This window comes from Lactuca virosa, chromosome 9 (assembly GCF_052849685.1).
Source record: "Lactuca virosa cultivar CGN04683 chromosome 9, Lactuca_virosa_CGN04683_v6, whole genome shotgun sequence".
NCBI classification, from domain to species: domain Eukaryota; kingdom Viridiplantae; phylum Streptophyta; class Magnoliopsida; order Asterales; family Asteraceae; genus Lactuca; species Lactuca virosa.
In genome coordinates, this window is record NC_136434.1 from 258,284,494 (window position 1) to 258,356,582 (window position 72,089).

General features: G+C 37.2%; 1 protein-coding gene and 1 long non-coding RNA gene across 2 annotated transcripts; one reads left to right on the top strand and one right to left on the bottom strand.

Moving 5' to 3' along the window:
* Nucleotides 1-6,586: 6,586 nt before the first annotated feature.
* Nucleotides 6,587-39,950, top strand: LOC145136206 (uncharacterized). The gene is made up of 2 exons (XR_013720299.1): nt 6,587-6,752; nt 39,751-39,950. It is a non-coding gene; the product is annotated as an uncharacterized LOC145136206 (long non-coding RNA).
* Nucleotides 6,996-8,588, bottom strand: LOC145138562 (EPIDERMAL PATTERNING FACTOR-like protein 2). The gene is made up of 3 exons (XM_079072630.1): nt 8,280-8,588; nt 8,102-8,139; nt 6,996-7,301 (listed from the first exon to the last, which is right to left on the bottom strand). Exons 1-3 carry the CDS (start codon nt 8,359-8,361, stop codon nt 7,062-7,064), a joined length of 360 nt encoding a protein of 119 aa, XP_078928756.1. The 5' UTR covers nt 8,362-8,588; the 3' UTR covers nt 6,996-7,061.
* Nucleotides 39,951-72,089: the final 32,139 nt, after the last annotated feature.

Below are 72,089 nucleotides of genomic sequence, written 5' to 3' on the forward strand. Positions count from 1 at the left end.
CAAAAATGAATAAGAATTAGTGAGAATGAATGAAAATGACAATAATTGTGTGAGGTTGAACGTATTCATATTATTAAACAACTTATTCTTTTAATAATTCTCATAGAATAACACTGTTCATACGCCCGCACAATAATTGTCCATCCGCATCATAACCTAGCCTTATATAAATATATATATATATATATATATATATATATATATATATATATATATATATATATATATATATATATATATATATATATATATATATATATATCGTACATGTAGCAAGTAAAAAATTTAGAGAGGCCATGACCCCCTAGCCCTATACATGTTTCGTTCCGCCCTTGCGTAACGAGGGCCGATCCTTAGACTATCCCCATTCGGGTCATTTGAACGAGCGGCTCATCAACTTTTAATTAAAAATCCCTATTCTAATAAAAGAATAAGTTTATTCTCCTTTTGCCATATGTCACACTATTAAGCTTCCTAATTAATGTCATGTCATATGACAACCTATTAATTCTCCATTTCAAATTTTAAATTTTAAAATTTTCACTTTAATTACATTAAATTAAATAACATTAGAATAAAAATAAAATAAAATTAATACAGATTATAAAGTCACGTACTAATTTAAATCAACGCTTATAATTTTATATAACTAAAAAATATATCTTAATTAATAATTTATTTAAATTAATTGATTAATGATTTTAAGTTTTTGTTATGAAAGTTTAATTAATTTTGTAACCGTGGTTCTCACGGGTTATAAACTAGTAAATCTATTCTAATAAATGAAGGTTTTTTGCCACATGTCATCTTTTCCTTCATTTGGACACATGGCATTTTCTAAAATTTTTAAATTTTCTATTTTCCACTTTTCATTTTATTGTATTTTTCATTTTATTAAATTAAAATTCCACATTTAACATGTAAGGTAATATATATGTAAGGTATTTATTAGAAAGAGTTTATATATGTAATGTATTCAATACATTAAAGTCTCATTAATTTTAATAATGCAAAAAAATTCTCATTTTTCTTATAAATTCAAACTTTTCAAATTGTTAAAATTTTATATTTAATTTTTTTAAATAAACTCATGTAATAAATGGATGTGACATCTAGTAATAAATAAATGAACTTTGGTGATCTAAACCGGAGGAACGATCCATGCTCACAAAGGCTCGACACTTTTTAAAATCAAATACACCCACGTGTCCATCATTCACTAGTGGGGTTAAATAATTTTTTTAATTAAATCTAATTTTATTTGTAACTGTGTTTTATTTTAAGTATACAATTAAATAAAGTATATCAAAATAGGTGACTAATTTTTCTTTACAAAATATACCAATATTGATATAATTTTTTATATATTTTTTTAATATAAAAATTGGATTCGGTTGGATTGCTAATGGAAGTAAATGTTGGGTTTAATTGAGTTATGGATATGGAAGAGGAAGAAATTAGTTTTATAATAAATAACTGGGTTGGATTGGATTGTGAACGAGAATGATTTTATATATTCCATTAGGCCGGACGGAGCCGGCGCGAGATGAGCCGCGTGAAACTTCCCGCTGCGATGAACACCGCACCAGCGGTGCGGGAAGGGTGGCACGGGGAGGAGGTTCGGGTTGCCGCGTTCTCTCTCCGATGGGGATTGGATATATATATACATATTTTTTTGAAACTAACCGTTTAAAAAAGGTAAAATGTGATTTTTTTTTGTTCTTTTTAAATTTCAACGGCTAAAAGGTTTAAAATCTAATATATATATATATATATATATATATATATATATATATATATATATATATATATATAGGAAATGATCAAATGAGAACACCTAAAAGGTTGAGAACGTGAGAACAATTCTGGACCAATCAATATATAAGGGCATATTAGTAATTATGTTTTTTAATTAAATTATAATAAAATAAGATTTCCCTAAAATTTAGGGATTATGTTTTATTGTTACCTAAAAAGAATTTAATGCTTTTTTTATTATAAGTGGAGATATTCCTTTTATTTTTCTTAAATAATCTTGTATTATTGATTCATAGGATTTCTATCAAAATGATTAAACCCAGATTTTGGTATATAATTGTAGTGGTTTTGATATTTAACTCTATTTTTATCAAGATCGAAAAATAATTTTCTGGTATATTCATTGATGAATTAAAACATACATATAATGAATTTTTAAAAATATTATTTAAGCGTATTATGTTAATCATGAATGATTATAAGTAAAAATAAATATTAGAAAAAATAAAACATCATGTATAGATCAATAACACATTCAGTACATTTGGAATCCTAAATGAATATAACGCAATAAAAAACAATGTAATCGTAAATGAATATAACGTAATAACAATACAAAAAAATACATTTGTAATAAAAAATGAATAAAGCATCATCTATACATCTACATTAAAATGATGATTCATCTTCAGCCATATCTATCAACACCGATTTTGAATGATCTTTTTTGAACTTGTTTAAGCAGTGTCAATATGTATTTTGTAGACGTTCACTTTTCCTTGTTACTGGTCCTACAAAATGAAAAATCAAATTACATGAATTCAGTCATGTACAAACAATAAAGAAGAATGTTATATTCATTATGTCTTTCATTTATATTCTACCAAAGCAAGTCAAAAGTTGCTTACAAATGATGATATTTTTAATATTTATTAATGGTTTCACAAATACATCAATGAATAAGCGAAAATAACAATGACACTTTATTTATTATGGCTTAATCACAAATAAATAAAAAATACAATTAAAATTTACCTAATATTTGTTAATCATAAATGATTAGAACAAAAACACGCTTAAACTTTACTTAATAATTGTAATATTATTTTCTTCCTATTCGACAATGAATGAAAATAAAACCATAATGTTGATCAAAATATGAACACATGTGTACGTTGATATCAAAAATTACTAAGGACTTTTCACAAACACCTAATATGCAACTTCACATTTTTAATTCTAATAGAATTATAAAATACTTTTTTTATCAAGGATTAAATAATTTAAATTGAACATAATATATCCAAATAACCCAAAAATCAATTACTTACTGATTGTAAAGGTGGGCCATAAGACAAATTTTGAAAATCTTAACATTTGCAAAACAAACTTCTATGAGAGTATATCTTGGAAACCTTGACCTGTGAATTTAATTTTGACCATATTTTCTCTAGTTGTATACGTCTCCTGGGAAAAGAGTCGTCATAAAAATATGTTGACTACCTTTTTTTTTATGTTCGACAGTCGCCTTCATCGCAATCATCTCCATTGAAGATCTGACAGAGAAATATCAAAGAGATTGTTCGCCTTCATCACATCTTCGATCGTCGCTTTCGGTCGGCATTGCGTACGCTGATGGTGGTTGTGGCGCAAAATGATGAAGATGATGAACAGATTTTAATGGTGCTCAAAGATGGTTGCGGCGTGAGATGATGAGGATGATGATGCAGCTTTATTGATAAAACCCTAGGTATAAAGAGAGAACGAGAGAGATACGGGAAAATAAGAGGAAATAGGTGAGAGAATAAGAAATTATAGGAAATTAGAAAAAGTTGTGATTACTATTATGCCCATTTGACCATATAAAAGTTACATTTTAATACCAATAATTTTAGAATTTACATAAATGGCTCGTTTGATAATAGCCATGGATTTATATATTTAGATAGTTCAGATCTGTTCTCGCGTCTCAACCTTTTTAATGTTCTCGTTTGATCCTACTCCTATATATATATATATATATATATATATATATATATATATATATATATATATATATATATATATATATATATATATATATATATATATATATATATATATATATATATATATATATTACCTCTACAACATCTATAAATACTCATACTCGTTTACCTTCAATCAAACCTTCAAACAAACCCTGTACAACCTCTATTTTCTTCAAAAAAAAAAAAATGAATCACGACAATCAAATCCCAACCTCAGATAGAAGAAAAAAAAAAACTCATGTTTCGAGACAAACCCTCTACAACCTCTATTTTCTTCAAAAAAAAATGAATCCCGACAATCAAACTCCAACCTCCGATAGAAGGAAAAAAAACTCATGTTTCGAGTTTAAGCACCCCTACTCGAAACATTTTTGCTATCGATTCATCATCACAAGGAGTTTATCGTCCCCAATTTGATGCTCCCATTCAATATCCACTACAATTTCAATACCAAATGTTAGACAATATTACCCGGTCCAAATTCCAAATGTTACTCCGCAAATGTTTTCAAACTTTGTTGTTTTTCCCGATCAACATTCGCCATATCAACCTCAAACCCAAACCCAACCCAAACTCAAACCCAAACCCAAACCCAAACCCAACAACAATTCCAACTTGTCGATGAGTTGGATGACTCGGAAGAAGAAGAGATGGTTCCCGAAACTCAACCCACACCACCCCCACAACGACGCAAAAGAAAACAACAAGCGCGCAATGGTGTCACACAACCGGGAAGACAAAAGCTGATACCATGGCTTCCACAAGAAGAGCTAGTTTTGGTACAAGATTGAGTTGGCATTTCTGAGGATTCGAAGACTGTAAATGCACAACCGGGAGATTATTTTTGGTTTCGCATTTTAGAACGGTTTCGGGAGGTGCTAGGAAAAGATGGCGACTACTGTACGAAACACCAAATGAATTCGAAGTTTCGAGAAATAGCAAAGGGGGTTTAAAAAATAAACGGGTTGTACAACAACCTAAAAACCCAACGAAAAAGCGGCCAAGACGACGAAAAAAATACTTCAAGAAGCTTTGTAATTTTACCTTGAGGAAGTCGGAAAATCATTCAAGTGGCACCATCGTTGGAAATTATTGGTTAGATGTCCTAGGTGGAAAAAATACGAGCAATATTTTATTTTTTGAGTACAACAATCAAAGCGAACGAAAACGGGCTCTAGTGGTTACACAACTTCTTTCGATGCTCGGGTCAGTATAGATTTAAATCTGGAGAACGAACTCGAGCTAGTAGAAATTGTCCGACGGATGGGTAGGGACAAAGCAAAGAGGAAGGGAAAAGGGACTTCTTCGGGTGCATCGGATTTCAGCATGGACGTTGACGAAATGCGGAAAATAACAACGATCGATATAATCTTAATTTCGCTGAACGTTTGGCGTTCGACAAAGAAAAAGAAGCGAGGAAGAAGGAGCGCGCGGAGAGACAAGAAATGGAGGATATGATGTTCTTGATGGAAAACACCGACCTTCTCTCGGGACCGGCTCTCGAGCTCGTGATGAAGAAAAGTGAAAAAAATTATGAAAAAATATTTTCCATAGGTTGTTGTTGGTTTGTTTGTGTTTTTTTTAATATTCTACTTTTTTAAATCTTAGGTTTATTGTAATTTTTATTTTAATTAATGAAATGCATTTTCTTTTTAATTAAATTTTTTGTTTATTATTAATTTAAAAATTATAAATCATAAAAATGAGTTAATTTTATTTAAAAAAAACAAATAGTGAGAAAAGCTTCCCACCCATTCCTTGGGTTTAGGTGAAGGAAAGAAAAGTGAGAGAAAGGATGTTGTGGCCCACAAAAAATGAGAAGAGTTTTCACCCACACCCTCCGATCTTATACCATAGAAACAAGCACATCACACTAATGCCGATGATAACGTATGTCACTAACTTATTTGTGGAATATAATTAACCTTTTTCTTAAACCATAATGGAAAAGTTTAAAAAGTTTTGCAATCTGTTTTGCAGAATAAAAACAATTTCTTAAGCTAAAGTGTTTAGCGAAGTCCATTTTACAAAATATATTAAAATAGTCTTTTCACAATAGACCTATTTTTAAAGGATCGAATGGTTTCAATTTTGGCCCAAAACATATATAAAATAAAATGTTGAGAGATAAATGATAATGGGCAGAGAAGTGTAAAGATATTTTACAATTTACACAACAAAATCAGCAGTTGTTGAGATCTGATTGACCCAGTAAAACCAGTTGTACCCGCTAACATATTCGACTTGTACCCTTTGATAAATTATTATTATTATTATTTTGTTACACCCCACCTTAAATTTATCAAATCGAGAAAATTCTTGTTTTTGTTGTAAAATAAGGGTGTTGACAGCAAATAATAAAAGAAAATCTTGTAAGATACGTAACCTGGAACCAAACTGACACCCACACATGAGACCACCCCCATCTCTCTCTATCATCCTCTTCCTTTTGTACCACATCCTACCCCACCCGCTTGTACCTTCCGTTTTCTTCCTTGTACCACATACCATTTACTCAAGATTTTTCAACCGTCTGTCAAATTTTATGATTTTTTTTTTTACCGAATTACTTAAACTAAAAGTGTAACAACATAACTTTATGTCTAAGGGCTAAGGGAATGGTCGCATGTTTAGTATGGTGCTACAACAAATTTTTTTTAAGCTATGTAAGATTTTTGAAACCAGAGGATAAAAAGAATGGTAGTAGAAAGGTAAAAGTGTTAATATCCAAAAGGATAGCTATTTTTAATAGGTTTTATTTAAAAAAAAGAAAAATAGAACCACCCAATCACAACCGTGTTATCATCTTTTCTCTTTCTCTCTTCTCTCACTGCTGAAGGGGTGGCAAGGCTTTGTTGGCGATGCTTCTAGGGACTTTTATGGAAATGGTTTCGGCGAGGATAGCGAGGTGGAGGCGAGTCCCTAGCTACTCCCTCGAGCCTAAATCTCAATTTCATAAAAGTGGTATCATCTATTCTTTTCTTCCATATTTCTAAGTATGTGGTTATTTTTTTATATTTTATTTAAGAGAAATTAAATATCCTTTTATTTATTCTTTTACTCAGCTTTCTATTACTTTTAGATAGATTATGACAGGTGCAATAAAAATTTATTAAATATGACAAATATCAATCTTAAATGTGTAGTAATATGGATAGAAAAAATAAGTAGAAAGTTATAATAACTGTTGGGACATCGGCAATGATAAATAGAAAAAAAACATTGATTATGAACATTTTTAAAGAAAATATGATGTTTATGTATACATTAGGATCAAGGATTGAACATAAAATCACCACATTTGCATTTCCAACACATGGGTTTGTAGTTGGATATATCGTCACCTCTTGAATTAACTATGCTTTTAGGGGTTGTACCCAATGCTTCTTGAGTTGTTCTAATGAATCTAGGTACAATTGGGACTTGAACTGCCACACAATGACCACAATCACTACAATAACTCTTCTCACATCTTGGTGGTCTTGATCCAATCAAAAGGCTACTTCTTTCCATCTGCATCAAATTCAATCAACACAAATTAGGTTGTTCTTTGACTTTTTCACGTCAAACATTAGAAAGTAAGAATAAAAAAATGTTTTTTTTTTTATTATTGTTATTTTGGAGGTCAAATAGCATAATTTTCAACTTCAATATTGACAGAGAAACTTGTTAACGGACTATAGTGGATATCAATTATTATCAAGGGAAAGCTTAAAGTGTAAGTAACAGTATGCATCCTAAATGAAGAATAAAAATGGCTCTTTTGACTTTTGAGGACAAATGGCATAATTTGCAAGTTATACCAAGTGTTTAATGCTAAAACATACATGGGCAACAATATACATCTCAAAAGTAATCCATTCAACAAGGAGGATGGAATTATAAAATTCCTTTCACTTTTGTGGTCCAATGTGCTAACTTTTTACTTCAAATTTCATATTAAAACAGGGTACAATCATCTGACTAAAACTTAAGGAGTGTACAAATTGTTGAAGTCCTAAGCAAAACCCTTATATAGTTTTCATATCTGTTTTAGTTATTAATCCAAAATCAAGAGTTACAAGTATAGGGCTTTGACTTTTGACAAAAAAATATATTAACTTTTAACCTTTAAAATTTTGATGCTAGATGTAATATTTTACAAAATTCCCCTTAACTAAAATAAACTTTATACTAATTAATACAGATTGATGAACATCATGTTTAGATTTTATATCAATTTCAAACCCAATTTTGCATATTGAATAAAGAATTAATTTGCAAGGCAGCAACCGGCAAAACAGATGTCAATCATGCTTTATTTGAAGTCTCACCTGGTCATCGTTGTTTATCGGCTTCGAATTCGATCTTCCTGCAATCACATTGTAAGAAAGAAAACCAAAAGTCAATTATATATATATATATATATATATATATATATATATATATATATATATAGAGAGAGAGAGAGAGAGAGAGAGAGAGAGAGAGAGAGTAAGATGAGGAAGAAACCTTGAGGTAAAAATCGTGAGTGGGTGGAGGTTAAAATGAAAAGAAAGATGAAGAGAGCAGATGGAGTTTGAAAGAATCCCATTTTGAGGAATTGGGAATTTGGTAGAAAGAGGAAGAGGGATAATTATGAAAGAGGTAAAAAGAAGAAGAAGAGATCACGATCTTTTCTTGATTTCATTCTCAATCCTTTTGGTCACTCACACTCACTCTCACTCTGGTGATCTCTGGTGATGCTGATGTAAGACAGATAGAAAATAAAAGAAAGCAACTAAACTCCTGGAGAGAGAGAGATAGAGAGACGCCTAGTCACTCTTGTTTTATAGACCAAACTCTATCGAACAATTTAATTTCTTTTTATAGAGTTAGATGCGGTTACTTTTTTTATTTTTTTATTTTTATTTTTTAATAAAAGAAAATGTATTAATATCGAGGTATAATGACTTAAAAGAGTAATATATTTTTCGATTTGTACATATTTGGTCAATGAGTTTTTTTTTCGTCCACATTTACCCCTTAAACTTATTAAACTGTACACATTACTCCAGGTTAGCCGGTAAAAATGAATTAATAGGGTAATATATTTATCATTTTGTACACATTTAGTCCTTAATATTTTTGTACACATTTAGTCCTTAATATTTTTTTTTGTTGTAAAATAAGTCATTTTTGTTTTTGTACTCAGTATTTATGAATGATTTCTTTAGGTTTTTCTCACGACATCTTACGTGGGGCAATCATTAATGAGATGTTTTGGGGCTTTTGATGTTTATCTCCATCGCGATCTCGACTACTTTGTTGCTTAGGTCATGTGTTCTGAACGTCATAACTTCTTCATACGATCTCAAGTTTTAATGATCTTTATATCCATACGTTCGTATTTTAGTCTACTACAACTTTCGTTTCCCGTTAAAAATAATATATTTTTACTTACGATCTTTATATCCATACATTTTTTATGAATACATGTATGAATGTTTTTTTTTTATAAAATCGTAAATAAAAATATATTACATTTTAACGGGAGTAATCTTAACGAAAGTTATAGTAGACTCAAAAAATGAACGCATGGATATAAAGATCGTTAAAATATGTTATCGTATGAAAAAGTTAGGTCATTCAGAACACAAGACCTAAGCCAAACCATAAGACATACGCAACCAAGCAGTCGAGATCGCGATGGACATAGGCATCAACAACCCAAACACATCATCAATGATTGTAACACGTAAGATGTCATGAGAAAAACCTAATGAAATCATTCATAAGTACTGATTGAGTATAAAAACAAAAATGACTTATTTTGAAACAAAAAAATATTAAGGACTAAATGTGTACAAAAATATTAAGGACTAAATGTGTACAAAATGAAAAATATATTACCTTATTAAGTCATGTTTTTCGGCTAACCTAGAGTAACCGGTCATAAGGACTGAATGTGTACAGTTTAACAAGTTGAAGGGGTAAATGTGGACGAAAAAAAAACTCAGTGACCAAATGTGTACAAAGCGAAAAATATATTACCCTTTTAAGTCACTATCCCTAATATCGAATAGTTTAATTTTTTTTAATGACATTTTTCGACACGACCTGTGATACGACACAAAATAAACGGGTTTGGGTTGAGTTTTTCAACCCGTCAACCCGTTTATTAAACAAGTCATATATGAGTTTCTCAAAAAAATATATATGTTGACCCGCCAGTTAAGAATTTTAATAAAAAAATTATATATTTTTTAAATGTAGTAAGTATTATATAATATACAGTTTATACTTTATACTAGGATAGGATACCTGATACCATTGACCATTTGACTCATGGTAACCATTTGCTGATTTGCATTGCGACATGTTTGGCGTTTGCCCTAAATAATGTTAGTATCTCACAAACAAAATCGAATAAGCCCTCTCCCGGTCTCCCCTCTGTGATGAACAAAAGAAGGAACTTACAAAGAATGACGGCATGAATGATTAAATCATTATCGAACGGCGTCGAAGCATGCAATTGAATTTATCTATGTTTATATTAATGTTTTAGTTTAAACATGTTTCCATGAATGTTTTTAATTATCATTTGGATGTTTAAGACTTAAGTTTCTAAAACTCGGATATGTTTGCATCAAGAATTTATTCATGTTTAATTATCAATTTTATTTAGAATCTGACCCACGAACACACAAACCCAAATCTGACCCACGAACCAATGAACCCAAATCCGACCCACAAACCCGCCAACCTGTGAACCCGCATAAATAAGTGGGTTGACGGGTCATATATGAGTTTATGTTCCAAATCCGCCAACCCGTGACTTGTATAGTTAAATGGGTCGTGTTCGGGTTGGTATATTTTGACCTGCCAACCTGCGACCCGCCAACCCAAACACGAAATGATTGCCAGGCCTAACTTTATATAGACTTAGACGTTAGTTTTTTTTAATCGATAAATATAATCTACTGCTAATCTAACAACTAATTCTACCTATGTCCACAATGAGATTTAAACCCTCGACTTCAAAGAAAGAGGGTAACACCAGATATCGTTGGGTTAGAAACCATTTGGTAAATAAAACTGCCAACAACACTCATAGACAATGGAACATGGGTCTATTTTTTTTTTTAATTTGTGGTTTTGATCTAAAAATGTATGCTAATACATGAATTATATTTTGTGGTTCTGATCTAAAAATATATGTTAATACATGCATGATTTAATTTTAGATATGTTGTGTGGTTTTGAATTTTATAATTGTCATTTTTTTGGTTTTAGTTTATATCTACTTTGAAATTTCGAATGTCTTTGAAAAGTTTTTAATTATTTTAATTAAAAACCAAAAAAATCATCTCTGTGTGTGTGTTTGTGTATGTGTGTGCACGCACATCGCCAAAAAAAAACCTTCACATGGTGGAAATATCGGCTTTTGATCTCGTCCGATGAAAATAAAAAATATCCAAGGTAAGGCTTTTTTGATGGTATCAAAGCTCAACGAGGAAAGCTCGCCAAATTCTGGATCGAGTTTTGGGTTTGCGATCATGGTAGACTTTAAATGATCGTTAAAGTTCATGTCATAAATCCTACCAACTCCGTCAAAGAAATGGTGGCCAGAATTAGGCTCGTTAAATTGGTTATCGAATGTAACATCCCAAATTTCAAACTAAAATTTTCATTTAAAAACCGCATTAAACATTCAAGCAGGTTCCTAAAAAACAAATTATATCCCTTTTGTTACAAAAAAATAAGTTTGAAAAAAGTTACTTTATAAAAACCAACAAAAGTCAATAGCAATAAATCTTCGATGTGAGTGTACAGTAATGACACACCCTTCTCTCGAACAACCTAAAAAACATTTAACTTAACAACGTAAGCATAAAGCTTAGTGAGTTTCCCAACAATCCTTTCAAGCATAAACACACACACACAGATATATATATATATATATATATATATATATATATATATATATATATATATATATATATATATATATATATATATATATATATATATATATATATATATATATATCAACCATAGGCACCCTATCCTCATACATCTACCGACACTCAACTACCGGCTGCCAACTATCATACAACCATGACTCTCAGCCATCCATAACCGTACCAAGGCTATTACTAATATTGACATGTCACCTCATTAATGTATAATCATATGTAGTCATAAATAAGATATACAGTCGAACAAATAATCCTACCCGAGAGCAATAAATCAAACAAGAACCATGAAATAAGGCTTAAACCAGAGTTCTCAGGCTATCTCATTTAAACTATGTATAACCCCATACACATCAACTTAGCGATAAACTAATACTACCAATATCCATCCAAATCATGACACATAATAGTATCATACAATCAGTCAATCATATACATAACAAAGACTACTAGTCTGCTAGCATACTCGTACCCTAATAATACCTATATCTTAACATACAAAGGATATACAATGTCACACATAATATAGTGAGAAAGTCACCTGGACAGGAGATTGAAGAATCACTGCTGCATACACGAATACTCGCACATATCAGTCTCACGAACCGCCTAGACTCCAAATAGAGGTAAAACCTCAGTCTACACCCAAAACCCTAAAGTTTGACCCAAAGTCAAACTTGGTCAAAAAGTCAAAAAGTCAACAATCTGGTCAAAGGCGCCAAGCACGTATGTTAAAACTTTCCAAGGTCTGCCTCACGACATGCAAGTTGAGAGAGATAAATTGAACAAGTATGGTCGTCCCCTTTGGAATGTACTATTAAACCTAAATTGGGGTTATCCGCTAAAAACTACGGAAGAGCTGTTTATGAATGTCTTCATGGTAGCCTTGATTTTACTAATGATGATGAGAACGTGAACTCCCAACCATTTATGCGTTGGAGAGACCGTTTCTTATTTTGTGGCGAAGCTATTTTTAAATCACAAGCTGAAACAGGGAGATAAAGTGAACAAGTATGGTCGTAGAAAGACAAAATAGTTGGGCTGAAGGAAATGATGGGTTTTGAGCATTCTAACACTCCTAAGTGTACATGCAACCCTAAATACCTTGGATCTATGTTTTCTCTATTATACATGCAATTATGAACTTTCCAAGGTATTACCCTATCTAGCATACAATACTTGATACTTGGGTAATCAAATGGATAGAATACATACCTTTGTTTGATGTAGCTTGTCTCCATGAAGCTTGAGTGCCTAGTGCCCCAAGTGTGACACCTCAAATGGTTCACACAACACCAAATGCACATGGAATGACTTGAGAGAAATGGAACACTCCTTGAAATCGTCTAGCCCTCATATTCACACATTAGTGCACGATTTCTTGAGCCATGGGATTCTTTTATATGGTGGCTATTAGGGTTACACCATGTATCTCATAACTTTACCCATTCCTTATGCTCCATGGATTTTAACCTCCTTGGAGTATCCATGGGTCACCCCATGGACTTAGTCCAACATAAGGAATCTTGGGTCACAAGCCCACATATATAAGAATGAATGATTTACACAATCAACCCATATATTTAATTAGTCTCGTTTTGATCACTTAATTAATTCCAAATTAATTCTTGATCGATACTAATTAAATAAACTTATTAATATATTAGAACTTATAATATATTAACCAACCTTAAGTGTTATTTCTCTCATTATAGTCTATCCAAATGCATGATGCCATGCAACCCAAATGGACCATGTCGGGTCGGGTCAAGTCTTACCGATTATAGTTATAGACTTAGACATTAATCCAACAGTCTCCCACTTGGATAAGTCTAAAACTATTATAGCGTATGACTTCAGGAACCGATCAGCAATCGTAGCTCTCAAAAGCTTCTGTCGAACTCTGACCTTGTCGATGAACTCTGACCTTTGTCAATGACTTGTCCATTAGATAAGGGATCATATATTCCTCCATTCTAGATATCATATGGACTGAGACATGGATTATCAATCATTCTCTCTGTCCATTTGTTGTTTCTCGATTTCCGATCCATGATGACTGACTGATTGAACAAATCAAATCAGTCCTGGCTTGGCCAAGCACTCACATGTATCATCTTTAAATCATCGAGGGGCCCACAGATATCGCTTTTATCCCGAAGGTAAAAGGAATGGATAAACTTCGACTCATATGGCTTGTTCTACTACTTGTTGAATCATACACAAAGGCACGTTTTATAACATCGAGTTACCGAATGCGTTTTCGTGCAATCAATGCACAACCAACTCATAGTAACAACTCATATCTCTAGGTTTGAAGAATATAAGATATTATCGTCTCATGATCACTCGTGATAAAATCCATGAAGTGATTCAAATGAGCGCGGGTTGAATCCAATACTCAGAACTTATGAGCACTCATGAGTGTTGTAGCAACACTTTGTCCACCAACTTGGACCTCTACAAACCAACCCATGACAGTCTTGATTCATATCTACTTCCAACATATGACCGACTGTGGATGGTTTGAATAACTTAATCATTCAGGAAGAGCGACTTAGTTATTCTGGAAGTCAAAACATGCAAAGTGAAACACAAGAATAAATGAATCAAATATGGTATCAAACCCTATGAATATAAATAAACACTTTTATTTATCACCATACTGATTACTCATTATTCATTGTTTCGGTTTTATCAACTTTATACTTGAATTAAAAACACTAGTTGTCCCATGCTCCAAGCATGTACACTATGTTTTTCTTAAACAATAGCTTTGCCATACACCAAGTATGCACTCTATGTTTGTCTATGATCCTTACTTTGTGAAATAAACCAATTGAACATAATTTCAATGATTCTAATTTCACACTCCCAAATCCTTATCGAAAAATGTGAGAATTTCAAATTCCTATCATTTATCGAAATCTGTTTAGATTTTAAACTTATATGCACTGACCCTCCTGTAATGAATATGTACAAAGTCACAAAGACTTGTCAACAGTCATTATAAGGTATTCCAATGGAGATCAACTCCATGGAAACTAAGTCTCATATTCAAAGTACATTGCTTTGGACATGCTTCTTGCATTAAGTTTTCTAATCTTACACAGATAACTTCCACCTATGGAGACAACTCCATATTCTCATTTTGACTATCACTTCTGAATAAGAGATGCCTCTTTTCAGAATATGTCAATACGGTCCTTCCAAAATTAGCACTATACTTCCAACTGTCCCTGAGCAACCAATCTTTGGTAAACCTCAGATTGTCCTCGACAATTGCTTAATCATTTTAGTCATATCCAATTCTAGACCTTTTCCCTTCCTAATGCCTCTGGGCATTTAGAAAAATTTAGAAATGACAAATATTATAGCACATGCAATCGATCCTGTACCCAAAGCAAATGGTACACGATTCATGATGTCTCACATAAAGACATGATTCTAGACCAGTCTTTTGCTACAATATTTTTATTTGCCATGTTTTCAAAATTTGACTATGAAGAGGGATGTCGTAATCATAATCGAATTTTGAGAACGCAATATATAGAATTTCCTTAAGTTGAACCAATCCAACATGAAATTCATATATATATATATTCTTGACTAAAGATGATTAAGGTCTCAATCTAAGCCTTTAGAACTGAAATGAAGTATATCCTCTCCCTTAATTATAGCAAAACAACTTTTTCAATCCCTGCAGCCTCACGAATTGAAACTTTTGTTTTCTATAATTAACATTGCTAACTTGCAACACTAACAATAATTATCATGCTCCCACTAACATGATGATTATTAGCATAACACTTATGCTCCCACTAGCTTTGACATGTACTCAGAAATCAGCTGGACTTCTAGAAATCAATACTTTATTGACTTTCTTACCAAAGTTCAGATTTCTGATACGAGATGCTTTGATAAAACTTTATCAAAATCATACACCTTTCCTTAGATAGCATGCATGTGTGTCTAAACAATTTCAGAACTATGAAAAGGGATGCCGTAATCATAGTCTCAATTGTTTAGACCTTTTGCCATCTGCTTAAAATCTACTTGGTGGAAGTGTTTCCTCACCATCATTTTCATGAATCGGAGAGAAACCTTATGACCCTTAGATTTTATGGTTTATGTGTTCTTATCCACGTGAATCGTCAAAACCATAGTCACAAGACAAGGATAATGACAAATCCAAACTCATATGGACTGAACTTATGCAATCTTAACTTCTTGCCACCTGGCAGTACAGGGCCTGCCATTGCTTCCAAGTTGTTATGCAACCAATTGAGAACTTTCAGAACTCCTATGCAAAGCCAACTTTAACTGGAATGGGCACAGAATATGTCAACATGATAGGTTATAAACCTCAAGTCGTGTGCTAGTGAAGAACCTCAGGTTTTATTCTTGATTAGTTCTTGAAATTCTTTTTAGGATCTTTAAGACTCCCACTGTCCTCTTGACATATAAGACTATCTTGCCAAATATTCAAGAGATAGTGCAGATTCTTTATCAAGACAAACACTTCACACAATTGGCCTTAGTTGGTCTTTGTTTAATCCAAAACATCACAACTTACCAACTTCAAATGTACAAGAGTAGGACACTTTTACTCTTACATTTGACAAGTGTTATAAACCTTTCTTTAAGATATGTCACTCAACTTATAGTCTTGGAGTATGACTCTAAGACTTGTTTTGAAACGAATTATGACTCATCTTCTTGATTTAACCATTTCAAGAATTCATGACTCCTCTTCTTAGTCATAAGAATGCACTAAGATGTCCTTAGAAGACCAATTGTGATGTGGTTCTTTAATCATTAAGATGATCACAAAACATGATACTAAAGTACTCTCCCATCTTTTCAGATTTGAGAAACTTTTATCTGTCTGCCTAATTTGATTCTTCCCATTCGTTCTGCCATACATTGAGACTTTTCCAATGTTTCAGAATTATACTTAAACTTGTAAGTATAACCATATTTACTAAAATTTAGTAAATCATGACGAATAGTCTTAACGAGCTTTGTGGTGGACTTGACCAGTGCACAAGAATGTGTACTCGATCCCTTTAGTCCTTAACTTGACTCACACATCCATGTGAACAAGTCTTAATTTTCCAATGCTTGAAAGTTCTCATTCATCGTACTATTCAACTTGCATGATTCCAAGTTTCTATCCAACTGAAGCCTTGGGAATGAGAATCTTTCCTTATTTGGTAAATTATGACACTACCACAAACGAAAGAATCAAGTCCATTTTTTTTCAAATATTGCTATCAATGGAATCATATAAACAACCATTTTTCACAAATGCCACTTGTAAGGATATTTAAAATAAATATAAAATTAAAAACTTTTATTTTATTTCAAAACTTTGCGGAAAAAACTTATCCTTATAGTGCAAATGCATACGGAAAAACTTGTTGTTATCTATTCCTAAGCAATATATCATAACTCCTAAGTAACAGCTTCAAAATTCTGATGCGATCGAAATCCACCTACACGATCAGAATCAGCATATACTTCCTTTAAGCTTTCTCTATATTCTTTGATTCTTAAAACATCAACATGTGACCCAGTCACATCATGTAATGAGGATCTTAGAATAGAAACTTAACAGAGTTAGATAATGGGCTCTACGTGAAGTAGAGTCAGACTTATTGACTTTAACATCCTTAGGTAAACTTGGCAGCTTTGCAATCAACGCCCCTTCCTTTGGCAAAATAAACATATGGACCCTTTGGTAATGGGACTATCTCAGACTTAGCCTTTCTCCTTACCATTTGGTCAACCGGGTTGACTATGGCCAATCCCTTTCCATTGGGAAGAGAATGCTTTTTCTGGATTTCCAGTGTCACCATTGTCACTGTCCATAAAGTTTTTGGGAAGTTGATCTTCTAATCAAATTTGCTTTACTATCGTTCCAAATCATTGCTGATTCAGCAGCACCAAACAAATAGATATGATCATTAAGGTTCATGTCATAGTCTGTTTCATAGTAGTCCCAAAGGAACTCACTATGTGACTTAGAAAGTGATTGAACATCCAACTTTCTCAAGACTTTGACACCCAACTCTCCCAGCTTGTGAATATGTGACTTCATCTCTAAGATGTGATCACACATAGACCTTGCTTGCCATTAGGGCTTGAGTGACCTTGAACTTGTGGGTTAGGGAGAATAATTGGAGGAGGTGGAGGAAGTAAAGTTCCAAGAGATTTGGGAAGATCATAGATGTCTGAACTAGACATCTTTTGGGAGATATTGAAGATAGTTAATCTAAAGTCCTTAATATAACACCCAATATGAAATATTAAGGCTAGGATCCAACAATCTATTTATAACTGGAAGAGGGATGCCGTAATTCGAGTTATAAAATAGTTGAAGGTAGGTAAATGACGATTTACCAATTTCCACCATGAAAAACGAAATAATGTAATTAGGTTTTTAATTGGATTTGAAACTCCTAGATCTTTTGAGATTCATTGAACTTTTCAATGGCATGTTTCAATCTCGAGTGTGCCCTTCAGGTTTTGTGACTGGGATGCCGAGGATCACAAAACAAGGTGTGAAGTAACCATGCAAATATACTTGGTACCCCTAATATTTACCCCTCAATCGATGTGCCGGTTAACCACACGAGCTCCACCGATACTATGATAAATATTAAGTTACCCTTTGCCTACTTTGTTAAATCCAGGTTAGTGTGCCGGTTAACCACACACGCTCCACTAACGGTTTAAACAAAGTGCAAAGTGTAATTTCATGGATTAGCACCTTATTCACATTTTCCTAAGTAACTAAGATTGGGAATTTATAAGTGTTTAGTTACTTAGTATTTATCATTAATACTTTTAATGAAGGGAGAATTATAGTCCTTGTCCTACCCGTTCGGCTAACGACCCTCCACCAGTCAAGGAAGCGGTGGGTGAGAGTGGACACCCATTAAACTGCCATTTTATAGGCAGTAACCTTATACCCCCCTTATAGACCGGCTTCGTGAATGAGGCCTACTAACGGTAAGACTGACTTGATCTTATACATATATTTATTATTAACTTATAATACTATAAAGTATAAGGGTTGAATTTTAACTTTTAAAATTCTAAGGGCTAACTTGGAATTAAAGTATTCATGGGGAAAACTTTACAAATTCCAAAACTTGAGGGCAAGTTTTGAAAATATTCAAAACTAATTAATTCCATAACTTATGTGTTTAAAGTAGTTTTAATTAAAAAAAAAAACTCTTCAAGTTCCATAACTTGAGGACAAGTTATGGAAGACTTTAAACTAATAAAAGAATGTAACTTTTCTTTATTTTTGTAACTTATGGAACTAATTAAGGTTACACATTTTATCATTTAATGAAGTGACTCTTGAACCTCCATAACTTGAGGACAAGTTATGGAGTCATAAAACCATTTAATGAGGACAAGACTCTTCATTTTTGTAACCATTGCCAACTTTTTATGAGTTTTATGAAACTTAAATGTGACTTTTCATATAACTTCAGGACAAGTTACAAAAACACATTTTAGAATCAACTCTTAGATTAAAATGGATTGAAAACACATAATCAATTAACTTTTCTATTAATCTAATAAACTCATATGAACAAAGATAATTCACATCAAATTTTTTTTCAAGTAATTAACATAACTTTTAAACTAATACAATTCGATTTTTCAGCTAATTTTGCAAGTATAACAAGAAAACACGCCTTGGCTCTGATACCACTGATGGGTTTTGAGCATTCTAACACTCCTAAGTGTACATGCAACCCTAAATACCTTGGATGTATGTTTTCTCTATTATACATGCAATTATGAACTTTCCAAGGTATTACCCTATCTAGCATACAATACTTGATACTTGGGTAATCAAATGGATAGAATACATACCTTTGTTTTATGTAGCTTGTCTCCATGAAGCTTAAGTGCCTAGTGCCCCAAGTGTGACACCTCAAATGGTTCACACAACACCAAATGCACATGGAATGACTTGAGAGAAATGGAACACTCCTTGAAATCGTCTAGCCCTCATATTCACACATTAGTGCACGATTTCTTGAGCCATGAGATTCTTTTATATAGTGGCTATTAGGGTTACACCATGTAACTCTTAACTTTACCCATTCCTTATGCTCCATGGATTTAACCTCCATGGAGTATCCATGGGTCACCCCATGGACTTAGTCCAACATAAGGAATCTTGGATCACAAGCCCACATATATAAGAATGAATGATTTACACAATCAACCCATATATTTAATTAGTCTCCTTTTGATCACTTAATTAATTCCAAATTAATTCTTGATCAATACTAATTAAATAACCTTATTAATATATTAGAACTTATAATATATTAAGCAACCTTAAGTGTTATTTCTCTCATTATAGTCTATCCAAATGCATGATGCCATGCAACCCAAATGGACCATGCCGGGTCGGGTCAAGTCTTACCAATTATAGTTATGGACTTAGACATTAATCCAACAGGAAAGACGTGTCACGTCCTAGAAAGACACCCCACGTCCAGACCCAAATTCCATTGGCTTTCGACTTACACCATTAAGTCAAGGGTTCAAATCTCATACCTGAATCATATTAATATCTAATTGGATGAAGATTCAAACTTTAGCTATTAAGATGCTCTAAACAAACAAGATCTAAAGCCCTAGCTAATAAAATGCCCAAAAATGCAGCTTTCTTCATGCATGGAGCAAAGAGAGCTCTCACATGCACTATTTACTCCATGAAATTATTAGATCTACAATTAAACATAAATCAAATATCATAGAGTTCTTGAAACTCCATGTAATAAGCCATAAAGGGATCAAAACTCATGGAAATGGACCAAACACACCAATAACTCATAGATCTATGGATGAGATGCAATAAAGCTTGGATCTTTATGACTTACAAATGCCCAAAAGTAGATTGAGAGTTAATTACTTGATATGCAAAGCTTCAAACACCAATATTTTTTTATTCCTTCACTCTAGCACCACAAAACACACCAAAATGGATATAAGGATAATGGATTCAAAACTGTCACACCCCCAAACCAGGATGGCGGAAATGTCCGGGGGTGGATGACTCTCATGTATCGTATCATAACATTTGATTAATAGTAAAGAAAGCAAACATGACCATCATATATATAATTGGAAATTTTACATCATTGTAAGTGTTACAGGTTTCAAAAGCCAATTACAATATAATGACAAAAAGACTTGTTTGACGCCTTAGCGCCCCATCCTCAAAAGCTGGTGTTTACCTGTTTTACTGATTTCCTGAGAATACAAGTTGTTTGAAAATGTAACACCCAGAATCAGAAAGACCAAGAAAAGAAAAGAAAGGCTCTAAGTCAAGAGTCAACTCGTCGAGTCCAGGGAGGAACTCGACGAGTCGAAGCGGGATCTGGGGCATAGAGTAAGTGACCGACTCGGCGAGTTTGGTCTGGGCAAGAAAAACCCTAATCCCGGGGGTTGTGCCCTATTTAAAGAACATTACATCCCTTCCCCAGCCTCTTTACTCCCCTTTTGAGATCCAGAAACCCTAAATCGTGAGTGAGAGTCCTTGGAAGCAATTTGGAGCTTAGATAAGTGGTTTTGTGAAGAGATCTTGAAGATCAAGACGCTTGGATCAAGGGGGTTTGTAGAGATTTGGACTAATCTTCAGTGGGAGGTCATCTTGGAGGTAATCAGCTGTTACCTTCACCCTTTTTGCATCTAGATCTATTCTTGAATGAGATTTGGGGCTATTTTGGCAAGATTGAGGTATATTTTGGTTTTGGGGCTTAGATCTGAGGTTGCTACTTCAGATCTAGGGTTGTGATGGTCCAGAATGTCTTAAAGCAGCAGTCAATAAGTCATTGGTGAAGCCCCTTTGTCTTAAACCCTAGCCCTAGAGTGTTTTGGGCCTATATCTCCTTGGTTTCACTTAAAGTTTGCAACTTTACGTGGGGGATAGACTGTAGAAGAGTGGATCTATGGATTGGAGCCCCTGCATGGCTCGAAAAGCCACTGTATGGATTGAGAACTGGAGAGACTCGGCGAGTCACATGGGTGTACTCGACGAGTTGTATGAATATGTGCATGGGCTCGGCGAGTTGGAAGAACAACTCGGCGAGTCTGTTAAAGATTGCCTAGGACTCGGCGAGTCTGTTCTTGGACTCGACGAGTCAGGTCGCAGAACCCCCAACCTCTTCTGGTTAAGACGCAGATCAGTGAGTTGAGCGGTGACTCAGTGAGTTGGACAGGATGGGACTCAGAGAACGTTGAACTCGACGAGTCCTGGGGTGACTCGGCGAGTTGGGTCGTATTTTGAGAGCTTCTGAGTTTAAGGACTCGGCGAGTCTTCGGGTTGACTCGGCGAGTAGAGTCAACTGGAAGGTTGACTTTGACCAGGACTTTGACTTTAACCAGAGTTGACTTAGTTGACTTCTAGAGTTCAGTTTGGAACTAAGTGTTTTATTGATATTAGTAGCTCGGGGAGCTAGCGGAGCAGCGGTTCAGAGAGTGGTCGGACAGCAACCAGAGGGTTATCAGCAAAGTCAGCAGTGCGAGGTGAGTCTCCTCACTATTTGTATGGGTCTACGACCACAATGCCGACCCATTTAGTTTATGTATGGTAGGAAGACCCGGGGGTTAGCCCTAGGCATTATGCATGAAAGACCAGGAGGAGGCTCCTAGCACACAGTATGTTATTATGTATGGTAAGAAGACCAGGGGGTTAGCCCTAGGCATTATGCATGAAAGACCAGGAGGAGGCTCCTGGCACACAGTATGTTATTATGTATGGTAAGAAGACCCGGGGGTTAGCCCTAGGCAACATGTATGAAAGACCAGGAGGTGGCTCCTGGCACACTGTATACTATTATGAATGAAAGACCAGGAGGTGGCTCCTGGCACACTGTATGCTGAGTAGCCTAGTAGAGTAGTAGGTATAGTTGTCTTTGTGATGCTTGCATGGAAGACCAGGGGGTGGCCCTTGGCACTTGTCTGTAAGACCCAGGGAGTGGCCCCCAGGCTTGACAAGAAAGACCACGTGCGGCCCGTGGCAATACAACAAGACTATGTTTGGCACATAGCACTTTACTTGATTATGGATATGTTTGTTATGTATGGCTCATGGTTACGTATGGTATGTATGGATCGGTTGGTTTGTATGGTATGTGGTATTTGGGGAACTCACTAAGCTTCGTGCTTACGGTTTTCAGTTTTGGTTTCAGGTATTTAGTTTTCAGAAGAGGAGCTCGGAAGGGTTGCAGTGCACACACCATGACAAGTTAGCGTGGGATGTTTACTATGATAATTAAACAAGTGTTTTGGAAATGAAACTATGATTTGTCATATAAACCCTTTTAGTATGTTTGAACGACTTAATGCTATGAATCAGTAATGTTTTTATAAGAAATTTTTGGACTCGAAATCCGGGATGTTACAAGTTGGTATCAGAGCCTTGGTTTGAGGGATTCGGGCACACTCTCGGGTGTGTCTGAACTCAAACTGAGGAAGTGGTATAAAATTTTCAAAAGGAAAAAAAAAACCATATTTATAAAAGGATTTTGAGGAAAGAAAAGGGTTTTAGAAAAAGAAAAAGGAACTTTGAAAAGAGAAAAGAGTGTGGTGCATGCAATCAGCCGAGCTCAAGTAAGTTCTCCCAAATTACCCTTACAAGTTTATGTTATGATATGATTATGAGAATTGCATGCTAGATTAGGGCTAAGGATCTAGGAGGATGCCTTATATGCCTATTGTATGTGCTTGTAGACTTGCATGCTAGTACTGACCAGTCAGTAATAGGATAGCCTGTTTAGGTTATGCCTGATTGTATGAGCCTTTGAAGTGCATGTACAAATTCCTGATTAGAGGATAGAATGATTTGATTGGAATATGATGGTTAGATTTTCTATGGTCTGAATGCTGCTTGCTTTGTGCTTTGTGAGACTCTTAGTAATGTGAGCTAGCTATATTCATGAGGTAGCTAGTTGACATTACTGGGAATCTTTCAGCAGCTAAGGACTGGGTGAGTTTGAGAAGCTAGGAAAGCCTAGGATGAGAGTAGTGCTGGGAGCAGTGTTAGTAGTAGTGAAAGGGACTTGGTGAAGTTGAAGCAACCCTTGAGGAAAGTACAGATAGATGTGGAAGGTAGTATGGGCCCGTACTACTGGAAGTAGAGGATCCGTACTCGAGTCAAGGAGGGCCGAGATGGAACCAGGAATCTTGGATAATGTGTGAGACCTCTCGGGGTATGTTTTGATCCAGACATTTATGTGTTTATCTCCAGTATGGTGACCATGCGACAAGGAGCAAGAGGCTCAGGATCTGGATCAGGATCGGGCTCGGGCGCGGGATCTGAGAAAGTTGATGATGGGTTACGCGAGTTCATCGCGTCTGAGATTACGAGAGGCATCCTTGAGGCGACCCCGGTCATTTTCGGGTCGATCAAGGAGGGGATCATTGAGCTGATGGAGGATCGCCTCCGAGCTTTCAGGAGTGATTTGACGTCAGGCCAGGCGAGTACGCGCACACTGTCCCTCAAGGACTTCAGAAGGAGTGGTGCGCCGGATTTTCACGGGGTGAAGGACCCCATTGCTGCCAGGAGATGGATCGCAGACATTGAGTCTGCGCAGTTGACGAGCTTCTGCCCGGAGGGGTCGAAGGTCCGCTTTGCGGCAGGATGTTTGAGAGACAGAGCTAGAGATTGGTGGGAGTCGGCTGGTGACTCATTGGGAGCCTCGGTCGTCGAGGCTATGACCTGGTCAGACTTTGTGACCAGGTTTAGGGCAGAGTTTGCGTCGGCGGTGGAGCTTCAGCAGCTAGCCAGAGAGTTCCTAGACATGAGGCAGACGACAGAGTCGGTGGCGGAGATTACCGCCAAGTTTCGGGAGAAGGCCTTATTGGTGCCTCAGTATGCAGGGGATGATGAGATGTAGAGGACCCGCTATCATGACATGTTGAGAGCTGATATTCAGGAGCATGTCTGCTTCTCGGCATGCCCGACGCTGGACTCTATGATTGCCAGGGCGCGGGAAAGGGAGATTGATTTGGAGCACATTGCGAAGAGGAGGTCGGATCAGACGTATACTTTGGAGGGTCCCAGGAAGAGACCCAAGACTTCAGATCAGCGATTAGTAGGTCGGCAGGTCCGAAGTCAGTGCAGCATGTGCGGGAAACCACACGAGGAAGTTTGTCGTTCCAGGGGTTCAGGCTGCTACAAGTGTGGCAGTGATGGTCACGTCAGCAGGGACTGCCCACAGGGGGCAAGCCCATTATGTTTTCACTGCAATCAAGTGGGACACAAGAAGGCCGACTGCCCGGCGGTGAGGGGAGGAGCAGGGAGTGCGCCTACCCTGACAACTTCAAGGATTACGGATGGGTGAGAGGGTAGGGCCTTGCAGTGACAGATGAGGGAGATCTGGATTACAGCAGGGAATGTTGCAGGTACGTATCTATGGATATTTTTCGATTCCATATGTATTAGGGTTGTTCTTACCCCGGACTCAGGTAATAGTATGTATGAGTTGTCTCTCTGCTTGTATTCGGATTGTACTTTCAGAATTGTCATATGCTAATTGCATACCGGGAACTATTAGTAGCTAGTGTAGGGTCATCCCTCACTTCGGGTTCGAAGTGTCCAGTATTATCTCGATTATGACCAAAGCGGTTCAGGAGCGTTGCATGGAGGTTGGTGGACAGAGTCCATGGAGTAGCCCTCCACCATCATTAGGGTTTGGTGGTTCTAGTCTTGGTACTTGGGATAGCTTTTGGAAGCATCAAGGGAAGTGGTCTATCACTGATGGGGTTACCATGAGCATTAGTCATTCGGACCTTAAGGGCATTAGTTGGAGCTCAGTGGATTATCAGTATCGGGGATGCAGGAGGTGTTCATCTAGTATTCGGTAATCGTACGGTATTTGGAACGGACTAGTGATGGATTGCTAGCGACATCAAGGCGATGGTAGTTATCATGCCTTTTGTGCAAGGGAGGAAGGAATGGAAATCCTTGGGTTTTCGCGTGCAGTAAAGACTTAGCTGAAGCTAAGTGGGGGAGAAACAATCATGTTATGGGAGCAGAAGCGGTTTTGAAACTAAGATAAGTTTCGCTCTCCTGTCAGGAAGAAAGACGGCCCAGGTGGCTGTATGAATTGAGGACAGTGTGAATTGGAAGTTTGGAAAAACTTGCCAATTGTGAGACCTCATTCTCGAGATTTCTGGTAGCAGATTGCAGAGGAATCGGTTGGGAGTTCCAGTTGGGACATGAGTACCACTTGGGGGTACTAGATTGTGCTTGTATGCTCGACTATGGGTTAGTTGTAGCATCCACTAGCAGCCAGTCGGTTTGGAAAGGTGTTGTCAGACTACCGGATGGCCATAGCATTCACCAGTGGTCAGATAGTAAGAGGAGTGTGGTAAGACTACGGGGCGGTCCGTAGCAATGGTTAACAGATAGCGTTGAAGTATGGTGCGACTGCGGTGTGGCCCGTAGCAATCGTATGTGAGTATAGTTAGACTGCGGTGTGACCCGTAGCATTAGTTTAGTAAGACTGCGGTGTGGCCCGTAGCATTAGTTTAGTAAGACCGCGGTGTGGCCCGTATCAATCGTATGTGAGTATAGTTAGACTGCGGTATGGCCCGTAGCATTAGTTTAGTAAGACTGCGGTGTGGCCCGTAGCATTAGTTTAGTAAGACTGCGGTGTGGCCCGTAGCAATCGTATGTGAGTATAGTTAGACTGCGGTATGGCCCGTAGCATTAGTTTAGTAAGACTGCGGTGTGGACCGTAGCATTAGTTTAGTAAGACTACGGTGTGGCCCGTAGCAATCGTATGTGAGTATAGTTAGGCTGCGGTGTGGCCCGTAGCACTGGTTTAGCAAGACTGCGGGGTGGCCAGTAGCTTTAGTTGGCTGGCAGCGCAGAAGTGTTGTAAGACTATGTGGGTAGCCGTATCATTCACTAGTTGACAGAGCGAGTATAGTAAGACTACGGGGTGGCCCGTAGCATTCGTCGGTCCCTATTCGCTAGTGCGAATGTATCAGGTGTGTGATTCAGTGGCAGGGTTTTTCAGATAGTTAAGTTCAAGATGGGGCAGCCGCCCGGATGTGAGTGAGCTACATTATGATTGGGTCCGGAAGACGGTAGGTCATTGGAGACCAAGAGTGGCGTAAGACTGCGGGTAACCTGTGGCATTCATTAGTAGCTTAGTTCGCCGAGTGTGGGCAGGGGGCCCGTATCTCCGAGGTAGCATGGGGGAAACCGGCATTCCGGGTAATGGTAGATCAGTTGGGACCAGGGCGGTCTCAGTTCATCCGGTAGGCGGATGGGAGTCAACAGGACTACAGGCAGGAATGATGGTAAGGGATTCGGTGCGAAAAGTCGTGAGCTGATCGGATGATGCTAAGATGCTCATCGCGGGATCGAATGATCTCAGACTAAAGGATTTGGCTCGGTGACGCCGTTCTCGTCTGAGTCTGAAGCGTAGCAGAGAGGGATCTGCTACCCGAAGGATTGTCTGAATTCTCACGATTGGGTGGAGCTTTCAGTATTGGAGCATTGTATGGGGGTTATTCCGTGAGTACTGGTATGATGGCCGGCACTAGGAGTGGCAGGGATTGCGGTTTCAGCAGAGGATCGGTCCTCGAAGGAAATTGGGAAGGTTCTTGCTTGTGGAAAGTGCCTTAGAAAGGCCAGTGACAGTGTAGGGTAAAAGGGTAAACCCCTTGCGAATCAAGGGTAAGTGTATCAGGAGTATCGGTATGATTACCGGTTGGATAAAAGTGTTGTACTCGAAGGTAGTAAGTAACGGGTTATTCTGAAGATGACATCTTCAAGGTTTGGATCGGATGGGCGGAGTGTGTACCTAGTGTGTGACAACCCGAAATTTTCATTTGTATAATTTCTACATTCAAACACTTCAAACATTAGTCAAAAACATTTCAGTACATTTTTGGCCGGATTTAAGTCCGTTTGGGTGTTTTATTTTATTTTTCGTCAAACGATTAAATAAAAAGAAGTGACGTTATTAGCGATGTGTAGCAAACAAAACAATAAACACCATTTTCCCAAGACTCATGCATATAGCATGAGTTTACACATCTTTTCCTCATTCTCCACCTCCCACCTCAAGAACACAAGGCTTTTCTCTCAAGTATCATAAGTCCATTCTTCCAAATCCGCCAAAAGTGTAAGCTTTCCTTCCTAAATTCATTCATACAACACTTAATCTAGTGTTTATACATCATTTCATCCATGGATTCTTGGTTTTTACATAGATCTTCAAGTATTCTTCAAAACACCAAGAACACCAAGAACACACACTAGTGTTCTTGGGTCCTAAACACTCTTACAAGCTTACTATAAGTAAGTATACTCTTCCTAACTAGTTATTTGCTTAGTGTGCTTACAACTCCATGGAATGAACACCAAAAATCCCCAAGAACATGTGTTTACGGTTTGGGGATCTCCCAAAACCGTAAACACCCCCAAAGGGTGTTTTGATGCCCCTAACACCTTCTAATGTTTGGATAAGAGGCTAAGAACTTACATGCATGAACTAAGAACCACAAAACATGAAAAGAATGAAGTGGCCAAGGGTTTACGGCCGTAAACTCTAGGGTTTACGACCGTAAACTCCCAAGGAGTGGTCCAAGGACCGTAAACTCCAAGGGAGTGCCATTTCGAACCCTAACCACTTCCTAAGCCTTTGATTCAACCCTAGGACACTTCTTTGTGAAACATGAGACCTTGAAACACCCAAATGCACCATTCCCATGAGTTTACGGCCGTAAACTCATGGGGGGAATGGTCCATCAACCGTAAACACATATAGGGTGATCATTTGAAGTGTAAACTCCATAGTGAGGTCATACACCCCTTAGAAGCAACCCTTAGCACTCCTAGCACTTGAAACGAAGTGTTTTCATGCATTAGAGTGTCTTTACTTACTTAATTAGTGATTAATTAACTAATTAGATACACTTATGTATCACTACATATTACATAGGATCTGTGTGTGTGTTCAAGTCCTCACTTGACACCTAGCATCCTACCCGACACTTCCATCCAAACTACTCACTGCAGGTGAGTTCATACCCCTTAATTAACCTTTTAAATGTTTTTAAATGCTTTTATGGGGGGGGGGGGGGGGAATACAAGTTGAATCAAACAAGTTATAGTATCAATCACATGTGATTTATAACTTGCAACCAAAAGGATTTTCTATACTTTCAACTGCTTTGCCAACAAAACTACTTCAAATGTTTATCAAACTCATTTTCGTATTAAATTGTTATAAAACTATTTCCAAACTCTTTTAAACTTCTTTTATTCCCAAACCATATTTACACCAATATATATATATATATATATATATATATATATATATATATAATTAAGACTTGAAGGACTTAGGACTAATAGCTCACCTTACTTCCTGTTCTTGTTTGATTGTGGGCTTAGGGTATTTTGTTATTTGTCCGACTGTCGTTGAATTCTTAGTTATATATCATCTATACTTGTGTTAGATATAAAAGTCTTCATTTCAATTCAGTGCCCTTGTGTATCAAAGGCATGCAACCAACATTACTATTTAACTATAATAAGTATAGTTAAGGATTACTACTCATTACTACTATGGGAATGACATCTACCCGAGTCAGTACAGCTATGAGTCAATACATGATAAATACTATACAAAGAGAATACTATATGCTATCCAAGAGAACACTCTATACATTATACCAGAAAATACATTATACAATATACAAGAGAATATACTAAAACAGAATGTGACATACTACTTCTCGATACGCACTTCATTGTGCTATCACCGTGTAACCAGAGTCTCCTGGAGTGAGAGCGGGCATTATGTGTATAGATTTATGTGGGACAGACACTCCCACATCCCGACTGCTAGCTACAGTCCGAGCCGACTAGGCCCAGGGGTGACACAATGTCACCATACTACGTGTGACCTGGAGGGTCATCAGTTATTCGATCGTCAATCAGCATGGTTACATACGAGTTCACATTCAAACCTTTAATTAACACTTTAAGAATTAAAGGCAAAACAGACTCCCCGAGGTGTATTGTACATTTAATACCACCTGGAGTCTGCATTTTCATTACATTCAGCCGGCAGTGACACTGCTGGGGTAAAACATTATTTTCCCTTTTCTTTACATTAATGAGGTCAAAAACTATATTTTCATAATAATAGTTTCACTGGGAAAATCTCCACATTTATGAAAGGACAAATATACAAACAATTGAGTCTTGGTAGAAGGCTACTTTTTACTGGAAAACATAGGGTTTTCTAGGGAGTATACTATTTTCAAACATTGAAACCAGATATTATGCCACCTTGTTGTAAACATTTTTTTATACAAGCAATGACACTAAATACTTATGAACTCACCAGCTTTATGCTGATACTCGCTTTCAAAATAACTTGTATTCTCAGGTCATCAGTAGACAGGTACAGATGCAGCTTTTGAGAAGATGGAGCATATACCAGACTCCTACTTATTTTGATTATACTTTTGGTGTCTAACAAACTGTACAGAACACGCTTGTATTACAATTATTATATTAATTCAATGGATGTTGTTGCTTGTCTTTACTATTATGCATTGTTATGATACTGTACATGACGTCCTCCACCCCAGAACGTATTCCGCCGTTCTCGGTTTTGGGGTGTGACAGATTGGTATCAGAGCACTGTTTATAGTGAATCAAGTATATCAACCCATAAAAGATATACGAACTATAAACACATCGGGATTAAAACACTCTGACCAAGAATATATACTTTTAAATAATAAAATATTTAACTAAGTATATATATACATCTATTTATACCAAGGATCATACTAGAACAGAACAAAAGTATTAAGATTGTTGGACAGCATGATTAGGCTTAGAGACATATAGTCAAATCTGGGGGGATGTAGCCTGATCAACTACATTTCCCGAGGAGTGACTAGCATGTGCCTAAGAATGGTTGTGGTGTTGCCACAAGTCTAAAAACTTACCAACACTACTACAAGAGCATTAGAACAAGAATACTATAGGAGTATTCTGCATTACTATGAATTACATATGTGAGAACTAAAAAGGTCGTTACTAGTAGGACAATAGTTGCTAAGTGGATACTCTGCGGTTACATGTGACTAAGGCGCAATAGACTTAGAATCTGCGATCATTGCTTCACTTCCTGTTCCTTGTTTGGTTGTGGATTTAGAGTTAGGGTCACTTATTCGAAGGTCTATCCTGTTTCAGTTGCATGTAATTGGTATGCACTATGCAAGTATTGGACCAACTAATAACGATCATCTTATAAGTATCTTAGATTAGTACGTCTATTAACTACTCTTTCCCCATTTCTCGCGTAGATAGCATGGCTGGCTTTCATCTCCCTGGCGATCCGTACTATCCAAACCAAGGCATTGGAGGATGGCTTGATGATGAGCCGGAAGATGATCACTCAATCCCTTTGGATGATCACCTCGCAGAAGGCTTTTCAGCTGACTCCGACTCCGAACCAGAAGTCAACAACCTACCCCCAGTAGCTCCAAACCCCAACCCCCGTCCGACATTTCAAGGTCCCACCCCCATGTGGGCAACAACCTTAAATCGATGGAGTGACGAGCAGGGTCAGCCTTTACCTTTCAACGGAGATCGAAGCTTTTACAACATAAGCGAGGGAGGTTCAGCTGACCGAGTCTTGCCCGTCATGGTCCGTAGGATGGCTAGGAACGTCGAACAAAGTCATGCAGCCATCGGCAGAGTTGTGGAAATTGACGCCAACTCAAACCTTAACGCTGTCCGTATCCGCCAACTCGAAGAAGCTATGGATAGGACTAGGAGGACCAATGAGGCTCTACAGCAACAACTAGCTGCATCCCGAGCTGAAGTCATGGAACTTCGAGTACGTCAGAGGGCGCATGAGCGACATCTTCAAGAAGTTGTACGCCAACTAGCTGATCTTAGGGTTCGCCTAAGGGATACCTGTCGCCAGTAGGAGATGTCAACTCATCCTTCTCTTTTGATTAAGGAATATCCTTTTCTTTTCTATGCTCGGTAGAGCACTTGTCTGTAAACATTCCTAACTTTGAAAATACTCTAACTAGGCTTCTAAACTGCCAACATTGTTCCCTTGTGGTTTGATGTAAGACCTATTGTTAGGTCATTTTTCCCGAACTCATTTTACATCATTAATACCAGTAACATTGGCAGTTGACTACTCTATGGGAAAGGCTATACTCTTATGTTTCCCTACTCTATTTGTTATGACTCTATCTGACAGTTGGACTATGGCGATTTAGTCCATGAAACACTCTCATCATACTTACAATTGATTCTCACTGTTGTCATCATCTTTTCAATTTTCAGTAAAAGATGCCTCCTCCCAAGCGTCCGACCAGACGTACGCCTGTGAATCAAACTCCACCACCACCTCCTCCTCCGCAGTTCGATTCGGTGATGTTTCAAGCAGCTGTAACCGCAGCTGTGACCGCCGCCATGGCTCAAGTAAACTCTGGTGGTGTTAGTGGAACGGGGACTGGCACAAACTCCAGCCAAGGTGAAATCCATCCGCGTGCACGGGAGTGCACCTATAAAGATTTCATCAGCTGCAAACCTACATACTTCAACGGAACCGGAGGGATCCTTGCACTGTCCCAATGGATCGAGAGAACAGAAGCGATCTTCGAGATGTGCTCATGCCCTGAGGGAAGCAAGATAAAGTTTGCTGCTTGCACCTTCACCCAAAGGGCCCTGACGTGGTGGAATGGCCATGTCAAATCACTCTCACTGGTAACAGCTAACGCCATGGGCTGGGACACACTGAAGGACCTTATGACAAGGGAGTACTGCCCGAGGGGCAAAATTTAGAAGCTCGAGGAGGAACTATGGAACCTCAAAATGCAGGGTTCCGACATAGTGGCTTATACAGCCAGGTTCTGCGACCTGGTGGCTCTATGTCCAAACATGGTCCCCACCGAAAACAAAAAGATCGAGAGATACATCTGGGGTTTGGTGCCCCCGTATCGTGGGAACGTTCTAGCTTCAAACCCTGCAACCTTTGATAGTGCCAATGAATTGGCCCAAAGGCTGATTGATCATGAAGTTCCTTCTACTCCATCAACAACTACAACCACCACCGCAACACCAACCTACGCGACCGACAACAAAAGGAAGCGTGGAGACCGAAGGAGGGGCAAATCAAATCAATCCTCTTCCAAGAACCAACAGACGGTGGCTGTCCATGCTGCCACTACTCCAGCTGCCCCTGTACCAGCCAAAACATATGATGGGAATCTACCCAAGTGCACCAAGTGCTCTTTCCATCACAACGGCCCCTGCCGGGAAATGCACTGCACTAACTGTGACCGGAAGGGCCATACCGCCCGGTTTTGCCGATCACAGCCCAAACCCATTTCCCAGGTCCCCAGTACAGGAGTAAGGCAGGCCTGCTACGGCTGTGGCGAGATAGGGCATTTCAAAAGAAACTGCTCGAAGGCTGGGAATGTAGGAGGGACTGGCAGACTACTTGCTATTGGCCACAATGAAGCAGTAGCAGACCCCACAGTAGTCACGGGTACATTCCTTCTCGATAACTCTTATGCTTGTATTCTATTCGATAGTGGGGCAGAAAGAAGCTTCGTAAACCAAAACTTTAAACACCTACTTAAACAATCACCGCAACCACTAAAAGAAACCTTCTTCGTAGAGATGGCTAACGGCAAGACAGAGAGTTCTAACGAAATCTACATAGGTTGTACCCCCGCGCTAGATAATCACTCATTTCCTATCGACCTCATACCAGTAGCAATCAAGAGCTTCGATGTCATTGTGGGAATGGACTGGTTGAGTCTCCATCGTACCGATATTCTGTGTTTCGACAAAGCAATCCGTCTGAACCTGCCAAATAACGAAACCTTGTTGATCTACGGAGACAAACCCAGTACGAGCCTTCGTATCATCTCTAGTATTCAAGCCCGGAAATATTTGCGTAAGGAATATCGCGCGTTCCTTGCACACATCGTCGACACGAGCCAGAAAACAAAAGACCTGAAAGACTTCCCCGTGGTACGTGACTTCCCCGACGTCTTTCCAGAAGAGCTCCCGGGATTACCTCCCCAACGTCAAGTCGAGTTCCGAATCGACTTAATCCCAGGAGCCACCCCCGTAGCCAAATCGCCCTATCGTCTAGCGCCTGCTGAGATGCATGAGCTGTCCGGTCAACTTAACGAACTGCTCAGCAAGAGCTTCATAAGACCAAGCTTCTCTCCCTGGGGAGCTCCGGTCTTGTTCGTCAAGAAGAAAGACAGATCGTTCCGTATGTGCATCGACTACAGGGAACTCAACAAGCTCACGGTCAAAAATCGTTACCCTCTTCCTCGCATAGACGATTTATTTGACCAACTCCAAGGGGCGAGTTACTTTCCCAAAATCGATCTGAGGTCCGGGTATCACCAGTTACGAGTACTTGAGGAGGATGTTCCGAAAACAGCCTTCCGAACTCATTACGGGCACTACGAGTTCGTAGTGATGCCGTTCGGACTAACCAATGCGCCCGCAGTATTCATGGACTTAATGAATAGGGTGTGCCGTCCTTACTTGGATCAGTTCGTCATCGTCTTCATAGATGACATACTTATCTACTCTCGAAGTGAGGAAGAGCATAGCGATCATCTGCGACAGGTCCTGGAAACCTTACGATCGGAGAAGCTATACGCGAAGTTCTCTAAGTGCGAATTTTGGATCCGAAGGGTCGAATTCTTAGGACACGTGGTTAGCAAAGAAGGAATCCACGTGGACCCATCCAAGATTAAAGCTATTGAGAGCTGGTCAGCACCAAAGACGCCTATGGAAATTCGACAATTTCTAGGCCTCGCTGGCTACTACCGCAGGTTCATTCAAAACTTCTCTCGAATCGCAAAACCCCTGACTACATTGACCCATAAAGGCGTGGCCTTAAACTGGGAAGAGAAGCAAGAGAAGGCATTCCAAACCCTGAAGCGAGCCTTATGCACCTCACCGATACTGTCCCTCCCCGAAGGGATAGAAGACTTCGTGGTATTCTGTGATGCATCCAACCAGGGGCTCGGTTGTGTTCTGATGCAAGGAGGTAAGGTCATCGCCTACGCCTCAAGACAGCTGAAGACACACGAGGTTAACTACACCACACACGACCTCGAATTAGGAGTGGTTGTATTCGCCCTAAAAATCTGGAGACACTACCTGTATGGTACAAAGAGCACCATCTATACCGACCACAAAAGCCTCCAACACATCTTCAACCAAAAAGAGCTCAACATGAGACAACGCCGGTGGGTTGAGCTACTCAATGACTACGAATGCGAAATTCATTATCATCCGGGTAAAGCCAACGTAGTAGCAGACGCCCTAAGTCGGAAAGAATATTCTGGCCGAAGAGTCAAGTCATTAACAATGACTATCCATTCGCATCTATCCGCACAAATTAAGGAAGCTCAGCTCGAAGCTTTAAAACCTGAACATGTAGCGGGAGAATCCCTACGAGCAATGGATAAGAATCTAGAAGTCAAGGGTGACGGAGCCTTATATCTCATGGACCGGATCTGGACACCAAAGCACGGTGGCTTCAGAGACTTGGTCATGAAGGAAGCGCACAACACTCGATACTCCGTCCACCCAGGTTCAGATAAGATGTATCTGGATCTCAAAAAGTCATACTGGTGGCCTAACATGAAAGCAGAGATTGCTACCTTCGTGAGTAAATGCCTTACTTGCGCCAAGGTCAAGGTCGAATACCAGAAACCATCAGGACTACTCCAACAACCGGAGATACCTGAGTGGAAGTGGGAGCGGATCACTATGGACTTCATAACCAAGTTACCCAAGACAACGGGTGGACTTGATACCATATGGGTCATCGTCGATAGATTGACCAAGTTCGCACACTTCCTACCCATCAAAGAAACCGACAAAATAGAGAAGCTCACGGGAACCTACATTAGGGAAATCGTACGACTGCATGGTGTTCCTATATCCATTATCTCCGACAGAGATAGTAGATTCACTTCGAGGTTCTGGCAGTCGCTACAAAGCTCCTTAGGAATGAGGCTGGACATGAGTACAACCTACCATCCCCAGACCGACGGACAAAGTGAGAGGACTATCCAAACTTTGGAAGATATGCTGCGAGCCTGTGTGATCGACTTTGGTAAGGCGTGGGATACCCACTTACCCCTTGTCGAGTTTTCCTACAACAACAGTTATCACGCGAGCATCAAGGCTGCTCCATTTGAAGCCCTCTACGGCCGGAAGTGCATATCCCCTCTGTGCTGGGCTGAGGTGGGTGACACCTAGTTAGCTAAAGGACGAGTTCCTGACAGCACTCTCACGGGTCTGGAAATCATTCGGGAAACGACAGAGAAGATCGTTCAGATTCGTGAATGATTAAAAGCCTCTAGAGACCGACAGAAAAGCTACGCAGACAAACAGAGGAAACCTTTGGAGTTCCAGGTGGGAGACCGAGTCCTTTCGAAAGTCTCACCCTGGAAAGGCTTGATACGCTTCGGAAAGCGTGGAAAGCTGAATCCAAGATACATAGGGCCTTTCGAGATTCTCGCCAGAATCGGCCCCGTAGCTTACAAATTCAATGTACCCCACGAGCTTAGTAACGTACATCCTACCTTCCACGTCTCGAACTTCAAAAAGTGCCTATCCGACGAGACTCTTGTAATCCCTCTCGACGAGATCGAGATCAACGAGAGCCTGAACTTCGTGGAAGAGCCTGTGGAGATTATGGACCGAGAGGTCAAACGAACAAAACAAAGCCGCATCCCAATTGTGAAGGTTCGCTGGAACGCCAAGCGAGGACCGGAGTTCACTTGGGAGCGCGAGGATCAAATGAAACTTAAATATCCTCATCTTTTTACTTTGTTATTGTGTAATAACTTAGTTGCTTGAACTCTAATTTCGGGACGAAATTCCCTCTAACGGGGGGATGATGTGACAACCCGAAATTTTCATTTGTATAATTTCTACAGTCAAACACTTCAAACATTAGTCAAAAACATTTCAGTACATTTTTGGCCGGATTTAAGTCCGTTTGGGTGTTTTATTTTATTTTTCGTCAAACGATTAAATAAAAAGAAGTGACGTTATTAGCGATGTGTAGCAAACAAAACAATAAACACCATTTTCCCAAGACTCATGCATATAGCATGAGTTTACACATCTTTTCCTCATTCTCCACCTCCCACCTCAAGAACACAAGGCTTTTCTCTCAAGTATCATAAGTCCATTCTTCCAAATCCGCCAAAAGTGTAAGTTTTCCTTCCTAAATTCATTCATACAACACTTAATCTAGTGTTTATACATCATTTCATCCATGGATTCTTGGTTTTTACATAGATCTTCAACTATTCTTCAAAACACCAAGAACACCAAGAACACACACTAGTGTTCTTGGGTCCTAAACACTCTTACAAGCTTCCTATAAGTAAGTATACTCTTCCTAACTAGTTATTTGCTTAGTGTGCTTACAACTCCATGGAATGAACACCAAAAATCCCCAAGAACATGTGTTTATGGTTTGGGGATCTCCCAAAACCGTAAACACCCCCAAAGGGTGTTTTGATGCCCCTAACACCTTCTAATGTTTGGATAAGAGGCTAAGAACTTACATGCATGAACTAAGAACCACAAAACACGAAAAGAATGAAGTGGCCAAGCGTTTACGGCCGTAAACTCTAGGGTTTACGACCGTAAACTCCCAAGGAGTGGTCCAAGGACCGTAAACTCCAAGGGAGTGCCATTTCGAACCCTAACCACTTCCTAAGCCTTTGATTCAACCCTAGGACACTTCTTTGTGAAACATGAGACCTTGAAACACCCAAATGCACCATTCCCATGAGTTTACGGCCGTAAACTCATGGGGGGAATGGTCCATCAACCGTAAACACATATAGGGTGATCATTTGAAGTGTAAACTCCATAGTGAGGTCATACACCCCTTAGAAGCAACCCTTAGCACTCCTAGCACTTGAAACGAAGTGTTTTCATGCATTAGAGTGTCTTTACTTACTTAATTAGTGATTAATTAACTAATTAGATACATTTATGTATCACTACATATTACATAGGATCCGTGTGTGTGTTCAAGTCCTCACTTGACACCTAGCATCCTACCCGACACTTCCATCCAAACTACTCACTGCAGGTGAGTTCATACCCCTTAATTAACCTTTTAAATGTTTTTAAATGCTTTTATGGGGGGGGGGGGAATACAAGTTGAATCAAACAAGTTATAGTATCAATCACATGTGATTTATAACTTGCAACCAAAAGGATTTTCTATACTTTCAACTGCTTTGCCAACAAAACTACTTCAAATGTTTATCAAACTCATTTTCGTATTAAATTGTTATAAAACTATTTCCAAACTCTTTTAAACTTCTTTTATTCCCAAACCATATTTACACCAATATGTATATATATATATATATATATATATATATATATATATATATATATATATATATATATATATATATATAAGTAAGACTTGAAGGACTTAGGACTAATAGCTCACCTTACTTCCTGTTCTTGTTTGATTGTGGGCTTAGGGTATTTTGTTATTTGTCCGACTGTCGTTGAATTCTTAGTTATATATCATCTATACTTGTGTTAGATATAAAAGTCTTCATTTCAATTCAGTGCCCTTGTGTATCAAAGGCATGCAACCAACATTACTATTTAACTATAATAGGTATAGTTAAGGATTACTACTCATTACTACTATGGCAATGACATCTACCCGAGTCAGTACAACTATGAGTCAATACATGATAAATACTATACAAAGAGAATACTATATGCTATCCAAGAGAACACTCTATACATTATACCAGAAAATACATTATACAATATACAAGAGAATATACTAAAACAGAATGTGACATACTACTTCTCGATACGACACTTCATTGTGCTATCACCGTGTAACCAGAGTCTCCTGGAGGGAGAGCGGGCATTATGTGTATAGATCTATACGGGACAGACACTCCCACATCCCGACTGCTAGCTACAGTCCGAGCCGACTAGGCCCAGGGGTGACACAATGTCACCATACTACGTGTGACATGGAGGGTCATCAGTTATTCGATCGTCAATCAGCATGGTTACATACGAGTTCACATTCAAACCTTTAATTAACACTTTAAGAGTTGACTTAGTTGACTTCTAGAGTCCAGTTTGGAACTAAGTGTTTTATTGATATTAGTAGCTCGGGGAGCTAGCGGAGCATCGGTTCAGAGAGTGGTCGGACAGAAACCAGAGGGTTATCAGCAAAGTCAGCAGTGCGATGTGAGTCTCCTCACTGTTTGTATGGGTCTACGGCCACAATGCCGACCCATTTAGTTTATGTATGGTAGGAAGACCCGGGGGTTAGCCCTAGGCATTATGCATGAAAGACCAGGAGGAGGCTTCTCGCACACAGTATGTTATTATGTATGGTAGGAAGACCCGGGGGTTAGCCATAGGCATTATGCATGAAAGACCAGGAGGAGGCTCCTGGCACACAGTATGTTATTATGTATGGTAGGAAGACCCGGGGTTAGCCCTAGGCAACATGTATGAAAGACCAGGAGGTGGCTCCTGGCACACTGTATACTATTATGAATGAAAGACCAGGAGGTGGCTCCTGGCACACTGTATGCTGAGTAACCTTGTAGAGTAGTAGGTATAGTTGTCTTTGTGATGCTTGCATGGAAGACCAGGGGGTGGCCCTTGGCACTTGTCTGTAAGACCCAGGGAGTGGCCCCCAGGCTTGACAAGAAAGACCACGTGCGGCCTGTGGCAATACAGCAAGACTATGTTTGGCACATAGCACTTTACTTGATTATGAATATGTTTGTTATGTATGGCTCATGGTTACGTATGGTATGTATGGATCGGTTGGTTTGTATGGTATGTGGTATCTGGGGAACTCACTAAGCTTCGTGCTTACGGTTTTCAGTTTTGGTTTCAGGTATTCAGTTTTCAGAAGTGGAGCTCGAAAGGGTTGCAGTGCACACACCATGACAAGTTAGCCTGGGATGTTTACTCTGATAATTAAACAAGTGTTTTGGAAATGAAACTATGATTTGTCATATAAACCCTTTTAGTATGTTTGAATGACTTAATGCTATGAATCAGTAATGTTTTTAAAAGAAATTTTTGGACTCGAAATCCGGGATGTTACAGAAAAAGTGTCAATATTTAAGTTGGTGAGTTCATAACAGTTTATATGACATTAGTAAGCCTTTCCGTGAAAAGATATCGTTTTTGTTTCCAGAAAATCCGATATTTTCTAATAATGAAATGTAAGCCGTTCACTTGTAAAATACGGGTGTTTGTTCCAGAAAATCCAATATTTTCTAAAGAATGAGATGTAAGCTGTAAAAGTTCCAAACTGAAATGTACCAGTGTTTTCCATACATTAAAGTAGTAATATGTAGTTTTATTCGTATATAAAATTATTTGAAGAAGTGTGTTTTCGTGTAAAATATACGTATCGTCGTCTCATTATGTGAGTTTCTATAACCGTGCTAGCCATGACTTGCCTGCCTCGACGTTCTTCAGGCGTCAAGATATCTATGACATTTGTCACCCATAACCTGCCGGTCTGGCTCTAGCTAACAACCAGGGTGTGGGATCATCAGTCCTGCATAGATCTATACACAAGTATCACGCTCTCGTATCGGAGATTCCGGTTATAAATACATGACTTTCTTATATACCTCAGTTAGGTACGGTGAAGACAGCCTCTCACAATTTCCATTCAACGAGTGTACGTGTTTTTGAACTGAAAACGTTTGTAAATGACGTTATCCCATATTTCCTGGATAACGTCGAAAGTGTCGTAAAACAGCGATATATGTACTTTATATCGTTTTTCCCCTTTGCTCAACGGGTTACAAAGGGGCAAAGTTTCGTAAAATATATTAGTAAAATTTCGAATAAATGAACGTTTTGTATTTGAAATATATATATATATATATATATATATATATATATATATATATATATATATATATATTTGTACGAATAATGTAATGATTATCAAAATGTTGTTCGTGAAATCACACGCGATTGATAGTAAAACCATTTCGTGTTTTTAACGCTTTTCGTAAAATAGTATAATAACGTATTCAAAATGTTCGTGTTTATAACGAAAATATTATTGTGTGTTAATTGTATTCCCCCCTAAAACATAGAAAAAGTCTTGAAAATGTAGGGGTATGAACTCACCTTATGTGCAGTTGCGGTTTGATAACGAGGTGACGATGATGATCTTTACGTCAGAATATTCGGAAACGATTGAAATCCTAATCGTTTTAACACATACAAATGTGTAAATAAAATGAAATAATCATAAGAAGAATGTATAACACTATGATATTAAGTGGACTTACCAAAATGCTAAGGAATGAGTCTCAAAAATGAAGCTCCAGGGAAATTTGATTCTTGAGTTTTGAGAGGAACTGAATGTCGATACTTGAGAGAGACTTGGAAATGAATGGTGTTTAACTGAGAAGTGTTTTAAATAAGCTTTGGACGTGAATTTATATGGGAAAAAGAGGGTAAGGTGAATTGACAGTGAAGTGATATTTACCTGGGTAAGAGCACTTATCACCTTGGGAAGTTAAATTTGACCAGTCAAGTGGCACCACTTGGCCACTTTATGGATGATTACGGTCAAATGGAGGAGTTTACTGCCAAGCATGACCGAAATCTCACATTCCCAGTTACTAGAAGGTGATTTCGGTCCTAATGGACCTCAAAGAAGAGATTTTGGTTCAAAGTGGTGGGGATTTCGGCCTTAGTGGGCTTTAGCCTTTGTGATTTCGGTCCTATACATTCCTAAAGAAGATGTTTTCGGTCCTATATGGTCCCATGAAAGAGATTTCGGTCCTTATATGGCCAAAAACTCAAGGATGGTGGACCCTAAATTGGAACATTCTAACCATGTGTGTTATTTGACTTTTGTTGACCCTTTTTACTCCTAATGTCTTGTAACTTATTTTAGCTTATTTCCACATGTTTTCCCACTTATATTAACACACACACACACACACACACACATATATATATATATATATATATATATATATATATATATATATATATATATATATATATATATATCTTATGTAAGTATGGTTTCAAGTTGAAATTCACACGATAACATATATACAAACATGCCCTTATGGCTAATGGTGATTTAATGTAACAAGGTTACAATGTGGTTTTCAAGGTATATTTGTATAATAACTTATATAAACATGCCCTTATGGCATTCAAAGTTTTATTGTATCAATGCTATGATGTGAGTTCACTTGTACATGGTTACAGTTTACACTTGTTTGTTTTAGAATTTTTTCAGTTGTCACATCATCCCCCCGTTAGAGGGAATTTCGTCCCGAAATTCGAACTTTGAGTGGGATTTCAAGTGTTGGGGAAAAGATGTGGATACTTTTGTTTCATTTGGTCTTCTCGTTCCCATGTGAATTCAGGTCCTCGTTTGGCGTTCCAGCGGACCTTCACTATTGGTATGCGGCTTTGTTTTGTTCGCTTGACTTCTCTATCCAGGATTTCCACTGGCTCTTCGATGAAGTTGAGACTCTAATTTACCTCGATTTCATCGAGTGGGATCACAAGAATCTCGTCGGATAGACACTTCTTTAGGTTTGATACGTGGAAGGTGGGGTGTATGTTATTAAGTTCTTGTTGTAGTCGGAGTTTATAAGCTACCAGACCAATCCTTGGAAGGATCTCAAATGGTCCGATATATCTTGGATTCAACTCCCATGCTTTCCAAAGCGTATCATCCCTTTCCAAGGTGAGACCTTTAATAGAACATGGTCACCCACCTGGAATTCCAAGGGTTTACGTGTCTTATCCGCATAACTCTTTTGTCGGTGCCTCGATACTTTCATCCGTTCGCGGATTTGGACGATCTTCTCCGTTGTCTCCCTTATGATCTCGGGGACAGTGAGAGTACTGCCAGGTACTTGCCCCTTTGCTAGTTGTGTGTCACCCACTTCAGGCCAGCACAGAGGTGATCTGCACTTGCGGCCATAGAGGACATCGAATGGGGCCACTCCGATGCTAGTGTGATAGCTATTGTTGTATGAGAATTCGAAAAGGGGTAAATGGACATCCCAAGATTTACCGAAGTCTATCACGCAAGCTCTCAACATATCCTCCAATGTTTGGATAGTTCTTTTACTCTGCCCGTCGGTCTGTGGGTGGTAGGCCGTACTCATGTCCAACCTAGTTCCCAAGGATTTTTGTAGTGACTGCCAAAACCGTGAAGTGAATCTACTATCTCTGTCGGAGATAATGGATATTGGTACTCCATGCAGTCGCACGATTTCTTTGATGTATGTTCTGGACAGTTTCTCCATTTTTTCCATCTCTTTTATTGGTAGGAAGTGTGCGGATTTAGTTAACCTGTCAACGATCACCTAGATGGTGTCGAGTCCACCTGTTGTCTTGGGTAACTTGGTGATGAAATCCATGGTTATCCGCTCCCACTTCCACTCAGGTATTTCTGGTTGTTGAAGTAAACCCAAGGGCTTTTGGTATTCTACCTTGACTTTGGCACAAGTCAGACACTTGCTCATGTAGGTAGAGATATCGGCTTTCATGTTCGGCCACCAATAAAGTTTCTTGAGATCCAGATACATGTTATCTGAACCAGGATGAACGGAGTATCAAGTCTTGTGGGCCTTGTTCATGAAAACATCTCTGAATCCTCCAAACTTTGGTGTCCAGATCCGATTAATGAGATAACGAGCTCCATCTCCCTTGACCTCCAGATTTTTCTCCATTCCTCTCAAGGATTCTTCCGAGACATTTTCAGATTTCAAGGCTTCCAGCTGAGCCTCTTTGATCTGAGTGGATAGGTGTGAATGGATAGTTATGGTCAATGAATTTACTCGACGACCCGAGTATTCTTTTCGGATGAGGGCATCCGCTACTACATTGGCCTTGCCTGGATGATAGAGAATTTCACATTCGTAATCATTTAGTAGCTCCACCCACCGTCATTGCATCATGTTTAGTTCCTTTTGATCGAAAATGTGTTTGAGACTTTTATGGTCAGTGAAGACGGTGCATTTGGTGTCGTAAAGGTAATGCCTCAAGATCTTCAGGGCGAACACTACTGCCCCTAGCTCGAGGTCATGTGTTGTGTAGTTCACTTCGTGAGTCTTAAGTTGTCTCGAGGCATAGGCAATGACATTTCCCCGTTGCATGAGCACACACCCAAAACCCTGATTCGAAGCGTCGCAATAGACCACAAAGTCATTGGTTCCTTCTGGAAGAGACTGATGGGTTTTGTATACTACAACATCCTATGGTGCACATACAATCCTAAATACCTTGGATATATGTTTTCATTAATTATACATGTAATGATGTTTCCAAGGTATTAAGCCTATAACTAGCATGCGATTGACATATACCATACAAGATACTAGTTAGGGTAACATACCTTTTATGTAGCTTGAAGTCTTGATGTATTTGGCCTTAAGAGCTTAGCCCCAATAGTGTGGAAGCCTCAAATGAAGTCACAACACATCATGGACAAAGGTGGAACTTGAGAGAGAATCTCCATGCACCAAAAACACCCATGAACTCCAAGAACATGAATGTAGGCGTTTTTTTGCTAAGGAGTGCACCGTTATATGTTGGATTCCAAGGGTCATGGGTATAACCCAAATCCATACCCATGGGTTTTATGATCCATGGTTCATGTCGCCCAACTCTTTATGTATCCATACATAAACTTGGTCCAACATGGATCATAAGCCCAACACATATAAATATAACTAATTACCATAATTAGTCCCCATAGATTTAATTAGTCTCTTTTGATCACTAAATTAATTTCAAATTAATTCTTGATCAATACTAATTAAAACATATGATTTCATATTAATATATTATAACTTATAATATATTAATAAATCATATATAACCTTCTCTTAAGAGTCCATCCTAACAAATTGTCCTGATTATATGCAACCCAAATGGACCATGCTACTCTCGGGTCAAGTACATACCAATAATAGTTATGGGCTTAGACATCTAATCCAATAGTCTCCCACTTGGATAAGTCTAAAACTATTATTTCACGTATGACTCCAAAACCCGACTAGCAATCGTAGCTCTTAAAAGCAGTTGTCGAAATCTGACCTAGTCAATGACACGTCCATTAGATAAGGGATCATATATTCCTCCATTCTAGATATCATATGGACTGAGAAATGGATTATAATCATTCTCTCTATCCATATATTGTTTCCCGATTTCCGATTTATGACGACCGACTAATTGAACAAATCAAATCAGTCCAAGCCCGGCCGAGCACTTACGTTTGTCATCACTAAATCATCGAGGGGCCCACAAATATCGCTTTTATCCCCCCACGGGTAAAAGGAATGGATAAAATTCGACTCATATGCTTGTACTAACTACTTTTTGAATCATACACAAAGGCACGTTTTATAACATCAAGTTACTGATGTGTTTTCGTACAATCAATGTACAACCAACTTATAGTCAACAACTCATATCTCTAGGTTTGAAGAATATAAGATATTATTGTCTTATGATCACTCGTGAGAAAATCCATGAAGTGATTCAAATGAGCGTGGGTTTAATCCAATACTCAAATCTTATTCCAGGAGATCTCATGAAGATTGCAGCTATGTCTAGGCCACCTAGATAAACTACAGACCCATTCATGACAGTCTTGCCTCAATACCTACTTCCAAAGTATGATCAACTGTGGATGGTTTGAATAACCTAGTTATTCGGGAAGTCAAAACATGCAAAGTGAAACACAAGAATAATACTAATCCTATATGGCCCCAAAACTTTTGAGTCATATTGATTACTCATTATTCATTGTATAATGTTTCAAATAATCAACTTTATACTTGAATCAAAACAATAGTTGTCCCATGCTCCAAGCATGTGTTGGATATAGTGTCTAAGTCCATAACTTTATTTGGTATGTACTTGACCCGACCCGGCATGGTCCATTTGGGTTGCATGACATTGCAATACTTGGATAGACTAAATGAGAGAATAAGGCACTTATGATTACTAATATATTATAAGTTCTAATATATTAATAATAGTATTATTTAATTAGTATTGATCAAGTATTAATCTAGTATTAATTTGGTGATCAAAGTGAGACTAATTAAATATATAGGGTTGATTATGACAATCATCAATTCTTTTATGGTGGATTAATGATCCATGGTTTATGGGTTTGGTTATAACCATATGGAGCTCCATGGATAGTCCATGGGAGTTACAAACCAATGGGTCATGAGAAATCAAGAGTCATGACAATTAAGGGCATTCATGTGTAAACCCTAATTGTGACAACACTATAAAAGAAACCCTATGGCTAGCAAAATGATGATCTAGTGGACCTAGTGTTACTAGAGAGGGCATAACCGATTTTGAGGCTAAGTGACATTCTCTCAAGTTATTCCAAGTCTTGTGGTGTTGTGTGAAGCATTTGAGGCACAACATTTGGGGTGCTAGGCTCACAAAGTCTTGAAGGAATCCAAGCAACAACAAGGTATGTATTTCTACTAGGTTTTATGTTTTATGTAATCCCCATGCCATGCTAGTTAGGAAATAACCTTGAAAAAGAAATTTGCATGTATATAGAGAAAACATAGATTCAAGGTTATTAGGGTTGCATGTACACTTAGGAAGTGTTAGAATGCTCAAAAACCCATCAGTGGTATCAGAGCCTAGGATTGTTTTCTGTATACTTGATGCAAAACTGCTTAAAAATCGAAAATTCTGCATTCTGACGACTGGACTCGCCGAGTCCATGGGGAGGACTCGCCGAGTCCATGAACAAATTTATCCTACTCGACGAGTAGAATAATGCACTCGGCGAGTAGGAGCGTGCTGGACAGTTTTTTCGAGTTTTGTTGCTGGAAATGGATTAAGATCATTATCCCAATCTGTTTTGGACTTGTAAAATCTGTTTTTCAAAATGATAATGATTATGTTAACCCATTTTACATGACTTTTATCAATTTTCAAGTATTGTATATGTTTATATGATTTTCTTGAAATTGCTTGACATGAATTTGTGTTCTTATGAGTTTTTAGAAGATCATAGGAATTATATGTAACCTCCATGTATGTTTAATTCATGATCTTAATTGCAATGATGGTGTCCATAACTTGTCCTCAAGTTATGGATAACCAAAAGTCACTTCTTTAAATTGTGATTAAAGAACTAAAGAGGTTTCATAAAATGAAGAGTCTTCATTTTTATGAACCATTAAAACTCATAAGTTACAAATTGAAGAGATTGAAGAGACTTGGAATAGTTTCAAATCTTGCCCTCAAGTTTTGGAATTTGAAAAGTCTTACACTTTAATACTTTAATTCCAAATTAAACCTTAGATTTTTAAAAGGTTTAAAAATCAACACTTATACTATTATTATAATTTTATTATATAGATATGTATAAGAATATGTCATTCTTACCGTTAGTAGGCCTCATTCACGAAGCCGGTCTATAAGGGGGGTATAAGGTTGTTGCCTATAAAATGGTGACTTAATGGGTGTCCACTCTCACCCATCGCTTCCTTGATCGGTGGAGGGTCGTTAGCCGAACGGGTAGGATACGAATTTAAATACTCGTTAAAAGTATAATGAATTATAAAGTAACTATACATTATAAATTCCCAATCTTAGTTACTTTAGGAAAATGTGAAATTGGCGCTAGCCCATAAAATTACACTTTGTACCTTACCAAGTCGTTAGTGGAGCGTGTGTGGTTAACCGGCACTCTAACATGGACTAGTAAGAGTGGCAAAGGGTAACTTAACTTTATTATAGATCGGTGGAGCGTGTGTGGTTAACCGGCACATCGATTAGGTAATATTGTTGAGGGTACCAAGTCAATTTGTATGGTTATTCACACCTTGTTTGTGATCCTCGGCATCCCAGTCACAAACTTGAGAGGGCACAATCGAGATTCAAACATGCCATTGAAAAGTTCAATGTATCTCAAAAGATCTAGGAGTTTCAAAACCAATAAAACCTAATAATAAAATATTTCGTTCTTATGGTGGAAATTGGTAAATCGTCATTTACCTACCTTCAAATATTTTATAGTATGGATTACGGCATCCCTCTTCCAACTATAAATAGTTTGTTGGATCCTAGCCTTAATATTTCATTTGGGTGAATTATTAAGGATTCCTAATCTAATGAAACTTGTCTTTCTTTCCTTTCAGATGTCTTCCAACAATGCTTCTGGCTCAAACCCAACAGGCTCCTTTTCCCTTATGAACTTGTGTGGTAAGGTCATCTTTGATGGATCCAATTTCAATGAGTGGATCAGAAACATCAGAATCATTACCCGCTATGAGGACAAAGAATATGTCCTCGATAGGGAGCTTAAGGTTGTGAGTGAAGCCACTGCTACTCCTGAAGAGTTTGTGGAGTTTGTTGCACATGAAAAGGATGCTACTAAAGTAGCATGCATCATGATGGCCACCATGACTCCTGAACTTCAAAAATCCTATGAAGATTTCTACCCCTATGAGATGCACCTGGATCTGATGGAAAGGTACCATCAGAGCGCACGTCAGGAGAGGTATGAAATCATCTCCTCCATGATAACCGCAAGGATGAAGGATGGTGAACCCATCACCGGTCACTTGCAGAAGATGCAAAGGTTCGTTGACCGGTTGCTGAAGCTAAATGTTGACTTTCCTGAGGAAATGGCGATTGACATCATTCTCCATTCCTTACCTCCAAGTTATGATCAGTTTCGTATGACTTATCATATGAACAAGGAGGAAGTCACACTTAGCAAACTTCAAGGACTCTTAAGGACAACTGAGAATGGCCTTAAGGGTAAAGCGGTTGCTACTTCTACTCCTTCAACAGCCCCTGTTCTGGCTATTGGGCAGGGAAAAGGTAAGAAGAGGAAAAGCCCTTCGAAGGGTACCAAGGGTAAGACTCTTGATGGTTCCTCTTCAAGTGGGACAAAGAAAGGTCCCATTACTCCTTCTTCAAACCCAAAGGAAGCACAGTGCTTCTATTGCCAGGATAAGGGACACTTCAAGCGAAGCTGCCCTAAATATCTGCAAGATGTAAAGGATGGGAAGGTTAAACCCACCCATGCAGGTATTTACACAATATTGTCTAATAACTCATCTAATGCTAATTCTTGGGTGCTTGATACAGGGTGTGGTATTCATATTTGTACTGATTTGCAGGCACTAAGAAGAAGCGAGCAAGTGGAGCACGGGAAGATAAACTTAGTCATGGGCAACAGGAAAGCATCACCTGTTACCAAGATAGGAGTTTATTCTTTATTGCTTAATAATGGGTTAATGTTAGATTTGAATAAGTGTTGTTACTCGCCCGAAATGGCGAGAAATATTATTTCTTTTCATGGCTTGTACAAACAAGGTTTTTCATTTTCATTTGATAATAAAAATGGTGCTATTAATGTTTATTACAATGATGTACTTTACTTTAAAGCATTACCTTGTGATGGTGTATATGAAGCTGTGAATGTTGTAGACAATCTAGGAAATAATGTGTTGTATATTGATTCTTCAGATAGCTTGGATAAAGCATCCTTGTGGCATTGTCGTCTTGGACATGTTAACAAGAAGCGCATAGGCCAACTCCAAAAGGCTGGAGTCTTGGAATCATTTGACCTCAAGTCAGATGATAGTTGCGAGTCTTGTTTACTTGGAAAAATGACAAAGTCACCCTTCACAGGTACTTGTGATAGGGGTGAAGGTTTGTTGGACCTTGTACACACGGATGTGTGTGGGCCCTTCAGAGTTGCTACAAGGGATGCTAATCGCTATTATGTGACTTTTACTGATGATTACAGTAGATATGGATATATTTACTTAATCAAGCATAAGTTAGAAACCTTTGAAAAGTTCAAAGAGTTTAAGAAGGAAGTGGAGAATCAATTGGGCAGGAACATCAAGATGCTCCGATCCGATCGGGGAGGAGAGTATCTTAGCATTGAGTTCCTTGACTATCTTAAGGAATGTGGGATTGTCTCACAATTGACACCTCCCAAAACACCACAGTTGAATGGTGTAGCTGATAGGCGCAATCGAACCTTGTTGGATATGGTTCGTTCCATGATGAGTCGAGCTTCGTTACCAATCTCTTTCTGGGGGTATGCCTTAGAGACTGCCGCGCATATCCTTAATCTAGTCCCTACTAAAAAGGTTGACAAAACACCTCATGAGATGTGGACTGGGAAAGTTCCCAATTTGGACCACATCATAATTTGGGGTTGTGAAGCTTTCGTGAGGCGTGAGACTCATGATAAGCTTGAACCTCGAAGTGAGAGGTGTATTTTCATCGGCTACCCACAAAGATCCTTTGGTTACCTCTTCTACAAACCCAGTGATAATGTGGTCTTTGTAGCAAGAAGAGGAGTCTTTCGTGAGAGAGAATTCATAAGCCAAGGGGACAGTGGGAGGCAAATTGACCTTGAAGAGCTTCAAGAGTCAAGCGGTGAAGGAACCTCAAATGCTATCGACCAACCTGAGGAGGAAACTCCTGTTGATCCGATAGATGAGTCTGTACCTCCAAGACGTTCCACTAGGGTGAGGAACACACCTGATTTTTATTATGGTTATCACATCACCACTGAAGGTGATACATTTATTAGTGATAGTACACTAATAGATTTGGATGAACCTAATAATTACAGGGAAGCCATGGCAGGCCATGAGTCTGCTAAATGGAAGGAGGCTATGGACAGCGAGATTCAGTCCATGTATGACAATCAAGTTTGGAACTTGGCTGACAATGTACCAGGTCGTAAGACAGTTGGGTGCAAATGGATCTTCAAGAAGAAGACCGACATGGATGGGAAGGTACATACTTACAAAGCGCGACTGGTTGCGAACGGCTTTACTCAAACTACGGGAGTTGACTATGATGAGACCTTCTCACCAGTAGCTAAGATTAAGTCTATTAGAGTATTGTTAGCCATAGCTGCATTTCATGATTATGAAATATGGCAAATGGATGTCAAAACCGCTTTCCTTAATGGAAAGTTGGCCGAGGATGTTTACATGGCTCAACCAGAGGGTTTTGTCGATACAAGATATCCTAATAGAGTGTGTAAGCTTGATAAATCCATTTATGGATTGAAACAAGCATCTCGCAGATGGAATCTTTGCTTTGATGAGAAAGTCAAAGAGTTTGGCTTTTCTAGGAGTGAGGATGAGTCTTGTGTGTATGTCAGGGCTAGTGGGAGCATAGTTAGCTTCTTGGTGTTGTATGTGGATGACATACTTCTCATAGGAAACGACGTCCCAACCTTGCAGGAGGTTAAGTCCTGGCTTGGGAAGTGTTTCGCTATGAAGGACCTTGGGGAAGCTGCCTATATCCTAGGGATAAGGATATTGAGAGATAGGAGTAAGAGACTAATTGGACTTAGTCAAAGTACTTACTTGGATAAGGTGCTGAAGAGGTTCAGTATGCAAGATTCCAAGAATGGAGAATTACCAATCCAGAGTAATGCCAAGCTGAGTAAGACTCAGAGTCCGAGTACAGAGGCTGAGATAGCTGAAATGAGTCATATACCATATGCTTCCGCTGTGGGCTCGATCATGTATGCTATGACTTGTACTCGCCCTGATGTGGCCTTTGCTTTGAGCATGGTCAGTAGATATCAAGGGAACCCTGGCAAGGCACACTGGACAGCGGTAAAGAACATTCTCAAGTATCTGCGGAGGACTAAGGATTGGGTCCTTACCCTCGGAGGCAGTGATGACTTGAGAGTGGAAGGATATAGCGATGCTAGCTTCCAGACTGATAGGGATAATTTCCGCTCTCAGTCGGGCTGGGTCTTTATCCTAAATGGAGGGGCAATTGCTTGGAAAAGTTCCAAGCAGGAGACAGTAGCTGATTCTACTTGTGAATCAGAGTACATAGCAGCAAGTGAAGCAGCTAAGGAGGCGATATGGCTAAAGAACTTCATCGGAGACCTTGGAGTTGTACCAGCTATAAAGGAGCCAATGGAAATTTTCTGTGACAGCGAAAGTGCGGTTGCTTTGGCTAAGGAACCAAGAGATCACGGGAGATCTAGGCACATTGACAGAAAATACCATTTCATCAGACATCGAATAGAAGAAGGACTCCTCGTGGCTAAGAGGGTATCATCAGATGAGAACCCGGCAGATCCCCTCACGAAGGGACTGAGCAGGGTTAAGCATTTACAGCATGCGAGGCGCATTGGGCTGAAGGATGATATTAGTTTCAATAATTAGATTCCTGAAACTTGTAAAATGTAATTGACATTTGATGATAAATAAAAGTTGTTATTTATTTATGAGTAAGGTGTTACTATCTTGTGTTGATTGTTTACTATGTTTCAATTTTGCATGTTTTTACTTCCAGAATAATTATGTTATTATTCAAACCATCCACAGTCAGTCAAACTTTGGAAGTAAGTATTGATTTAAGACTGTCATGAATTTGGCTTGTATGATTTGTCTGAAAGTGCTTTGGACAATGCAATGGTTGCTACAACATTCATGAGTACTCATAAGGGCTGAGTATTGGATCCAACCCACGCTCACTTACATCACTTCATGGAATTTATCTCGAGTGATCGTGAGATGGTAATATCATATAAATCTTCAAACCTAGAGATATGAGTTGTTGACTATGAATTGGTTATTCATTGATTGTACGAAAACGCATTGGTAACTCGATGTTATAAAACGTGCCTTTGTGAATAATTCAACAAGTAGTTAGTACAAGCATATCAGTCGAAGTTTATCTGTTCCTTCTAGAAATAGAAGCGATATCTGGGCCCCTCGATGATTTGGTTTTGACCTATGTACCGGGCCCGGTCAGAACCTAATTGATGTGTTCAATTTAGTTCTATGTCGAAACAAATCAGAGATCGAGAAACAAATGCTGGACAATAAGTAAGACCATGTTCCATGTGTTTGTCTGGCTGATATCATGAGAATAGAGGATTGTATGATCACTTATCTTAAATGGCGTATCATCATCATCTCAGTTCCGAGAGACTTTGAAAGAGATACGATTGCTAGTCGGATTTTGAAGTCATATTTGCAAATATAGTTATTAGACTTATCCAAGTGGGAGACTGTTGGATATAGTGTCTAAGTCCATAACTTTATTTGGTATGTACTTGACCCAACCCGACATGGTCCATTTGGGTTGCATGGCATTGCAATACTTGGATAGACTAAATGAGAGAATAAGGCACTTATGATTATTAATATATTATAAGTTCTAATATATTAATAATAGTATTATTTAATTAGTATTGATCAAGTATTAATCTAGTATTAATTTGGTGATCAAAGTGAGACTAATTAAATATATAGGGTTGATTATGACAATCATCAATTCTCTTATGGTGGATTAATGATCCATGGTTTATGGGTTTGGTTATAACCATATGGAGCTCCATGGATAGTCCATGGGAGTTACAAACCAATGGGTCATGAGAAATCAAGAGTCATGACAATTAAGGGCATTCATGTGTAAACCCTAATTGTGATAACACTATAAAAGAAACCCTATGGCTAGCAAAATGATGATCTAGTGGACCTAGTGTTACTAGAGAGGGCATAACCGATTTTGAGGCTAAGTGACATTCTCTCAAGTTATTCCAAGTCTTGTGGTGTTGTGTGAAGCATTTGAGGCACAACATTTGGGGTGCTAGGCTCACAAAGTCTTGAAGGAATCCAAGCAACAACAAGGTATGTATTTCTACTAGGTTTTATGTTTTATGTAATCCCCATGCCATGCTAGTTAGGAAATAACCTTGAAAAAGAAATTTGCATGTATATAGAGAAAACATAGATTCAAGGTTATTAGGGTTGCATGTACACTTAGGAAGTGTTAAAATGCTCAAAAACCCATCAGCATGCACACTATGTTTACCTATGGTCCTTTGTTTGTGGAATAGATGAATTGACAACATTTCAAATGATACTCATTTCACAATTCCAAATCCTTATCGCAAATGTAAAAATACAAGATTCTTTGCCATTTATTGAAATCTGTTAGATTCTAAACTTATATGCATTGATCCTTTTGTAATGACTATGCACAAAAGTCACAAAGACTCGGCAACAGACATTACAAAGTACTCCATTGGAGAGCAATTCCATGGAAACGAAGTGTCACATTCAAAGTACATTCCTTTGAACATCCTTCTTGCATTAAGTTTCCTAATCTTACACAGATTTAAAGAATAACTTCCATTTATGGAAACATTTCCATATTCCCATTTTGACTATCACTTCTGAACAATAGTTGTCTCTTTTCAGAATATGTCAATATGGTCCTTCCAAAATTTAACACTATACTTCCAACTGTCCATGAGTAACCAATCTTTGGTAAGCCTCAGATTGTCCTCGACAATTGCTTAATCATTTTAGTCATATCCAGTTCTATTCCTTTTTCCCTCTTAATGCCCTAGGCATTTCGAAAAATTAGAACGGATGAATATTACAGCACATGTAATCGATCCTATATCTGAAACATATGGGACATGTTCATGATGTTTCACATAAAGTCATGATACTAGACCAATCTTTTTCTATAATATTTCTGTTTCTATTTGCCATGTTCTCATAATTCAGATGATGAAAATGGATGCCGTAATCATAATCGAATTTTAGAACGCAAATAATATTTCCATATATAGAATTTCCTTATGTTGAACCATTCCAACATAACATTCATATATATACTTGACTAAATTTGATTAAAATCTCAATCTAAGCTTGTAAAATTGAAATGAAGTATAATTTCCTCTCCCTTAATTATAGCAAAACAACTTTTCAAACCCTGCAACTTTGCAAATTGACACTTTTGTTTTCTATAACTAATATTGCTAACTTGAAACACCTAACATAATAATCGTCCTCCCACTAACATGATAATTCTTAGCATAAAATTTATGCTCCCACTAGCTTTGACATGTATCCAGAAATCAGCTGGACTTCTAGAAATCAATACTTTATTGACTTTCTTACCAAAATTTAGATTTCTGATACAAGATGCTTTGATAAGACTTTATCAAAATCATACACCTTTCCTTAGATAGCTCATATGTGTGTCTAAACAATTACGAAGAGGGATGCCGTAATCATAATGTTTAGACCTTTTTCCATTCTCACTAGTCCATGTTAGTGTGCCGATTAACCACACACGCTCCACTAACGACTTTGAGAATGCAAATATCACAATTGCTTACTTTAAAATCTACTTAGTGAAAGCGTTTCATCACCATCATTTTCATGAATCGGAGAGAAACCTTATGACACTTAGATTTTTATGGTGTATGTGTTCCTATCCATGTGAATTTGTCAAAACCATAATCACAAGACAAGTTTAGTGACAAATCCAAGCTCTTATGGACTGAACTTGTTCAATCGTAACTTCTTGCCACTTGGCAGCACAAAGACCTACCATTGCTTCCAAGTAGTTATGCAAACAAGTGAGAACTCATATAACTCACAAGCATAGTCAACTTTAACTGGAATAGGCATAGAAATAAAAATATGTCAACACGATAGGTTATAAACCTCAAGTCGTGTGCTAGTGATAAACAACATGTTTTATTCTTGATTAGTTCTTGAAACTTTTTTTCAAGGTCTTTAAAACTCCCACTGACCTCTTGACATATATGTTTCTCATATCAAGAACCATTCCTTGACAAAACAAATATTCAAGAGTTAGTGTTGATTCTTATCAAGAAAAACACTTCACACCATTGGTCTTAGTTGGTCTTTGTTTTATCCAAAACATCACAACTTACCAATTTCAAATGTACAAGAGTAGAAAGCATTTTACTCTACATTTAACAAGTGTAATAAACCTTTCTTAAGATTATGTCACTTGAGTTACAATCTTGGAGTATTACTCTAAGACTCAGTTTTGGAACGAAGTATGATTCACCTTTTGATTTAACCTTTTCAACAATTCACGATTCCTCTTCTTGGCCAAACAAATGCACCAAGATGTCCTTAGAGGATCAATTGTGATATGGTTTTTCATAATCATTAAGATGATCATAAAACATGATACTTGTTAGATGCCATTTTTGCATCTTATAGGGTAGTTTTTATTATCATTTTAGGATCATATTTTGTACATTTGCATGTCATTTATTTAAATAATGTTCATCTCATGTCTTTCGTTACAATTCCCGTACTGCTCATGTTTTTATGTCAATTTCAGATAGTTCAAGTGGAGCAGTGCTTTGGGAGCAGTTGGATGCATGTTTGGAGCTTAAATTGGCGCTTGGGATATATGAAGGATTATGAGGAAGGCTTGAAAGATGCTTTGGTCAAGAAACATTCGATTCAATTGATCGCACGAAGATAGAATTTGCAATCTAAAGTTAAAGGATGTTGCTAGCAGCTTTTACCCCCTGTCAGTATTTTGACCATATCTTGAGAACCGTAACTCCGATTGACGCGATTCAAAATGATCTGAAAAGTAGACGAATTTAGGACGTCTTAGGCACAACATGCGATCGCAACTATGGTCCATGCGATCGCATGGGGCCTTTATGCGATCGCAGGTTTGGTCGCAACTTGTCTTCTTGGTTTTTTGTGCAAAAAAATTCATTCGGGAGTGAAAACTCAATACATGCGATCGCAGGTTTGCCAAAAAGTGCCAAAATAGCATGCTACTTCATTAAAAAGGCCCGTGACGCGTTTTCGGTAATATATGCGATCGCAGGTTGTCTATATGCGATCGCATGCGCGTGCTGCTGGACGTATAAATAGACCCTCATAACCTTCCAGTAACCTAAGTTGGCGATTCCAGAGGTACCAGAAGACGAAAATACGATTTTGGAGGCGTTTTTTCTCCGATTTCAAATATTTCTGAAAAACTGAAGACTGTGGATCATCTTCTTCAAGTAGATTAGTAAGATTAGTTGTTTGATGTCTCTTTTCATCTGTTTTCATCAGATTTTGGCCATGGCTGGCTAAACCCTAGTTTTCAGTTCTGCATAAGACAAGTACTTTTCATGTGATTGATCATTAGATCTGGTTTTTGATTTGTGTTTCTATCTGGATTCTTCAGTTTTGAGCTTAATGAATGTTTGATTTGAATTCTTGTTAGTCTGATCACCTAGGTAGGGTTTTATCATTCTAGTTAATCAATTAATAGAATCCGTAATTGTTCTAATAAATTGGTAAAAGTAACAAGTATTAGATTGGTTCCGTTTTGGGATTTAACTCTGGTATAAACTGTAAAAATCATATCCTTATGCTTCCGAGCTTGTGAGAAGTATTGGGTATTGCTGAGAATTTTACAAAGAACTTAATGCACCTTTTCTGATTTAATTAAGAGCTTGTTTGATTAGACAGTAAAAAGTTAGGGTTAATTGAAGAGCTTGTTTTGATTAACTAGTTTAGGTAAAAGAGAAATTACTAGAGCTTGTTAGTTTTTCTCAGTACCAGCTTAGATAGAACGCATCTCAAATAATCAGATCTGGATTAGTTGCAAGATTAGGAAAGTCGCAGCAGAACTGGAATTGTTTTTATTATTGACTTTCATTTAATCTAATATCACTGCATTTTAGTTTTTAGTTTACAATTAAAACCCCATTTTATAATTTCTGTTTTGACTAGATGTGCCTGATGCAAAAAGGCATTGACTTTTAGGCTGTGTCCCTGAGGATTCGACCCTGTTTCCCTCTGCTATATTTTTAGTGCAACAAGCAGTGATAATTTACTTGTTTAATATGCGCACGACAACGTGTTAACAAATTGGCGCCGTTGCCGGGGACACGGTACTGCTAATAGTTTTGTGCCAAGATCTTTACGTACAGGTAATCTAGTCTTTAGGAATGGTCGAGCCAACGACCTTAAAAAAGGGCGGCTTTCCGGGAGGCAACCCGATGAGTAGTTTTTAGTTTTTTTTGCTTTCAATAAAGAGATGGTCACAGTTCCAAGCAAACTTGGGGAAATCAGAGGATCGACGGAGTTACTGAAATCCAGATTTTTCGTCAACATTCATCGTCAAAATCAGATTTCTGCAAACTTATCAGGTACATTCTTTCCTAGCTGCACATTTTTGTTTATTTTATTTATTGAGCTGTTCATTCCTCTCTGAGCATTGAAGACAATGCATCATTTTAAGCTTGGGGAGGGGATTAGTGTAAAAAATTTGCATTTTTTGTTAAAATTTCAAATTTTCAGTTTTAATTTTAAAATTCTCAAGTTTTATTTTTATTTTTGCATTTTATTCTATTGCATTTGCATATTAAGAAATCTGAAAAATCCAAAAATATTTTATTTTCTGTTTTTATTTTTCTGCATTCATAAAAAAAAGTTCAAAAAGATTTTATTTCTAGTTATTTTTATTTAATTTTCTACATACCAAAATAAAAAAATCAAATAAAAAATAAAAATTACCTGAGATGTGGATTTCTTTTTACATTCGATAGCTCTGTTAAGATTAAGTGTGATAATTACCGAAAATAACGGTCTCATTACAATCAATTTTAAGAATTATCTTTTCAAGTACTTTAAATGTTTTCAATATGAACCAACATATGAGTCAGATAATTTTTGCAATGAAAGTGTGTGATGGAAAAACGAACATTGTTTTGAAAATAATTTCCTTGAATTCTTTAAAAAGAACCTAAATTGGATAACCCTTATCATTCCTTGAAGTACTAAACCCTATAGTTTCTACGTCTTTTGAGGTTGGGAGGGAACTCTCATTATACCCACAAAATAGTTATCATTCTTGAAGTATTGAAGATATGGTGGGCCTCAAAGTAAAATTCATGCCCAGTTAATATATATATGTTAGAAATGGTACATTAAGCAACTTGAAGAAATCTGCAATTCAAAGTTAAATCCAAGTCAAGTTCAAGTTGAAATCAAGAAGCAAGCAAGTTACATCTGAAGAGTTGATCGAGACAAAGAAGATGTGTGGTATAATGAGATTGATCCCTCGATAGTGGAATCATAGGGGTAAGCTTGGATTTTCTGTCCATAATGGAGCTTACCGCGTTTACTGGACGAGTTCAGAAAAAAAGGAGGGGTTGGTCAAGCTAAGTTTTTATAAACGAATTTTCGTGAAATTATTTTTAAAAAATACATTGTTTTCTCAAATTTAATTTGTCGTAAAAATTATTTGCTCAAGCATGGTTTAACTTATTAAATATGAAATTTGAATCGTTAACATAAGGTATTGAGACTGTTGTCTAGGTAGTGATTTCATTGGAGCTTCCTCGTTGTGAAATATGATCATGTGAACAAAAAAGAGTGAAGTATTTTAGTTTAAGTTTTTAGTTTCTTTTATTTTATTCTAAATTCTTTTTATGTCATCTACATCTTTACATTTGTTTATAATATTTTTATCTTTTTCTTACTTGAGGGCAAGTAAGGTTTAAGCTTGGGGAGATTTGTTAGATGCCATTTTATGCATCTTATAGGGTAGTTTTTATTATCATTTTAGGATCATATTTTGTACATTTGCATGTCATTTATTTAAATAATGTTCATCTCATGTCTTTCGTTAGAATTCCCGTACTGCTCATGTTTTTATGTCAATTTCAGATAGTTCAAGTGGAGCAGTGCTTTGGGAGCAGCTGGATGCATGTTTGGAGCTTAAATTGGCGCTTGGGATATATGAAGGATTATGAGGAAGGCTTGCAAGATGCTTTGGTCAAGAAACATTCGATTGAATTGATCGCACGAAGATAGAATTTGCAATCTAAAGTTAAAGGATGTTGCTGGCAGCTTTGACCCCCTGTCAGTATTTTGACCATATCTCGAGAACCGTAACTCCGATTGACGCAATTCAAAATGATCTGAAAAGTAGACTAAATTTAGGACGTCTTAGGAATAACATGCGATCGCAACTACGGTCCATGCGATCGCATGTTTGGTCGTAACTTGTCTTCGTGGTTTTTTGTGCAAAAAAATTCATTCGGGAGTAAAAACTCAATACATGCGATCGCAGGTTGTGTACATGCGATCGCAGGTTTGTCAAAAAGTTCCAAAATAGCATGCTACTTCATTAAAAAGGCCCGTGACGCGTTTTCGATAATACATGCGATCGTAGGTTGTCTATATACGATCACATGTGCGTCGTTTTTGCTGCTAGACGTATAAATAGACCCTCATAACCTTCCAATAACCTAAGTTGGCGACTACAGAGGTACCAGACGACAAAAATACGATTTTGGAGGCGTTTTTTCTCCGATTTCTCCGATTTCTGAAGATCTGAAGACTGTGGATCATCTTCTTCAAGTAGATTAGTAAGATTAGTTGTTTGATGTCTCTTTTCATCTGTTTTCATCAGATTTTGGCCATGGCTAACTAAACCCTAGTTTTCAGTTCTGCATAAGACAAGTACTTTTCATGTGATTGATCATTAGATCTGGTTTTTGATTTGTGTTTCTATCTGGATTCTTCAGTTTTGAGCTTAATGAATGTTTGATTTGAATTCTTGTTAGTCTGATCACCTAGGTAGGGTTTTATCATTCTAGTTAATCAATTAATAGAATCCGTAATTGTTCTAATAAATTGGTAAAAGTAACAAGTATTAGATTGGTTCCGTTTTAGGATTTAACTCTGGTATAAACTGTAAAAATCATATCCTTATGCTTCCGAGCTTGTGAGAAGTATTGGGTATTGCTGAGAATTTTACAAAGAACTTAATGCACCTTTTCTGATTTAATTAAGAGCTTGTTTGATTAGACAGTAAAAAGTTAGGGTTAATTGAAGAGCTTGTTTTGATTAACTAGTTTAGGTAAAAGAGAAATTACTAGAGCTTGTTAGTTTTTCTAAGTACCAGCTTAGATAGAACGGATCTCAAATAATCAGATCTCGATCAGTTGCTAGATTAGGAAAGTCGCAGTAGAACTGGAATTATTTTTATTATTGACTTTCATTTAATCTAATATCACTGCATTTTAGTTTTTAGTTTACAAATTAAAACCCCTTTTTATAATTTTTGTTTTGACTAGATGTGTCTGATGCAAAAAGGCATTGACTTTTAGGCTGTGTCCCTGAGGATTCGACTCTGCTTTCCTGTGCTATATTTTTAGTGCAACAAGCAGTGATAATTTACTTGTTTAAAAAGCGCGCGACAGCGCGTTAGCAAATTGGCGCCGTTGCCGGGGACACGGTACTGCTAATTGTTTTGTGCCAAAATCTTTACGTACAGGTAATCTAGTCTTTAGGAATGGTCGAGCCAACGACCTTAAAAAAGGGCAGATTTCCGGGAGGCAACCCGATGAGTAGTTTTTAGTTTTTTTTGCTTTCAATAAAGAGATGGTCACAGTCCCAAGCAAACTTTGGGAAATCAGAGGATCGACGGAGTTACTGAAATCCAGATTTTTCGTCAACATTCATCGTCAAAATCAGATTTCTGCAAACTTATCAGGTACATTCTTTCCTAGCTGCACATTTTTGTTTATTTTCTTTATTGAGCTGTTCATTCCTCTGTGAGCATTGAGGACAATGCATCATTTTAAGCTTGGGGAGGGAATTAGTGTAAAAAATTTGTATTTTTTGTTAAAATTTTAATTTTTCAGTTTTTCATTTAAAATTTTCAAGTTTTATTTTTATTTTTGCATTTTATTCTATTGCATTTGCATATTAAAAAATCTGAAAAAATCCAAAAATATTTTTATTTTCTGTTTTTATTTTTATGCATTAAAAAAAAAAGTTCAAAAAGATTTTATTTCTAGTTATTTTTTTTAGTTTTCTGCATACCAAAATAAAAAAATCAAATAAAAAATAAAAATTACATGAGATGAGGATATCTTTTTACATTCGATAACTCTGTTAAGATGAAGTGTGATAGTTACCGAAAATAACGGTCTCATTACAATCAATTTTAAGAATTATCTTTTCAAGTGCTTTAAATGTTTTCAATATGAACCAACATATGAGTCAGATAATTTTTGCAATGAAAGTGTGGGATGGAAAAACGAACATTGTTTTGAAAATAATTTCCTTGAATTCCTTAGAAAGAACCTAGATTGGATAACCCTTATCATTCCTTGAAGTACTGACCCCTATAGATTCTATGTCTTTTGAGGTTAGGAGGGAACTCTCATTATACCCACAAAATAGTTATCATTCTTGAAGTATTGAAGATATGGTGGGCCTCAAAGTAAAATTCGTGCCCAGTTAATATATATATGTTAGAAATGGTACATTAAGCAACTTGAAGAAATCTGCAATTCAAAGTTAAACCCAAGTCAAGTTCAAGTTGAAATCAAGAAGCAAACAAGTTACATCTGAAGAGTTGATCGAGACAAAGAAGATGTGTGGTATAATGAGATTGATCCCTCGATAGTGGAATCATAGGGGTAAGCTTGGATTTTCTGTCCATAATGGAGCTTACCGCGTTTACTGGACGAGTTCAGAAAAAAAAGGAGGGGTTGGTGAAGCTAAGTTTTTATAAACTAATTTTCGTGAAATTATTTTTAAAAAATACACTGTTTTCACAAATTTAATTCGTCGTAAAAATTATTTGCTAAAGCATGGTTTAACTTATTAAATATGAAATTTGAATCGTTAACATAAGGTATTGAGACTGTTGTCTAGGTAGTGATTTCATTGGAGCTTCCTCGTTGTGAAATATGATCATGTGAACAAAAAAAGAGTGGAGTATTTTAGTTTAAGTTTTTAGTTTCTTTTATTTTATTCTAAATTCTTTTTATGTCATCTACATCTTTACATTTGTTTATAATATTTTTATCTTTTTCTTACTTGAGGGCAAGTAAGGTTTAAGCTTGGGGAGATTTGTTAGATGCCATTTTATGCATCTTATAGGGCAGTTTTTATTATCATTTTAGGATCATATTTTGTACATTTGCATGTCATTTATTTAAATAATGTTCATCTCATGTCTTTCGTTAGAATTCCCGTACTGCTCATGTTTTTATGTCAATTTCAGATAGTTCAAGTGGAGCAGTGCTTTGGGAGCAGCTGGATGCATGTTTGGAGCTTAAATTGGCGCTTGGGATATATGAAGGATTATGAGGAAGGCTTGCAAGATGCTTTGGTCAAGAAACATTCGATTGAATTGATCGCACGAAGATAGAATTTGCAATCTAAAGTTAAAGGATGTTGCTGGCAGCTTTGACCCCCTGTCAGTATTTTGACCATATCTCGAGAACCGTAACTCCGATTGACGCAATTCAAAATGATCTGAAAAGTAGACGAAATTTAGGACGTCTTAGGAATAACATGCGATCGCAACTACGGTCCATGCGATCGCATGTTTGGTCGCAACTTGTCTTCATGGTTTTTTGTGCAAAAAAATTCATTCGGGAGTAAAAACTCAATACATGCGATCGCAGGTTGTGTACATGCGATCGCAGGTTTGTCAAAAAGTGCCAAAATAGCATGCTACTTCATTAAAAAGGCCCGTGAAGCGTTTTCGATAATACATGCGATCGTAGGTTGTCTATATACGATCACATGCGCGTCGTTTTTGCTGCTGGACGTATAAATTGACCCTCATAACCTTCTAATAACCTAAGTTGGCGATTACAGAGGTACCAGACGACAAAAATACGATTTTGGAGGCAGTTTTTCTTCGATTTCTCTGATTTCTGAAGATCTGTAGACTGTGGATCATCTTCTTCAAGTAGATTAGTAAGATTAGTTGTTTGATGTCTCTTTTCATCTGTTTTCATCAGATTTTGGCCATGGCTGGCTAAACCCTAGTTTTCAGTTCTGCATAAGACAAGTACTTTTCATGTGATTGATCATTAGATCTGGTTTTTGATTTGTGTTTCTATCTGGATTCTTCAGTTTTGAGCTTAATGAATGTTTGATTTGAATTCTTGTTAGTCTGATCACCTAGCTAGGGTTTTAACATTCTAGTTAATCAATTAATAGAATCCGTAATTGTTCTAATAAATTGGTAAAAGTAACAAGTATCAGATTGGTTCCGTTTTGGGATTTAACTCTGGTATAAACTGTAAAAATCATATCCTTATGCTTCTGAGCTTGTGAGAAGTATTGGGTATTGCTGAGAAATTTACAAAGAACTTAATGCACCTTTTCTGATTTAATTAAGAGCTTGTTTGATTAGACAGTAAAAAGTTAGGGTTAATTGAAGAGCTTGTTTTGATTAACTAGTTTAGGTAAAAGAGAAATTACTAGAGCTTGTTAGTTTTTCTAAGTACCAGCTTAGATAGAACGGATCTCAAATAATCAGATCTCGATCAGTTGCTAGATTAGGAAAGTCGCAGCAGAACTGGAATTATTTTTATTATTGACTTTCATTTAATCTAATATCACTGCATTTTAGTTTTTAGTTTACAAATTAAAACCCCTTTTTATAATTTTTGTTTTGACTAGATGTGTCTGATGCAAAAAGGCATTGACTTTTAGGCTGTGTCCCTGAGGATTCGACTCTGCTTTCCTGTGCTATATTTTTAGTGCAACAAGCAGTGATAATTTACTTGTTTAAAAAGCGCGCGACAGCGCGTTAGCAAATTGGCGCCGTTGCCGGGGACACGGTACTGCTAATTGTTTTGTGCCAAAATCTTTACGTACAGGTAATCTAGTCTTTAGGAATGGTCGAGCCAACGACCTTAAAAAAGGGCAGATTTCCGGGAGGCAACCCGATGAGTAGTTTTTAGTTTTTTTTGCTTTCAATAAAGAGATGGTCACAGTCCCAAGCAAACTTGGGGAAATCAGAGGATTGACGGAGTTACGGAAGTCCAGATTTTTCGTCAACATTCATCGTCAAAATCAGATTTCTACAAACTTATCAGGTACATTCTTTCCTAGCTGTACATTTTTGTTTATTTTCTTTATTGAGCTGTTCATTCCTCTCTGAGCATTGAGGACAATACATCATTTTAAGCTTGAGGAGGGGATTAATGTAAAAAGTTTGCATTTTATGTTAAAATTTTAATTTTTCAGTTTTTTATTTAAAATTTTCAAGTTTTATTTTTATTTTTGCATTTTATTCTATTGCATTTGCATATTAAAAAATCTAAAAAAATCCAAAAATATTTTATTTTCTGTTTTTATTTTTCTGCATTCATAAAAAAAAGTTCAAAAAGATTTTATTTTTAGTTATTTTTTTTAGTTTTCTGCATACCAAAATAAAAAAATCAAATAAAAAATAAAAATTACATGAGATGAGGATATCTTTTTACATTCGATAGCTCTGTTAAGATGAAGTGTGATAGTTACCGAAAATAACGGTCTCATTACAATCAATTTTAAGAATTATCTTTTCAAGTGCTTTAAATGTTTTCAATATGAACCAACATATGAGTCAGATAATTTTTGCAATGAAAGTGTGGGATGGAAAAACGAACATTGTTTTGAAAATAATTTCCTTGAATTCCTTAAAAAGAACCTAGATTGGATAACCCTTATCATTCCTTGAAGTACTGACCCCTATAGTTTCTATGTCTTTTGAGGTTGGGAGGGAACTCTCATTATACCCACAATATAGTTATCATTCTTGAAGTATTGAAGATATGGTGGGCCTCAAAGTAAAATAAATGCCCAGTTAATATATATATATATGTTAGAAATGGTACATTAAGCAACTTGAAGAAATCTGCAATTCAAAGTTAAATCCAAGTCAAGTTCAAGTTGACATCAAGAAGCAAACAAGTTACATCTGAAGAGTTGATTGAGACAAAGAAGATGTGTGGTATAATGAGAATGATCCCTCGATAGTGGAATCATAGGGGTAAGCTTGGATTTTCTGTCCATAATGGAGCTTACCGCGTTTACTGGACGAGTTCAGAAAAAAAAGGAGGGGTTGGTGAAGCTAAGTTTTTATAAACTAATTTTCGTGAAATTATTTTTAAAAAATACACTGTTTTCACAAATTTAATTCGCCGTAAAAATTATTTGCTCAAGCATGGTTTAACTTATTAAATATGAAATTTGAATCGTTAACATAAGGTATTGAGACTGTTGTCTAGGTAGTGATTTCATTGGAGTTTCGTCGTTGTGAAATATGATCATGTGAACAAAAAAAGAGTAAAGTATTTTAGTTTCTTTTATTTGATTCTAAATTCTTTTTATGTCATCTACATCTTTCCATTTGTTTATAATGTTTTTATCTTTTTCTTACTTGAGGGCAAGTAAGGTTTAAGCTTGGGGAGATTTGTTAGATGCCATTTTATGCATCTTATAGGGTAGTTTTTATTATAATTTTTGGATCATATTTTGTACATGTACATGTCATTTATTTAAATAATGTTCATCTCATGTCTTTCGTTAGAATTCCCGTACTGCTCATGTTTTTATGTCAATTTCAGATAGTTCAAGTGGAGCAGTGCTTTGGGAGCAGCTGGATGCATGTTTGGAGCTTAAATTGGCGCTTGGGATATATGAAGGATTATGAGGAAGGCTTGCAAGATGCTTTGGTCAAGAAACATTCGATTGAATTGATCGCACGAAGATAGAATTTGCAATCTAAAGTTAAAGGATGTTGCTGGCAGCTTTGACCCCCTGTTAGTATTTTGACCATATCTCGAGAACCGTAACTCCGATTGACGCGATTCAAAATGATCTGAAAAGTAGACGAAATTTAGGACGTCTTAGGCACAACATGCGATCGCATGGGGCCTGTATGCGATCGCAGGTTTGGTCTCAACTTGTCTTCGAGGTTTTTTGTGCAAAAAATTTCATTCGGGAGTAAAAACTCAATACATGCGATCGCAGGTTGTGTACATGCGATCGCAGGTTTGCCAAAAAGTGCCAAAATAACATGCTACTTCATGAAAAAGGCCTGTGACGCGTTTTCGATAATACATGCGATCGTAGGTTGTCTATAGATGATCGCATGCGCGTCGTTTTTGCTGCTGGACGTATAAATAGACCCTCAAAACCTCCCAGTAACCTAAGTTGGCGATTACAGAGGTACCAGACGACAAAAATACAATTTTAGAGGCGTTTTTTCTCAGATTTCTGAAGATATGAAGACTGTGGATCATCTTCTTCAAGTTTGGTCCATGCGATCGCAACTATGGTCAATGCGATCGCATGGGGCCTTTATGCGATCGCAGGTTTGGTCGCAACTTGTCTTCGAGGTTTTTTGTGCAAAAAAATTCATTCGGGAGTAAAAACTCAATACATGCGATCGCAGGTTGTGTACATGCGATCGCAGGTTTGCCAAAAAGTGCCAAAATAGTATGCTACTTCATTAAAAAGGCCCGTGACGCGTTTTCAATAATACATGCGATCGTAGGTTGGCTATATACGATCGCATGCGCGTCGTTTTTGCTGCTGGACGTATAAATAGACCCTCATAACCTTCCAGTAACCTAAGTTGGCGATTACAGAGGTACCGGACGACAAAAACACGATTTTGGAGGCGTTTTTTCTCCGATTTCAAAGATTTCTGAAGATCTGAAGACTGTGGATCATCTTCTTCAAGTAGATTAGTAAGATTAGTTGTTTGATGTCTCTTTTCATCTGTTTTCATCAGATTTTGGCCATGGCTGGCTAAACCCTAGTTTTCACTTCTGCATAAGACAAGTACTTTTCATGTGATTGATCATTAGATCTGGTTTTTGATTTGTGTTTCTATCTGGATTCTTCAGTTTTGAGCTTAATGAATGTTTGATTTGAATTCTTGTTAGTCTGATCACCTAGCTAGGGTTTTATCATTCTAGTTAATCAATTAATAGAATCCGTAATTGTTCTAATAAATTGGTAAAAGTAACAAGTATTAGATTGGTTCGGTTTTGGGATTTAACTCTGGTATAAACTGTAAAAATCATATCCTTACGCTTCCGAGCTTGTGAGAAGTATTGGGTATTGCTGAGAATTTTACAAAGAACTTAATGCACCTTTTCTGATTTAATTAAGAGCTTGTTTGATTAGACAGTAAAATGTTAGGGTTAATTGAAGAGCTTGTTTTGATTAACTAGTTTAGGTAAAAGAGAAATTACTAGAGCTTGTTAGTTTTTCTGAGTACCAGCTTAGATAGAACGCATCTCAAATAATCAGATCTGGATCAGTTGCTAGATTAGGAAAGTCGCAGCAGAACTGGAATTGTTTTTATTATTGACTTTCATTTAATCTAATATCACTGCATTTTAGTTTTTAGTTTACAATTAAAACCCGCTTTTATAATTTCTGTTTTGACTAGATGTGCCTGATGCAAAAAGGCATTGACTTTTAGGCTGTATCCCTGAGGATTCGACCCTGCTTCCCTGTGCTATATTTTTAGTGCAACAAGCAGTGATAATTTGCTTGTTTAATACACGCGCGACAGCGTGTTAACAAATTGGCGCCGTTGCCGGGGACACGGTACTGCTAATTGTTTTGTGCCAAAATCTTTACGTATAGGTAATCTAGTCTTTAGGAATGGTCGAGCCAACGACCTTAAAAAAGGGCGGCTTTACGGGACGCAACCCGGTGAGTAGTTTTTAGTTTTTTTTTTGCTTTCAATAAAGAGATGGTCACAGTCCCAAGCAAACTTGGGGAAATCAGAGGATTGACGGAGTTACTGAAATCCAGATTTTTCGTCAACATTCATCGTCAAAATCAGATTTCTACAAACTTATCAGGTACATTCTTTCCTAGCTGTACATTTTTGTTTATTTTGTTTATTGAGCTGTTCATTCCTCTCTGAGCATTGAGGACAATGCATCGTTTTAAGCTTGGGGATGGGATTAATGTAAAAAATTTGCATTTTATGTTAAAATTTTAATTTTTCAGTTTTTTATTTAAAATTTTCAAGTTTTATTTTTATTTTTGCATTTTATTCTATTGCATTTGCATATTAAAAAATCTGAAAAAATCCAAAAATATTTTATTTTCTGTTTTTATTTTTCTGCATTCATAAAAAAAAGTTCAAAAAGATTTTATTTCTAGTTATTTTTTTTAGTTTTCTGCATACCAAAATAAAAAAATCAAATAAAAAATAAAAATTACATGAGATGAGGATATCTTTTTACATTCGATAGCTCTGTTAAGATGAACTGTGATAGTTACCGAAAATAACGGTCTCATTACAATCAATTTTAAGAATTATCTTTTCAAGTGCTTTAAATGTTTTCAATATGAACCAACATATGAGTCAGATAATTTTTGCAATGAAAGTGTGGGATGGAAAAACGAACATTGTTTTGAAAATAATTTCCTTGAATTCCTTAAAAAGAACCTAGATTGGATAACCCTTATCATTCCTTGAAGTACTGAACCCTATAGTTTCTACGTCTTTTGAGGTTGGGAGGGAACTCTCATTATACCCACAAAATAGTTATCATTCTTGAAGTATTGAAGATATGGTGGGCCTCAAAGTAAAATTCATGCCCAGTTAATATATATATGTTAGAAATGGTACATTAAGCAACTTGAAGAAATCTGCAATTCAAAGTTAAATCCAAGTCAAGTTCAAGTTGAAATCAAGAAGCAAGCAAGTTACATCTGAAGAGTTGATCGAGACAAAGAAGATGTGTGGTATAATGAGATTGATCCCTCGATAGTGGAATCATAGGGGTAAGCTTGGATTTTCTGTCCATAATGGAGCTTACCGTGTTTACTGGACGAGTTCAGAAAAAAAGGAGGGGTTGGTCAAGCTAAGTTTTTATAAACGAATTTTCGTGAAATTATTTTTAAAAAATACACTGTTTTCACAAATTTAATTCGTCGTAAAAATTATTTGCTCAAGCATGGTTTAACTTATTAAATATGAAATTTGAATCGTTAACATAAGGTATTGAGACTGTTGTCTAGGTAGTGATTTCATTGGAGCTTCCTCGTTGTGAAATATGATCATGTGAACAAAAAAAGAGTGAAGTATTTTAGTTTAAGTTTTTAGTTTCTTTTATTTTATTCTAAATTCTTTTTATGTCATCTACATCTTTCCATTTGTTTATAATGTTTTTATCTTTTTCTTACTTGAGGGCAAGTAAGGTTTAAGCTTGTGTAGATTTGTTAGATGCCATTTTATGCATCTTATAGGATAGTTTTTATTATCATTTTATGCGTTCGCAGGTTTGGTCCATGCGATCGCAACTATGGTCAATGCGATCGCATGGGGCCTTTATGCGATCGCAGGTTTGGTCGCAACTTGTCTTCGAGGTTTTTTGTGCAAAAAAATTCATTCGGGAGTAAAAACTCAATACATGCGATCGCAGGTTGTGTACATGCGATCGCAGGTTTGCCAAAAAGTGCCAAAATAGTATGCTACTTCATTAAAAAGGCCCGTGACGCGTTTTCAATAATACATGCGATCGTAGGTTGGCTATATACGATCGCATGCGCGTCGTTTTTGCTGCTGGACGTATAAATAGACCCTCATAACCTTCCAGTAACCTAAGTTGGCGATTACAGAGGTACCGGACGACAAAAACACGATTTTGGAGGCGTTTTTTCTCCGATTTCAAAGATTTCTGAAGATCTGAAGACTGTGGATCATCTTCTTCAAGTAGATTAGTAAGATTAGTTGTTTGATGTCTCTTTTCATCTGTTTTCATCAGATTTTGGCCATGGCTGGCTAAACCCTAGTTTTCACTTCTGCATAAGACAAGTACTTTTCATGTGATTGATCATTAGATCTGGTTTTTGATTTGTGTTTCTATCTGGATTCTTCAGTTTTGAGCTTAATGAATGTTTGATTTGAATTCTTGTTAGTCTGATCACCTAGCTAGGGTTTTATCATTCTAGTTAATCAATTAATAGAATCCGTAATTGTTCTAATAAATTGGTAAAAGTAACAAGTATTAGATTGGTTCGGTTTTGGGATTTAACTCTGGTATAAACTGTAAAAATCATATCCTTACGCTTCCGAGCTTGTGAGAAGTATTGGGTATTGCTGAGAATTTTACAAAGAACTTAATGCACCTTTTCTGATTTAATTAAGAGCTTGTTTGATTAGACAGTAAAAAGTTAGGGTTAATTGAAGAGCTTGTTTTGATTAACTAGTTTAGGTAAAAGAGAAATTACTAGAGCTTGTTAGTTTTTCTCAGTACCAGCTTAGATAGAACGCATCTCAAATAATCAGACCTGGATCAGTTGCAAGATTAGGAAAGTCGCAGCAGAACTGGAATTGTTTTTATTATTGACTTTCATTTAATCTAATATCACTGCATTTTAGTTTTTAGTTTACAATTAAAACCCCCTTTTATAATTTCTGTTTTGACTAGATGTGCCTGATGCAAAAAGGCATTGACTTTTAGGCTGTGTCCCTGAGGATTCGACCCTGCTTCCCTGTGCTATATTTTTAGTGCAACAAGCAGTGATAATTTACTTGTTTAATACGCGCGCGACAGCGTGTTAACATAACCATATTTTCCAATGACACTTTTCCAATGTTTCAGAATTACACTTAAACTTGTAATCATAACCATATTTACTAAACTTTAGTAAATCATGACGAATAGGCTATCGTTCTTTGTGGTGAACCTGATCAGCGCACAACCAAGTGTACCCAATCTCCTAGTCCTTCACTTGACTCACATATACATGTGAACATGGAATTAGTCTTAATTTCCCAAAGACGAAAATTCTCATTCATCATACAATACAAGTTGCATGATTCCAAGTTTCTATCCAACTGAAACTTGGGTGATAAGAATCTTTCCTTATTTGGTAAATTATGACACTATCATAAACGAAATAATCAAATCCATTTTCCAATATTGCTATCAATGGAATCATATAAACAAACAATTTTTCACAAATGCCATTGTAAGGATACTTAAAATAAATAAAATCAAAAATTTTCCTTTTATTTATAAATTGCGGAAAAACTTATCATTACAATGCAAATACATATGATAAGTATGTTGTTATCTATTCCTAAGCAATCTATCATAACTCTTAAGCAGCAGCTCAAAATTCTGATCTTCGAATCATGCGATCGAAATCCATCTTCGCTATCAGATTCAACATACTCTTCTTCTAAGCTTCCTCTCCTTTTTCGATTCTACAAAACATCAAAATGCGACCTAGTCACATCATGTAATAAGAATCTCCAAATAGGAACTTAATAGAGTTAGATAGTGGACTTTACCTGAAGCATAGTCAAATTTTTTTGACTTTTACCATCCTAGTGAACTTTCAGGTAAATAGGACAGCTTCGTAACCAATGCCCCTTGCTTTTGGCAATAGAAACATATGGACTCTTTAGTAATGGTACATGAGACTATCTCAGACATAGCCTTTCTCTTTACTATTTGGTCAACCGGGTTGACTATGGCCGATCCCTTTCCATTGGGAAGAGAAGACTTTTCTGGACTTCCAATGTTTCCATTGTTAATGTCCATGTAAGTTTGAGAAGTAG

Bases quoted from the DNA above. Each gene is read 5' to 3' on its own strand.
- LOC145138562 (XM_079072630.1), bottom strand. From the start codon at position 8,361: ATGGGATTCTTTCAAACTCCATCTGCTCTCTTCATCTTTCTTTTCATT. The intron at 8,140-8,279 runs GTTTCTTCCTCA...ATGTGATTGCAG, and splicing joins CTCACGATTTTTACCTCAAG to GAAGATCGAATTCGAAGCCG. The intron at 7,302-8,101 runs GTGAGACTTCAA...AATTTGATGCAG, and splicing joins CGATAAACAACGATGACCAG to ATGGAAAGAAGTAGCCTTTT.